The sequence below is a fragment of the Amblyomma mixtum genome, chromosome 2 (assembly GCF_055824585.1).
Source record: "Amblyomma mixtum isolate Tamu chromosome 2, ASM5582458v1, whole genome shotgun sequence".
Taxonomy (NCBI): Eukaryota; Metazoa; Arthropoda; class Arachnida; order Ixodida; family Ixodidae; genus Amblyomma; species Amblyomma mixtum.
Genome location: NC_143013.1, coordinates 102,562,714 through 102,634,802, shown reverse-complemented (window position 1 = coordinate 102,634,802; position 72,089 = coordinate 102,562,714). Strand labels below are relative to the sequence as shown.

Sequence of the window (72,089 nt, the reverse complement as noted above, 5' to 3'; positions counted from 1 at the left end):
GGTTGGCCGATGGTGAGTTTCGAACCAACCACTTCCAGCAGCCGAGGCAGATGTCCAGGCCCGTATGCCATGTTAAGGATTAGCTTAGGGAGTTTCTTTCTTATTTATCTTGTAATGTTCTTCCTTTAGGGCTGATTGTGCGGTGTTCCATGCAATATGCGATGTGGAGGATTTACTTTTGAGGAAAAATATCTTAACGCCCCCTTTACATGATCCAACGATTGGTTTATGTAACTAGACGCCAACAACACCAAGTCCTTACATATTTTTGCAACGCTTGTCCAGTCACTTATCACCGTAATAACCCCACGCTTGAATCTGGAGCACTACATGGCTATGAGGAGGTGTTCATTTAGCGGAACGTCCTTTGGTCACTTCATATTAACATTACTATCCGAAGTAACGACATGCTAGCATATACATGACGAAAGTTTTGTATTGCCTAATTTCAGCAAAATCCGTGTGAATAAAACATTAAAGCCATCGATCGTAAAGTTTCTGTCATCTTTTATTTGCAATCCCAACTCGTATAAACTTATTCACGTTCTGGAATGAGCTCTTTAGTGCTTCATCCCTGAAGCGAAAAATGAGCTGGAAACCATATTACTGTAGCACAGTCACCACTTTCATAAAACAGTTGTATTATATTGGCCTTTTCGGCCCATCTTGCTCATCGTGGACAGTGAGGATTCACGCGAGGCATTGTCCACAGTGGTACTTTGGACATATAGCGTCGTGCTTAGCTGCCGCTTGGGATTTATGTCATTTCTGCACTCGAGTTTCTGCTACCGTTCATAATGTTACTGAATGAAATTTAGAGGCTAGGGCTCGCAGGCAACGGGCTGCCGTCTAATCGAAAGTGCCTTCTCCACTCATTTACCCAATTACTCTCAATCCTCACGCGTGCCTTCCTTAGCTGTCTCCTTCTCATTCAGGGAACCGGTATCTGGCCACTTCCGCTGTCGGCGGCGAAGAGACCACGATTGCAGGAGTGAGGCAAAAAGATCTGCTGTTCTATAAAGGAGGCAAGTAGCCGGTGTTACAGCGTCGCCGTAAGACTTCTGAGGGGCATAGTGTGCGGGTGGTTTAGTCTCTGAGGGTCTGAAGGAATGGTAAGTCATAGACGGAAAATACAACGCAGTAAAGCAAAAAGATCAGTATGTGTGCAGCAGTAGTGTTTTTGTATTTAAGTCGCTTGACATGTCTGTACGAAGAAAAAAGCTGCATTTAAGGATGTGTCAACGTTTGCTTTGAACGTGACAACCAAGCCGAAATAAAACGCAATTCGAGAGGACTGTGCTTTTGCACGCCGCCAGGTCATCATCATCAATATCATCATCATTCCCACTACGCCCACTGCAGGGAAAAGGCCTCTCCCATCCAATTAACCATGTCCTTCGCCAGTTGCGGCTACCATAGCCCCGCATACTTCTGCTACGATTGCTTTCTCTTGGAATCAACTCCGCTACTCTGAAGGACCAGCAGTTATATTGCCTTCGCATTACATGCACTGCCCAAGCCCATTTCTTCCTTTTGATTTCGAGTAGGATATCATTAACTCGCGTTTGTTCCCTCACCCACTCCGCCCGCTTCCGATCTCTTAACGGTACAGCTGTCACTTTTCTTTCCATAGCTCGCTGCGTTGTCCGTAACTTAATCTGAGATAGGTAGAGAAGCGGAAACAGGCAAGCTAGGGAAGATTCGGAAGCTTTCTGGAATAACTTTCCAATTCCGCATCCATAAAGGCTAATACATGCTGTAAATTTCACTAAATAACTAAGTACGTGCGGCAGAAATGAAGGGGTACTGAAAGGAAAATAACGGACACACAAACGCAGGAAACACCTGACAGAAAGAAATACAATCTGTCTCGGGAAACCTCTAGGAATGTTGTGGAGGTCCGCGAAGTTGAAGAACTCAGCTGAAGAACTGAACGTTCCGTGCTTAATTCGGTGTTTCGAATTCACCAGCAATATCAACTTTTTGTCACCTTTTGCCTTTTTTTCGAATATATGGCCTATGCTCGTTTCAAATACGTTTTTTGCGAAATCTCGCGTACCGACACTTGGCAAGCACATCGGCTCAGAGGAACCTCAAGCAGCTTTTTCCATGCCACATTCTTGTCTCCGGGCTCTCGAGTAGTCCTCTGGTATGAACAATGGAGATTAAATTTTTAATGCGTCATTTTGCAGGCGACAGTTTTCAAAACGCCTCTAGATACCTCTTCTGAAATTGGTTTTCAGATATCATAACCAACTAGTACTCTATAAAAAATATGTAGTGACAAGAAAATACCTATATCAATCGATGGCAATAGCACTTGCTCGGTCGGACAAGTGCCCACTATCGACTACATACCCACACATCAAAGACATAGTTTTACAACCACTGCTCCCTCAACTTTCATCTCACACGCGTTGCTGTACTTCTACTGTTTCATTCGAGGTCTTATATTTAATACTGCTTACACTTCTGCGATTGTGCCTATACTTCGTCTCACAAGATGTTTGCAGTACTACGGAAGGCAGAGCTCTGTCGTCCAATCAGGGCTGCAGGAACACAAAAAATAGTCCCTCGAATATTTCAGCAGTGTAGGACTATTAATCAAACAATAAGCACAGCAATTGAAAACATAGTTTGGACTGGTAGATTTAGATGGTATAGATTGCATCAATCACTGGTGAAATTTACAGGCAAAGCCCGTACGAACACAGCTCTGCGGAGGCTTGCTGCGAGGTTGTGATGCGTTGCCATTTTCCAACATGGCGCCGGCCGAGTGGGTTGTGTCGTTTGTGTGCCCTACACCGACAGTGCGCTGTTTTTCCAAGCATGCGATTGCAGTTGGCTTCTTGAAGTGCTTCGCGTCGAGAACGGGGGCAGTTCAAGTACGAATGCGCTCATCAAGAGGACGGGAAAACTCACCCAGGTGAGCGAGCGAACGCTTTACCAGTGGACAACGCAGACGTTGAAGGCGGGCCGAATGTTGTCCCCGAAGAAGCCGGCAGCGTTACAGTGATGGACAACGCTCCATATCATTCTGTGAAGCAGGATAAAGTGCGGCGGATGGCCTCAAAAAAGGACATAGAGACTTGGCCGTCCTGAAAAGGTGTCGCGTGGAGTAGCGACATGGTGAAGGCCGAGCTCATGAAGCTTGTCAACAACGTGAACACAGGTGTGGACCGATACCGTGTGGACTGCATCGCCAAAGCTGCTGGCCGTCTCTTTGCGCGCTTGCTACCCTACCACTGCCAAGTGAACCCGATAGAGCTTTTTTGGAGCTATGTCAAGGGTTTCGTTCCCAGTCGAACCAAGACGTTTAATCTCCAAGACGTGGAGCCTCTGGTTTGGCAAAGCATCATGCAAGTGACTGCTGAGAAATGGAAGAATTACGTGCAACGTGTTATTAGTGAGGAAGATGTGATGAGGAAACTGGACCACGTCATCGACGATGTTGTTTACCAAGGACCGGCTATTGTTGTCAACCTGGAGGACGACACAACCAGCAGAGCTGAATGGAGTTGTGATGACGATGAGATGAGCCCCATTAACCTGCTAACGTGCGCGCAAAAGTCGGGACCATTCAGTACTGTCGCAGTGAAAGTAAATCGTCTCTCATGAGATATGGCAATGGCTGTTGTGGACGGCTCCGGATTAATATTGACCGTGTGTGCGTTGACTTTCGCGCAGCGCATGTGGTTGTTTTGCATTTCACCACCATCGACATTTGGCTGCCCCGGCCTGCATTCGACCCAGCTTAATAGTGTAGTCACCATGTTGGAATAAATAAATTCATATACACATGACAGGAAGACTGAAAATAACTGTGACGTTACTACAGAGGAACTGATACAAACAAGTGGCGACAAAAAAGAAAAAGTTGGGCCAGTTGGGAAAAGTTGGGCGTCCGCCTGTCCAAAAACAAACAGATGAAAGAATAAAAAGACATCAAGCGCCAACTGCTGGAGGTAAAAAGAAGCTAACTACTAGTACGCCTTCTTTCACCATGATGGAGCCACCTGTCAATAACTGGTAGTGCGAGAGGCGCGTAGGAACACACTAATGAAGTGCGCGCCATCCTGATTGGACGAGAGAGCTCGTACCTTTCGTAGTGCTGCAAACATCTTGTGAGACGGAGTATAGAATAAGCCGAAGAAAACTCTGAAATCCTGTGAGTGGGATAAACAGATATTTATCCATTATGAGATGCGTGCAATCCTGTGCATTGTGTAGGCATTCCAAGCTTTCTCATTCAAAAGCTTTGATGGATTCTATGTGAACCCCTGATGATATCCCGTGGCAAACTTGCGGAAAAACAGTACTTACCCTCATCCGTGTAAAAGTCAAACCTGTCTGGTGCGGATCCAGGTGTCAGATGGAAGGTGACATTTTTCCTGAAAACAGTTTGACAAACCAATCACCACTGACACTTTTCCATGCATCGTTCTGCAACATCAGTGGAGAGCAAAGTAAAAGCCTACTTTCTATTTGGTTATATGCACCTTCCATCCTGTACATGCGTTGCGCATCATTATTTTTAAGGGGCTTTTCATAAGCCAGCGCAGGATAAGTAGAGTTGGGGCTCGCAGGGGGTGACAAATGTATGTTTATTGTACGATATTGCGGAGTTTAGGTTGGTTTATGGGGTTTAACGTCCCAAAGCGACTCTGGCTATGAGAGACGCCGTAGTGAAAGGCTCCGAAAATTTCGACCACCTGGGGTTCTTTAACGTGCACTGACATCGCACAGCACACGGGCCTCTAGAATTTCACCTCCGTCAAAATTCGGCCGCCGCGGCCGGGATCGAACCCGCGCCTTTCGGGTCAGCAGCCGAGCACCATAACCACTGAGCCACCACGGCGGCTTATTGCGGAGTTTTGTTGTTCGCTGAACGTTAAAGGAATCAAAATAAAGCGTATTGTTTGTCCTACGGCGCTCACAGAGCTTAGTGGGAGTTAAACGCAGGGTGCTCTGCTTCGGCCTTCTTACTATACCTTAGAAACAAATTCACGGATGTTGTATATGTTACATTCTGAGCAACCAACATCGTTACAACGCGTAGGCTGCAGCTATCTTCTGCCTCGTAATAAATGTTTCTGAGCTTTTGCCTATCAGCGATGGCTAAGTGGCTATGGTGCTCGGCTGCTGACCCGACGGATGCGGGCTTGATCCCGGCCACGGTGGTCGGATTTCGATGGAGGCGGCATGCCAGAGGCCCGTCTGCTGTGCGACATTAGTGCACGTTAAAGAAGCCCAGGTGGTCGAAATTTCCGCAGCCCTGCACTGCGGCGTCCTTCACAGTCTGAGTTGCTTTGGTACATTAAACCCTACAAAACACACCAAAACACACCTTTTTCACTATTTTGCCGCTTCCTAATCGTGAAAATACTTACGGCTTATCGGCTTTCTCTGGGCGAATGCTTGACACGTAGCATAAGGATTCAAGCCATCCCGATGTACCTAAATTAGCAACCACGGATCCCTGGCAGCCTCCCTCCAGATTAGAAACACTCGGAGGTCATCGTTATTCCCAAGGCCTACAAACCTTCCTCTATTAAGGCACTCTGCCCCATCACCCTGAAGTCTTGCCTCGACAAGACCATCTGAAAAACCATGCTGAGGCTAAGAACCTCTTTCCCGTAGGACATACACGGCTCCAAAAAAATGTCCTGACGGGCATTCCATCTGGAGGTGGCGAAAACCATCTCCTCACCCTGTACAGCAAGAGGGCATTCGACATCATTGCGCACACAGCCATCCTGAACGGCCTCCATAATATAAACTGCGGCTCCCGCATCTACCAGTATATTACCGCCTTCCTCTCCAACCGCACCGCCACAATCGGCATGGGCGCCACATGATCCCAACCCTTCGACACTCTTAATAAGGGCTCCCGCAAGCACCTGTCCTTTCATCATCATCATCATCAACCTGACTAAGCCCACTGCAGGGCAAAGGCCTCCGCCATGTCTCTCCAATTAACCCTGTCCTTCGCCAGTTGCGGCCATCGTATTCCCGAAAATTTCTTAATCTCATCCGCCCACCTAACTATCTGCCGCCGCCTGCTACGCTTGCCTTCTCGTGGAATCTACTCCGTTACCCTCAAGGATCAGCGGTTATCTTGCCTTCGCATTACATGCCTGCCCAAACCCATTTCTTGCTCTTGATTTCAACTAGCATGTCATTAACCCGCGTTTGTTCCCTCACCCTCGCCACCCGTTTCGGATCTCTTAATGTTACACCTATCATTTTTCTCTCCATAGCTCGTTGCTTTGTTCCTCTTTGTTAGCTTCCACCTTACTGCCCCGTAGGTGAGTACCAGTAAGATACAGCTGTTGTATCTCTCTTCGAGGGATATTGGTAAACTGCCATTCATTATCTTAGCGAACCTGCCATATGCGCTCGACCCCATTCTTATTCTTCCAGTTATTTCCCTCTCATGATCCGGACCACCTGTCACTACCTGCCCTAAATAGACATATTTTCTTACTACTTCCAGCATCGCACCATCAATTGCGAACTGCTCTTCTCTTGCTAAACTGTTGAAAATTACTTTGGTTTTCTGCTTGTTAATCTTTAGCCCCACCGTTCTACTCTGACTGTCTAATTCATTGATCATGCTTTGCAGTTCATGTCCTGAGTGACTTAGCAAGGCAATGCCATCAGCGAATCGCACATTACTTAAGTATTCTCCATTAACTCTTATCCCCAACTCTTCCCATTTCAGGTCCCGGAATACCTCCTGCAAACAGGCAGTGAATAGCATAGGCCAAAGCGTGTCTCCCTGCTGGACGCCTTTCCTTATTGGAATTTTATTGCTGACTTTATGGAGAGCCATGGTAGTTGTGCAGTTGTGATAAATATCTTCCAATATTTTCACATAACACATTTCTACACCCTGACTCCACAATGCCGGCATGACTGCTGAGGTTTCTATAAAGTCGAATGCTTTCTCGTAATCAAGGTACTCTATATATAGGGGCTGGTTGTATTCTGTGCATTTTTCTATCTCCTGATTGATAGCGTGAATATGATCTATTCACCAGTCCTTTTTAATATCGCTATTTCCCTCTTGCCCACCAGCTATCTGCTCAAGAGGACACATCCTACACCATATTTACGGACGATGTTACCTTATAGTGTACTCGAGGCTCCCTCGCGGCCAATGAAGAGGCACTAAACAAGCCTTCCTAACCACCGAGGATTTTGCCACCGGCCGCAGCATGCAATGAGTTCGGGAAAAAAACTCAAGTGATTCGAATACACAGACACTGCTACAAGACACCTGGCCCTATCCGCCTTCGAATACATGACCATCACATTGAGGGTTCAACAGGACGGCAAACACACCCACACCCTTCAGAGAAAGAGAGAGATAACTTTTATTTTTCAGCTCAAGTCCGAGCCCACACCCTTCATCCTTCCGCACCTTGCTTCTCCACATCACTCGCACGATCCGCCGGATAGCGGGGCACAGGAAAGGCATGCGCGGAGACGGCACCCTCCGACTAGTCAAGGTCCTTGGTATCAGCCCAATTCAGTACAGCCTTCCCTACCTCTATATGATCAAGACCTTCCAATACAAGGCTAAGGTCTTAATCCACACACTCTTCAAAACAACTCTCGGATCACAAACAATGCGCAAAAACCGCGTGTCTGTAGCCTGGCTTCTATTCCGCGTATCACCTTCGTAGGTTGTAGTGTATGCCATCGGTCCGCTTGTGGTCGTTGATCCGTAATCGGGCAAGTCTTCGGGCTTCTGCGCGTTAGAGATAGGCGACAATGTCGATGTTATATTGTTCGATAGCAGAGGAGAGCATGGCGTCTAGCATAGTCTTGGCCTCCCTGCCATGACGAGCCCAAAAGAGGTCATCTGGGAGGTCTCCTGCACAGCGGTGTTCCAGGCGAAGGGGATACAAGGCAGGATTCTACCTCAGGTCTTGTGCTCGGCATCGACATACATGGCGAGCATGTCAGCGATAGTTTTGTTCAGGCGTTCCGTCAGTCCACTGATCTGCGGATGGTATGCAGCCATCCTGCGGTGGCTCGTTTAATTGTACCGCAGGATGTATTGCGTTAGTAGCGCCATGAACGCTGTTCCTATCTCCTTGATGAGCACACTGGGGGCGCCGTGTCGCTGAAGAATGCCCTGCAAGAAAAATTTGACGACTTCTGCTTGTGTCTTGTCCGTGGCGCAGCGGTTCAGGCATTCGGTCACTATGATGATCTACTTGTTGCCAGACGTTGCCTTCGGGAGAGACAAAGCAGGTCCACGCCGATCTACTGGAAGTGCCTTGAGTGCGGTTAAATTGTGTTCAGATATCCTGCTGGTCGGGTAGGAGGGTTCTTTCGTCGGGACAATTTAGGCAGGTTTTTACATAATTTTGAACATCGGCAGAGAGTCGGAGCCACTAACGCTTGTCGTGAATTCGCCAAAGGGTGCGAGAAAACCCGACAGAATACCCGACATGTTCGGCTTTCAGCTCGTTGGGTGAAGCCTGTAGAACTTCTTCGCGAAGACTTGCAGGAACTACAAGGAGGTAACTTGTTTTGTTCGCTGCGAAGTTCTTCATATGGACGTCATTCTGTACTCAGAACGAAGACAATTCTGGCTTGAACGAGCGACGCCGGGCATTATCAAGTAAACATTGTTTTCCTTGGTCATCTCAGGATCAGCACGACGAAAGAGGCGCTCTCATTTCTTCGACGTAACCGAGGGCGGACTCGTTCAGGATCTTGGTCCTGGACTCGAGGTGTCGCTTGGCTGCTACCTTCCTGAGGACGTTCGTGAATTCCTGAAGTAGTTAGTTCTAGAGTAGGCCCCATGCCGTTAAAGAAGATTGATAGTTTTCGTGCGACGTTAGTGTTGAGCCTTCCAACGAAAAAAAGAGGTGTCCGATTTTCGTCGAATCATCCCCACTGTTGAACGATGCCACGCACTGAAATTGGTCCAGCCATGCCTCGGTGTCTTCGCCTGGAGAGCCATTGAATGCTGGCGGCGCTCTCTGCTGCTGCCAAATGATCTGGGTCGACGTCTGCGTCGAGGTCATGGTAGACGTTGCAGCGTCTTTTCGTCATCTGGTGCCGTCCGGCAGGTTCCCATGGTCAGGTCGCGCCCCTTGGAAATGTCGGCTGGCTCTGCGAACTGGTGACAGGTCTTCCGGTGTGAAGCGCGCCAGGCTGGCGTCATAGCTTGCAGGTGGTATATGGCACGTGGATATAAAACCCACACTTACACCAGATGTCGTCTAGTGGTGAAGGCAGACCGTCGAACAGGGTGACAGCAAATAGGACTCCAGATATATGCTGTTTATTGGGGATACCAGCGCCCACAACTAACTCAGTGACTCGGCAGCGGAGAATCAAAAAGCTGGCTTGTCGGTCGTCGAACCTGTCGGTCGTCGGCCTTCTGTTCTTGGGTGCTCTCAATTTAAACCCGACTCGAAACTTTCGAGATGCGATAAGCAAAGTAGCCACATCGGTCTGGAAATAAGTAGGACCCGCTCCGACTGGGCGCAGTCAATCAAGACAAATGCAGTCCCGCGTTGCACCACAAAAATTGGCAGTGGTTTGACCAATGGCCATCCCGAGCATAACTGCGGAAGCAACAACGCGGCAATCGCAGCGGCGGCGGCACCTCTGAGTCACCCGCGTAGCAGAGGAGTGGGCGGTGGCCCTAGAGCCACAGCTGTGCGCCGTGTGACGTCACTCCTTAAGAATTCACTGCTAGTGCTTCGGCGATGGCACCTCTGAGTCACCCGCGCAGCGCAGGAGTCGTCGGTGGCTCCCTCTGACGTCGCTCGCTCCTCGCGCACGCGCCGTTGGTGCTCGGCGGGGCTCCGCGAATTCGCTCACACCTAGCTTAGTGTTGCTTCCACAACAAAAAGCGATAAACTCACGTGCCGGCAGCTGGGAAGAATAAACAAACTGTGCAAAGGTTTTCGGCATTATACTCTCCGAGAGGATCCAATATACGCCAATATACTCTCCTCCTATAGTGAAATATAGTGAAATTCATCGTCATTTATTTTCCCTTAAAGGCCCCAATGGAGAATTACATAAGAGGGGGGGGGGTACAAATGGATATAACGGGTCACAAAGGTAGAACACATATATATACGCAAGGCAATAAATTTGCCTTTAAATTAGCAAGGGAATAAATAAGCGAATAAAATTCTTTTGAGAGCAAAGTCACCTTTTTTCATAGACAAAGTTTTAAGTGCCATGTGTTGTAGTGAAGTTTTAAGACGAAAGTAAGATTTGACAGGACGAGTCAGAACCGCTGTGGTCACCATGAAAAAGCGTTTTCGCCTGCCTATCCCGAAATTATTTTATACAACTGTGCTGGTACAGCGCAATAGCTATTGTTCAAAATACTTACGCATATGGCTGCGAAGGAATCCAATATCACTCACGCTTTCAGCGAATCCATCCTTTTAGATCCTTCAGTATGTTTATGTCAGATACAGCTAACAATTCCTCTGAAGCGGCGTATAGATTGACAACGATCTAGGCAGCCTGATTTGTTAAACTAGTCGCAAAAAGTAGTTTCCTATGTCGCGTAGCCGCATAAAACCTGATTGTTGTCAAATGTAGGTGGCACATGCAGTAGCAGCAAAAATGGTGGTGCTTACTTTTCTGTTCCATGGTGTCCTCTGAACTGGAAAACATAGGTAGCTGTTTTGTCCTTTGTATTTATTTGCGTCCTCTCCATGTTCAAACATTCCATAATGGTGTCATTATTGGAGTCGGAGATAGACACGATGTGCGGGAATTTCGATGCTACCTGTGGATGTGAAGCGTAAATATAAATAATGTACATTACAGCAACTAAGGTACACAATTTTATTGCGTTTGTTTTGCTTTGAAGATGCCTGCAGATCAAAGATTTCTCATACTGTAATCAAATAGTGTAGTATGTAAGATAACACGTGGAACTCAGGCTACGTGAAAATAGCGCTGAATATAAAAAGGGCTCTTATTTTACCTGTCAAACCAGGTTTCGCCCGATTCTGTAAGTGCGAATGTATTTATTAAAATCATGTTAAACCCGATTTCTTCCCAAAAATCAGTCCTCTAGACGACGTTGGTTTTCCAGTTCACAATTCTGACGGCGCCGCAAGCAAAATTTGTGAATATTCATTGCTTAATGCAGAAAGTTGTCTTTAGCCAAACGGAGAGTTTTAAATTGGTTTTAACATTTGTTTACATAAGGCTCACGCATTGTAGGATAGGTTTGAAAATCATGGTTTAGAAGCGAGGGGTCAAAATATGGCTCTCAAGGAGACGTCGTATCGGGGTAACTTTATTAGGCACTACCCACGCTAATGACACCCTGATCCCAAGGTCTTGGGCGTTTTAAATGTTTACTGCTTGTAGCAGTGCATTCCTAGCGCGTTTTCGGTGCGGTCTTCGATACAAGACTTCAAAGGCGAGAAGCTGCTGAGTACCTAGGGGCATCAGTATTAATTCCTCCAAATGTGAGGCGAACAATCGCAGGAACCGAATGTAGAAATTCATCTTCCTTAATAAACGTTATAAACCTATAATGAGCCTCATTAATTACGAACTGCATTTTTTTACCCTCTAATCTGCGATATCTAAGGCTTAAAGTGTGCGACTTAAAGAGCCATCAGAAAATATTTGGTGTACCACGAGCCAGTGGAAATGAAAAAGATCTTCATGTGTCCCTGTCTCTATTCCTCCAGATTTTCTGTTCACAACACTCAGTTGTGCAGCTTGGCCGATTGGGAGAGGCGAATAGCTGTGAAGCGTTTCTCCGCCTCTTTTGAAGAGTACTCGGCCTCGAGCTTATACACCCCTTAATTATTCATCATTGCTAGCTCTGCGTTTTGGTAAAGAAAGCTATGGTTGGGCGTTCCTCAGATATTTAGAAGCCTAGACTGCATAACAAACACGTCCCGCATGCGAGGAAAGCGGGCTACACTTGTGGAGACAATTTGTTCGCTTGCACATGAAGTTGTACAAAAAGGCTTCAAAACTATATTCTTGAAGATTCACGATTTTGGCCAGTTTGCCCATTAGGAATGAACAAAACAACGCCAAGAACAGGGACGCCAGAAACGTCACCGCATGTGCTATGACTCTTTCCTGTAGTCCGCTGTCCACGCTGCTTAGCGTTTACCAAACCCATGTTTACTCGGGCTCTTGCATAGGCAGGAACTGATGAGTTTACTCAGGGGCTTCATATGCGTTGCTTTTGCACTCCCTGACCTTGCCTGCTTGCCCTTTAACGCTTTTGTGCAGCAGCGGAAAATCTTGTAAGCAGAAAGCCTTTAGGAAGCCAGTTAGGCTCTCTCGAAATGGAATGATGCTGATGCGGGTAGACGACGACGGCGAAGAGCGATGGCACGAGTGCGAAGAGTAGAAGACGACAACGAAGTTCGGACTGTGTTCTCGCTGCCGCTCGCAGCTTTTGTTGTCTATTTGTAAATATCTGTAAATATATTCTTTTCCGCAACAATACTGTCGAAATATCTGATTTGATCATAAGTGACGCCAGAAACAGCGTAGATACGCTTAGGGGAACCAGCAGGAGGACATATTGAACCATTGAACTTGTTATAGACAAATGCCCAGAGCTAAAGGCAACAAGCCTATGTGTATAGCCTTCATTGGTTACCAAAGGCATTTAATTCAGTCCTTACATCACCATTCCTGCTGAATTAAAGAATCAACACGTTGAAGAGTCAACCATACAGCTGTTAGAAAATAGTTGTTGCGTAAAGCGTGCTGCTCCTGGACTGTACGACTGAAGCAGTGCGTATGTGTTGAGCCCTTTATGCACCCTCTTCGCAGAGCTTGTCTTTCGCGCGATCACCCGGGATGGCGGGTAACAGATTCTGATAGTTCAAGAACAACAAGTCTTTTTGAAATTCTTGTTGAAAGAAAACATGGCAGAAATTGTTTAAACTTGAAAATTAGCACGCCTTTAGAATGTTACCAAATTATCAACTGTACGTAAAGTGTTACAAATGGCCGTTCGTATAAAGAGCTGAGAGGTTTTGTTCCTCAGAAGTATTATATAGATGTCCTATTTTCCAAAGCATATTCTGGGTGATTTATACATCGAGCATCTGTGGACTAGAACCATCTTTCCTCTTGGTTGGCAACAATTAGACGGTTATCATTATTTCACTCATCAGTGTCCTAAGTTATTCGGTGGTGCCGTGTGTAAGAGTGCTTTACATTGAATTGTATTAATGCTTTCGGAGTAGACTTCATCATGGGCCGTGTTCTCCGTGGTTTTGTTTCATTTTTCATTACAAGCTGTGCTTTCTATTTCTTATTTTGTGTTGAAAGTATTGCTGAATTTACCCCCCACCCATCCGTTGTGTTTTAATCCTTGAGTAAGGATAAATGAATAAATAAATTAAAAATTGAGATTGGTTGATCGCCGATTAAACACCTACAAAGTCCCTGACAACACAATTGGTTTGCACAGTGAGCAGGCATAGTGTCTAATGATTTATTTTTGCTGCCTGCCCATGTAAGGGTGCTCTATAAAAGATGGAGCGTGCCTGCCGCACTGATGAGTTCTTTTCTGTTATCAGGGCTCGGCTTCTTATGTGCTACAATCTGCTGCTCCTTTCTACCACAGAAAATAATTGCTAGATCCATTTTCAGTCAAGTTCCGACGACTTAGACGCTAGTCCGTATTACATTCTGGCGAGGACTCAATGGGGTCCGTGTTCATAGCCAATCGCATAAACTTCAGCTTCTAGGCAGTGTCACTTTTTCACTTTATCGTTTAAGCTTTGAAATATGCGAGCCAACTCGGCTATTTCAAAGCGCCTTCTAGCACTGCCAAGCAGTTTTTTAAAGACCAACGCGGACGGCGGAAATCGGCTGCTATAAAGGCGTTATTGCCGCCTAACCTAATTTTTATTCGGAAACAGGTCTTTAGTAGTAACCATCAGTGTCCACTGATGAGGTCACGCGCTTCGGTTATGCTCGTGATTACTTTAGCGCAGTATCGCCCTCGGGTGCTGATGTGTTCTTAGCGACGCAAGATCTCAAAGTAATCGTGAAGCCATTTTATGCGAGACATGTACACAATTACCTCACAGAGCATTAGCGCTTTAAGAGCGACAAAAGGGGAAAGTTTTGTCGCATCAATTTATTAGGACATCTTCAGCTTCTTTCTCCTGCAGAACATGTAATTAATTATCCTAGTTTGAAATCTATTTTTTTCTTCGAGCACTGGGATACTGGAACAAAACTTTGTGCTGGGCTATAGTTGGTGGTACATAATTGAAACTTGGTTCAGCGCAAAAGACGAACACAAAGAAAGGTAAAGTCACACACGGAGCGCTCCGTGTGTGTCGTTTCCTTTCTTTGTGTTCGTCTTTTGCGCTGAACCAGGTTGCGATACTGGGACCTGTACGAATAACATAAATGTACTGCTACTTTTGCCGCTTCTAGGCTCACATGTTGTAGTTTTGTATGATGCAGTGAAATGCTTCTAGGCAATGACCAACAACGAAATAGCGAAAGTGAACGATTAGTACAAAAAACAGTTGTAGCCAATCTGCTTCTTCATCTAGTTGATAAAATAACTAGAGCCGTAAATTCAAGTGCACTATCAAAGTAACTAAAGTCTCCGGAGTAAAATGTTGACTGAAACACTAACGTCCGTTTATATAAATGGGGTGAAGTTGACTTCAAAGATAAATTAGTTGTTATTCGTGACAGAAGCACGAAAAAAACGACTCTCTTCGCTCAGCCTCTTTTCGCTCCCACTAATAGACCAAGCGTAAAATCATCAGGCCAATCGGAGACCCTTACTCAGCTTACTAGTTAAGACTACTCGACTGGCTGAAGCCGCCTTCAGGGACCAAGGAGTCCAGGCTGTCGTCTAGTTGGGAAGGATAAAAAGCTTCCTACAGCATCTGGACATATAAAGTTTTAGCTGTTAAATCTCTCCGCTGGGAGATTACTACTGACGAAGTATGATCACTTAGATGAATTTATTACAGCAGAGTATTTTTGCACAGCTGTTAACTATAAACGACAGCATTCCAGAGATTGAAAACGCGCGCTCCTTAGAATTTTGTTCCAAATATATTCACCTGAAGAATTGGATTACGGTGTTATTGATCGCGATTTAAATCCAGATAGAACCAGTCATATACTATGATGAAAAAAGAAGTCTAAAATGCAGCACATTTTGCTCAGTCTTCTCAAATTTTCATTCGTGCCGAGTCCGAAAATAGCTCCTGGTGACTTTGGTGGTTGTGGCAGTGTTGCTGGCTTTGAAGTACAGAGGAGATAACTTTTATTGAACATGGGCATGCAGCTTTAAATAAGTATACGCCATTTGATGTCATAAAACGAACCGATGCATTTGAATGTTGTGACGTTCAGTAATAGATCAACCATGCATTATTGATATCAGGCTGATGTTTTCAAAAGGAAATTTAGGTTTTCCACAGATTTTACATTTGCATATTAAAAATACACAGCACACTAGGTACCTTCATGAGGTCGCTGCTTTTACACAGCCTCGTGAGGGGTGGATCTCTAGGTATGCGTAATTTTTAATCATAATGATCAGCCTGACTAAGCCCATTGCGGGACAAAGGCCTCTCACTTATCTCTGCAGTTCACCCAGTCCTGCGCTAGCTGCGGCCAGCTTATCCCCTCAAAACTTCTTAATCTCTTCCGTCCACCTAACTTTCTGCCGCCCCCTGCTATACTCTTGCCTTTTCTTGGTATCCTGTCCGTGACTCTTAATGACAATCTGTTTCTTGCCTACGTATTACATGCCCTGCCAAGCGCATTTCTTCCTCTTCATTTCGACTAGGTTGTCATTACTCCGTGTTTAGTCCCTGACAAACTGTGCCCTCTTCCTGTCTCTCAACGTTACACCCATCATTCTTTGATCCACAGTTCACTGGGCTGACCGTTTTCGCCAGCCTCCACGTTTCTGCCCCCTATCTGAGCAACGGTAATACACAGCTGTTACATACTTTTCTCTTGAGCGTTCTTCCAAGCTTTCGGTACGCTATAGGTCATAAGGCATTGGGTATACAAAGTGGCCAGTTTTTCTAGAACAACCTCTCCTCTGTCCTCCAAGAGATCTGCTGTTACCTGATCCTCACCAGCTTCTTTCCCCTTTTCGTTGCTCCTCAAGCATTCTTTACTTCCTCTTTCGTTACTGTCAGGATGTCCCAGAGCTGTGCACTACTCCCTCCCTCATTAACTTCCTGATTACCTTGGCTTTTGTATATATTTATGCATAGCTCTTTGGCTACTATAACTGTCTCACTCATATTGCTAATGATATTGCCCTCTTTCTTTCTTAACGAATGCATATGGTTTCCGCCTATGCATAGTTTTATCTTGATCGCTTTTAAGCTACCTTTTATCTGTAGAGCATGCTCGATTCTCTCCAATTAAACTTCCTCATGTCTGCTACTCTTCGCTCTTCGGATGCTATTACTGTCTCATCCATATTGCTAGCTTTTGCTTATGCCTAGTTTTTTTCTTGACGGCTTTTACGCTACCCCTATCTATAGATCATGCTCGATTCTTTCCAATTAAACTTCTTCATATCTGCTACTTTTCGCTTATCAATTAACTTTGATACCTCTGCTAGTTCTGTTAATTCTCCAGGGTTAGGTGGCTTCATGTTTTTGGCGTTTCTGAATCAGATCTTTTGTCTCCGCAGATAGCTTGCCGGAATCATGTGGAACCAGTCTACCAACTATTTTTCCTGCGCATTCCGTAATAATAGATGTGCGGTTATCATTCATTTCTAGAAAATTTTGCGTGAAATATCTGTTTTGCAGCGATGTTCTGAATTCCTATACTTTGCCTCCAACTGCTAACTCGTTAATGAGCTCCTACTTCAACAGTTTCATTCTTTCCCTCTTCATGTCCAGGGTGGATCCGGACCTCATCATCGTGTGGTCGCTACAACTCACCTTTCTGAGAACCTCTATGTCGAGCACGATGCCAGGGTGTGCGCACAGTATGGATAGTATGAAGTCTAATTCATTTTTAGTCTCACCATTGGGGCCATTTCATGCCCATTTCCTATTGTCTCGTTTGAGGAAGAGGGTATTCTAGATCCGTAAATTATTCATCTATGTAAACTCTGTTACTAACTGTGCCCTGCTATTCCTAGAGCCTATACTTTAGTATCCTACTGCCTGTTCTCCAGCGTGGTTCTTCCCTATCTTGCAAACTGATGTCGCCCATCAGTAGAGTGTATTGCGGTTTTAGTTTGCTCATAGCCTATGGAAGGTCCTCTTGAAAGGTTTCAATGATCTATTCATCCTACGTAGATTTAGGTGGGTAGGCTTTTACCACCTTAGGTTTATAGTTGTTATTAAGCGTAATTACGGTAGCTCCGAGCCTCTCGTTATTGCTATAGAATTCCTCTATGTTGCGAGCTAAATCCTTATTGATGAGGAATTCTACGCCTAGTTCTCGTCTGTCTATAATTCATGGTCCTCGCACTTCAGAATGCTATCTCAATGTTGGGTAAAATACCTGGAAAATTTCGGCTCGACTTTATACAGATAGAATCTATGTTACCCATCACAGTTGCATGACTCAGAAATACCGGTTCCAAAGTTGCAAGTAAAATGAACATTATCACGCTCTGCCCAAAATCTATAAAGACTGTGAAATAATGCACCACTGATCATGTTGTACACACATATATATGAGAGAACTGGCGCAGAAAATGAGCAACGCGACTGAAGGAATGTCTAAATTAAAAAACTAATGTTTCACACCTCACCAACAATGAAGGTGAGCAAAAATTGTACACGGTTTATTGATGACCTATATCTGAACTTTTTTCAACGAATGGGTGATTATATAAGTAACCACAGTTGTGGCAGGAGAAATTCTGTAGAACACTTCTTAAAGACTGTCAGTAATTTCAACGAGTTAATCATGTTTCCGCGCCATTATTGGTACTGCGCGCTAAAACGGTACTAAATGCACAAGAACCAAACTGGCCATTGTCTTAGCGTTCCCGCCATGGCTGACGAATATTTTCGAGCACAAAAGTGTTGAGTTTAGTATAAATCGTTCGTTGCTTACAATGCCGAGGTGTTCAGGTAATGACTGAACGATATCTCGAATATAAACCATGCTTTTGCAATTACCTCAAACGCATCGGGAGTGTTGCGCTGAAGCTGATGAGGTCCCATCATTTGCATCGAACATTGGAGAGATACGAGCACAAAAACGCCGGTTGAAAGCACAGTAATGCTAGATATCATATTTGGCTAAATTTTTCGCGTAGTTTGATTCTAGGTAGTAACAACAATCACAGCCATGTGATGCTACTGCTCTTTATACGTTGCACGCATCCCGTTCGGCCCCCACTCGGAGCCATGGATCAGCAGCTGAAAAAAAGAAAGCGACAAGCTCGTCACCCATTATTACACAGCTGCCTTGAGCGTTCTTACGGGAAAAAATATTTCAGATAATCTTCTGTCATTTCACTGCAACAGTTGGACGTCCCGCCATTCTAAAGCGTCCAGAAGACCACCACAAAAAAAAGGGCCTCCTAATCTGCTGTTGCAGCAAGCACTCTGAAAAATAAGTGGGACACATTGGTTTTTGCTTGTCCCTACTTCAGGAAATGACGTTACGCTTTATTTCTTGCTTTATATACCGTCAAAGTGCCTTTGCCAAAAAAAGTGTTTTTTTTTCTTTACTTTTCGCCGCCTCAAAGTATAAAGGGATGCCATGAATATCTGCATTCCTTCATCCTATCGCGTACTGTCTAAAATGAAGAGCACTTAGAGCAAAATGAAAAATTCCTCTTCCGGGCCCGAGTAGCATAGATAGAAAAAAAACGTATAGATTAAATGTGTTTACAGAAGGGCCTGGCGCTCCAGAAATTAGGAATTGAATGAAACACAACATTTGCGCTCATGATGGTTCATATCCCCACCATGACCGGTATCTCTAATTTGTAATCACACTTATTTATTTGTTTGTCTATGAGAATCCCCTAAAGCGCGACTTAGAACTATTACCTAAAGGGGATAATATTTGGTCCGTTTACAGTGAATATTACAAAAAGGTAGGCCTATAGAAAATATAAAGCAGAACAGAATGAATTAAAATCAACAATAGACGTGTCGTTACTTCATCGCTCAACTCAGACTTCAACACTTAAAAGGAGAGTTCATATTTTTTTTTTTTTGAGAGAGAGAAACATTTTATTTTCTTTCAACTGAAAGTGGAAGACAAGGCAAAAGGCATGGAGCCTGACAAGGCCTCGTCACCCGCCTGAAATTTTCAGTGGGCAGCTTCAATACATATACAGGTTTTCCTCCTGTTCAAAACGGTATACATAATAACAGGAGAATATAACATACCTATAAACACAGAATGATGGTTATAGATTAAACAACTTCCGCGGTGAAACAACACAAAAACTTAGGTTTCGCGACAACACATTTTAGTGAAGACATGAATTAGCGTTTGGGATGGATGACACTAACAGAAAACCGGGGAAAATTTACAAAAACTGAAGGTTTGCATACGCCTTATGGGTACCTATATGTATAAATTATCTTCAGTGATCTGTAAAAATTTTTTATAAGTTGATTTGAATGACTTAAATGCTAGCGTAAAATCAATGTAGCGTCCATGGCGGTTAAGTATCTTTATTACTTGATAATCAATATCCTGTTTACCATAATTAGTTCTAATTCTTTTAGTTGTATGTGTATGAGTTCGGAAGCTGTAGTGTGGCGACCTACCTGAAAGTCTACTGTAAAGCTTTTCTTTGTGGATTAATTGCATCAGTTTAGAGTTAAGAGTAGTGGCTGGGTTGGTAAGTCACTTATTCTGCCTTTCTAATTTTCAAAGAGACGTAGAACGCGTTTTTGCAGCATGAGCAACCTATCCTAATTTCCTTTCGTCGTAGTGCCCAACACTAATATTGCATAGAGTAGACGTGAGTAAAATAAGAATATAGTATAGAGTTTTTTCAGCCAAAGAGGGATAAGTGGAGCTATACGGCTCATACAGCCCACAGCGCGGGAGAGATCGGTTAATAGGTGATTAATATGTGGGGTCCAAGATAAATCCTCACTAAACCACACACCTAAAAATTTCTGTGTTGGTACCTGATCAATGCGTTCCAGTCTGAAATTAAGAGAAATGCTTTCTTTAGTAGGTTTGTTAACGGGCTTGAAAAATATAAACTTCGTTTTGTGCGTATTCGGTCCTGTAGCCAAGTAGACAGCTGAGAGAGATAAAGATTAGCCGCTTTTTCTATATCCTTTGTACATTTACCTGTGAAAAATAAACTAGTGTCGTCAGCAAAGAGAGTTATGTCAGGTGTATACTTAACTTCCGTAATATCATTTATATATATAACAAAAAAAGTGTGGGACCTAATATGGAACCTTGAGGTACCCCTAGTTTTATTTCTAGGTTTTGAGAGCGCTCTCCGTTCAGGTTTATAAACTGGTATCTTAATGATAAATAGCTTTGAATGAGGTCTGAAGCAACGTCTTTAATTCCACATACATGAAGCCTGTAGAGCAATATTTCATGGTAAACAGAACCAAATGCCTTCCGTAGATCAAGAAAAATTCCAAGCGTATACAGTTTTGCTTCAAAATTTTTTATAATTAATTTTTTTGCTTTGATCAAGGCCTGTTCGGGTGTCTTGTTTTTTTGAAACCCGAATTGAGATGCTGAGATTATATTGTACTTTAGCATGAACATGGCCAAGCGATTATTTATAGCCTTTTCATACACCTTCGAAAAACCGGCAAGACTGAAATTGGTCTATAATAACCAAAATCATTTCGCGTACCACCGTTGTGTACAGATATCACTTTAGCTATTTTAAGCAGGTCGGGAAAGGTTCCAGTCAACAGAGATATGTTAATTAAATGTGATCAGAGATGACTTATTTCAGGAGCTACATACTTAACAGTTGAGGCCGGGATGTCATCATAACCACAGGCCGCGTTTGGCTGTAATTGCTTTATCAGTTTGTCGATTTCCGACGGTGTAACGGCACTTAGCACTATAGAGTTTGTTTGTGATCCTGCCTGGATTCTGGGTTCGGCTGGGGATTTAAGGTACATTGCTGTATTGTTAAAGTACTTGTTGATTTCATCAGCTAACTCTCTTCCACTGAGAATATGGTCGTTTACTTTTATCTCTTCCACTGGAGTGGATTTTAGGCTTTTTCCTGTTAGGGTGTTGACTTGTTTCCATATTTTCGCACGATTGCTTCTTATTTCTGAAAACATGGTTTCATAATACTGTAACTTGGACTTCTTTATATAAGCATTTAATTGGTTTCGAAATTTTTTGAATTCAGCAAAAAAGTTTCTGTCTTTACTGGCAAGAAATATGTGAAACACTTTGTTTGTAGTAATGATTCTTTTGTATATTGCATTATTAATTCACGGTTTCCTTATTTTCCTGCTACGTTTCTTTGATTTCTGATGGGGAAATACAGAATCATAGCAGTTTTTGAATATTTGTAAGAATATTTCATAAGCTGTGTTTGCTTCATGCTCTTGGTACACGGGTGACCAATCCGCTTGTTCAATTAAAGCTTTAAAATTATTTAGTGATACCTCATTGATATTTCTATACTGGAAATGGTCGTCATTGTATTGAACAAGTTATTTTCAACAAGTTATTTTGAAAAATGGTAGAAATCCAATATTAGATTATGCGGCAATAATCTGGGATCCATTCACCAAAACAAACGTAAATAAAATTGAAAAAATACAAAAGAAAGCAGTACGTTTTGTTTACAATAGCTATGGACTCACATCAGTAAGTGACCTCTTAAACAGGGCTGCTTTAATATCTATAACCGAAAGGAATCGCGTTGCTTGACTAAAGTTCTTATACCAATTGGTCAAAGGTCATTTTAAAATTAACATTGATGGACTAATATCCTTCTCTTCAGGTTATTCTACAAGACAACGTCACAATCTTACAATCACCCCTTTCACCCAGCGTAATAACTCCTTTAAATATTCTTTTTTTCCGCGAATAGTAACGGAGTGGAATCAACTTACCAACGACGAAGTCCTACAGCTATCTGTAACATCATTCATCGGCAACCTCAGTACACAATAATGTCCTCTGTCATGCATTCCCGTTTCCCATTTTTTTTTAACTGAATTTAATATTGTGATCGTTTTGGTGCTCTTTCTTCATTTAATTAATTCCCTGTTGACCATGTTCACTGATGACTTGATAGTAGTGTATTTATATGCCCCAAACCTTAGTGTACTTTTTTGTTGTGTTACGTCATTGAGCCTTTCATTTTTGCTGTTGTGTTTTGTTGCTTATTATTAATTTGTGGCCTTTGTACTTTTTTTTCTTAATATTTGTACTTACCTATTTTCTGTATGCTCACCCTGCGAAAATCCCTTCCTGGGATTGCAGTATTAATAAATAAATAAAATAAAAATACTACTTTCATAGCTTTTAATAGGCACAAAAATCGACTGTAGCTTTTTTTTCGGCAGAATGTAATTGCTGATCATTCCAGCCACAATTAATTATTTGAAGGCGTGCATATTATGACGTTGTGTCCAGAAGAAATGCAGTCTCAGAGATATATTTTTTATACCGATTTCGGAGTACTTCGTGAAACATTGCTCTGTAGATGGAGAAATGTTTAGTGCGCGCTTAGATTGTAGCTTTGGCCAATGTCACGCTTTTGGTCCTTGATTGGCAGCTGGGCGAGTCGTCAGGTTTCTTCTGCACTCTGATGGTTGTCGGTGATGTCGGTGATTGTCGGTGATTGTGTTCATCGGTGACGTTTGAGACGGCGGCGTCGAGCGTGGTGGTTGCTTCCCAGCAGTGGACGAGCTTAACAAATGGCATCACAGACCATGTGTTTGGCGCCCACATACATGGAGAGCATGTCAGCGATGATTTTGTTCAGGTACTCCGTCGTCGGATGGTATGCAGTATTTCACCGGTGGCTTGTGTGGATGTAGTTCGGAATAGCCTCGGTAAGCTCGGTCGCAAATGCTGTTCCCCTATCCATAATGAGAAATTCTGAAACACCGAGGCTCAGAAAGATATGCTGGACGACAAATCTGCCGGCTTCCGCCTGAGTACAACTCGGCATGGCTTTTGCTTCCGTGTAGTAAGTCGTGCAGTCGCTCGCCACAATGACCTGCTTGTTACCAGACGTAATCTCACGCAAACAACAATAAACGAGCAAAATCAAAATGCAGTAATAAATTTGGCCAAAAGGAGAAAAAAACAAAGCCGTCGTGATAAAACACTTCTTTTAGAAAGGTAGAATATCACCAGGTAGGTGGCCCTACTTACACCAGATGCCGCTCCCAGGAATTTCAGCTCCTTCTTGGACAAAAGAAGAGAAGGTGTGCTTACACAGTGCGCAAGGATCATGAAGGTGCGCCAAGGAGCAATCTCTAAGGAACAGCATGGTGTGCCAAGGAACAGTGTGTAAGGAACAGGAAGATGTGCCAAGGAACAGTGCGTAAGCACGCCTTCTCTCGTTGCACGAGAAACGGCTGAATAATACGAGCTCGGCTGTGGATGCGTTGTGAGTGCGCTCACATGCGTCGTGACGTTTGACGTTTCTTGAGAAATCTGTTATCACTCTTTTTTTTTTAAATTTTACATCCCCCCTTTCACTACTTTTCAGCACTATATTTCGTTTTTACTGTTTTTATTTCGTGGCATGACAGCACTGTACAGGTCCCGGTTTGAATAGCTTTTGTCGCTTTTATTGTCTTCATCATTCATAACTCATGTTTTATTCATTGACACGGCTACTCTGAATTCCACTGACCTCGAAGCCTTCTCTTGATGTACCGCCTCCTTCTTTGACTACATATAGTTTGTGCCTCGGATAGTTGATAATTTGCGTCCGTGTGCATTTTTCACTGTTACTGTCCCTTGTCCTGTGCCTTGCGCAGTATATTCATCACGAATTGCTGTGCTTGCTTCAAGATTTTTAGACTATGGTGACGTCAAACTCTTGAACGCGCAGGCTCCATCGAGCGATGCTGCCGGCTGGGGCCTTCAAAGTGGTAATCCAGCAGAGTGCGTGGTGATCGCTGACCACCTTCAACGGTTGCTCGTACATGCAGGCGCGGAATTTCAATGTTGCATAGATGATTACAAAGCGCTCTTTTACAGTTTTCTAGTTAGCCTCGGCCTTGGACAGGGAACAGCTAGCGTATGCGATTACCTTCTGCAGCCCGTTTCTTTGCTGAAAAAGGACGGTGCCTAGGCCCACTTAGCTTGCGTCGGTATAAATTTCGGTCTCGGCGTTGTCATCAAAGTGCACGAAGAACAGAGAGGACTTTAAACGATGTTGAAGTTCCTTGAAGGGTTGTGCTTGTGGCGCTTCCCATGTAAATGTCACGCCTGCTTTCGCCAAATGGGTGAAAGGTTCAGCAATGAGCAAAAAAGGTTTTACAAATTGCCGGTAATTCACGCACAGGTCGAGTAATCTGCGCACTGCTTTCTTTCCGGCTGGGGGCGAAAACTGTGCAGTAGCAGCTGTTTCCTGCCCGATCGGGTGTACAACATCCTTGCTTTCGATGCGACCAAAGAAAAGCAGCTCTTCTGGGGCAAAGTGTCACTTCTCTGCATTCTAGGTGAGCACGGACGACTTGATTGCTTCTAGCACTGTTGGGAGCCTATTTATTAGGTCATCAATGTAGGAAGAAAGAAAACGTCATCTGAGCACACCAGAGAAATGTGCCATTTCGGACTTTTATTATTGTATCCTTTGCTGCATACATTAACAAATGGAACATCGCTCACGCCGAACAAAGCCAAAATGGCATCCCCACGAACTCGAAGAGGCGATCCGGCGTGATTTGCGAGGTCTTTTCTTGGTTTTTTTTACCGACTTCTGTTTGCCAGTAGCCGCTGTTGAGGTATATCGAAGAGAAATATTTCGCGTTGCAGAGCGTATCCAGTGCGTCATCGAGCGAGGGGGGGGGGGGGGGGGCGGTGAGGAAGGGACGTGTAGTTATCCTTCGTCGTTATGTTGTTCAAGCGGCGGTAATCGACTTGACGCAGAACCGATGTGCGCGTCATTTTCCCTCTCCAGGGCAGCCGGTGTCGCCCGAGGGTTCTTTGACGGCTGGATGACGCCGTCGCGAATCATGTTTTCAACGTGGCTTTGGTTGGACTGGCCTTGTAGTGGCGACACGTGGTAGCGGCCTTGGTGTAGAGGTTTGGCATGCTCGACGGTTGCTATGCGACGTTTGAGATTGGGCGTTTGTCAGACCTTCGACAACGACGTAATGTACTCGCTGTAACTTTAAAGCAGCTCTCGAGGGCGTATGCGCTCTTGTCTCACCGGGGTAGTGCTAGATTAATGTCGAATGTGGGCAAGTTCTCCTGGGTAGGCAAATCTTCTTTGGACCGGTCGGAGAGGGCGAAGGTGTCTGGCATCTCGGGTAGTTCGTCCAAGAAAGCAACTGTCGTCGCTGTCTTGAGGTGTTGTTCTTCACAGAAGATTGCCTCTAACAAAGCAGTTTCTCCATTTCGGAAATGGGTGATGCCGTAGTACATTTATTCAGCCCTCTGGCACAAAGAAAAAAAAGCATTCGAGGTTAGGGAAATCTAATTCCCTGAAACTTTTCATCATTATCAGCTAACTACTTCCATCCACGTTCCACAAGATTTGAAAATATTCTCCTATATCCATATGTTTAGTGCAAGTGCAATAACTTCTACCTTGAACAAAATTCTCAAAAAATTACTAAATTGTAGCGGGATTTCCGGGGAAATAGCTTAAGGACCGCTAGCCAAAATGCCGTTCCGAGCTTCGGTCATCAACCCAGCTATCTCGCGCCGCGAACTGGCGGTGCGGCTGCCGCCGCTGTTCATCTTCCTCTTTACAATCACCCCCGGCGGAAGACGAAGCCATTCTGGCGAGTCAGGGAGGCCATGACACACGGGTCATGATACGGCTTCAGGCGTGACACATGAACAGTCTCGCGGCTACGTCGGCGCTCATCTGTGGCGGGTGTCACGGGGTTGACAATGTGGTTGACCGGGGAAGGACGGTGCATCACGAGCCGTAGCAGACGAGAGCGCTGCGGTTTGAGAATACCTATGCCAACAATGACACATCGATTGCCAGCACAGCTACATGGCAGAGGGCCTTATAAATTGATGCCAACATGGTCGAAGGGGACAGGTCGAGAAGGTAGTGGTGTCGATGCGCACACCTTACGGCGACACAACGTGGCCTAAAACTGTCAGTTGGCGAGCACTACAGCGAACTTCTATGTTGAGCTGCAGGCCAGCGTCCGCACAGGGGATTAAGATATGATTGAGCGAGGGCATGTGTCTCAAAGTCAGGCAGAAATATTACAATGTCATCCACACTGCACCGGCAGGAGTTCCACTTCCAGAGTTTTGTCCATCGTGCGCTTGAAAGTTGCCAGACAATTAAAGAGCCCGAAAGACCTGCCATTGAAGCCACACAGGCCGTCAGGGGTAACAAATTTGGTTTTACGGTGCGCTTCGACTGCCGTGGGGACTGCTAGTAAGCAGAGACGAATAAAGCCACACTTCTTCTTTATCAATACCACGGGCGAGGCTCACGCACTATGAGAAGCCTGAATCACACCGCTCTGAAGCATGGTGTCAACCTAGTCTTGAATACCTTGGCGTTCAGTGACGGAGACGCGATATGAGCGCTGACGTAGACGGGCATGACCACCGGGCCCCATATGGTGGTCGACAGTCGGCGTGCGGCTTAAATTGGGTTGGTGTGAATCGAAGGAGGGACGCAGGTGATAAAGCTACGCAATGAGTTGAGTGCATTCATGTGCAGGAAGCGTGGTGACTAACGAAAAGGGTTCGTGTTAAGGAGGAAACAGAGAGCTATGGAAAGAAAAATAACAGGTGTAACGTTGAGCGACCGTAAGCGGGGAAAGTGGGTGAAGGAACAAACGCAGGTTAATGACATCTTAGTAGTGACGCCTGATGGCTTATACCAGTTTAAAGTCATGCCGTTTGGACTATGTAACGCCGCGGCTATCTTTGAACGAATAATGGACTCCCTTCTTCGCGGCTTTAAATGTCCACCTCTGTTACCCAGACGGTGTTGTGGTTTCCTCGCCTACTTTTGCCACGCACATCGAGCGCCTGTCCAATATTCTGACAGTCTTTCGTAACGCCGGACTTCAGCTGAACTCATCGAAATACATGTTCGGTCGCCGCCAACTGACTATTCTCGGACACCTCGTTGACGCTTCTAGTGTACACCCAGATCCCGTCAAAATTCAATGTGTGGAGGACTTTCCTCTCCCAAGGTCGTCGAAAGATGTGCGCAGCTTTGTCGGCTTGTGCTCGTATTTTCGCCGTTTTATCAAGGATTTCGCCAGCATCGCTCGTCCCTTCACCGATCTTCTTAAGAACAACACCCCCATATCTAGGGCCCTACTCAAGAGAACTCATTTTCATCCCTCGTTCATTTGCTGACCACTCCGCCCATCTTAGCACATTTTTACCTGTAGTCTCCCACAGAGGTTCGCACCGACGCCTCCGGATATGGGGTCGGCACCGTGCTAGCCCAACGTCAACAGTGTCAAGATCGAGTCATCGCTTATGCCAGCCGCCTACTTTCCGCCGCAGAGCAAAATTACACCATTACTGAGCGCGAGTGTCTCGCGCTTGTCTGCGCAGTAGCTATATTCAGACAATACCTGTTCGGCCGTTCATTCGCTGTTGCATAGCCTCCTTTATACTTTCTGTGCCTGGCAACTCCGCGCTCCGCGGCCGTCGTCGCCGCTCCTCCTCCCTTGAGAAGTTACGCCGCTGGCTGCCGAGAGATGGCGACAGCGACGTTGGGGCATCCTCTCGAGGCGAGTGCCGGGTGCGCTGTGTTGACAGCAGCCCGGATAGCCACGTGCGGTTGATCTGTCGTTGTTATGTAGGCTGTTTTGCAGTGTTTGCAGTATTAGAGTGCTTTTTTTAAGCTTTGATTATTGCCACGTCTTGAACAGTTTTGCAGCGCTTTTTTTAAGCTTTGATTATTGCCACGTCTTGAAAAACATCCGCTCTCAGTTCCTGGCACGCGACTTTGGAAAGAAAGGAGAGGTTTCGTCATCTCACTTGAAGAAACTCTACGAGATGTAAAAAAAAAAGATAGGATTGTAAAACCTGTGAGGAGTCTAACCAGAAAACATGTTTTTCCGAACAATATTGAAAAAATGAACGTCTAACGAGCTGTCCAAGTTTTTTCTCCAGACGTTATCATCTGCTCAGGAGTTTTTGAAAGAGCACGCAGGACAGAGCTGCTATACATCATTTGCCTATGCGGAACCAACAACTACTGCACGACACCAGCAACAAGTGCCAACATATCGAGCAAAATTTCCCTGACGCCGGGCAATTTGACGACAAAAGATTATTCTAGGCTGCAATGGCTGGTAGTTACATTTCCGCTATATATCGACCAACTAAAGAAAGATGCAACTTATCCTCGTGCCTTTTTCACAGCCGAAACGTACCAGGCCGTTCTGCTCACAACTTCCTCGACTGCTTGCTGCATTCGCTATCTGGTAGCTGAGGAGGAGTTCTGTTTTGTACTAACGCTGAAATTCAGCAGTGACCCAATTGAAGCGCTGTTTGGAACCCTGAGGCGGTCACTGGGATGCAACGACCAACTTGATGTGCGGCCGGTACTCAGGACTAGAAAAAGTCTTGAAGACGGGAATTGCCGCGACATCTGAACACGGCAACATACTATATCATGAGAGTCACCACAGCACTGGACTTAGGACTGCAGGGCTATGTGCACTTGGGAAGAGCGATGAGCTCCCAGAGGCTGCTTTGGAAGTCTTGGGACGCTTAGACGTGCAGCATGTCCCTGCTTCTCTACCTACATCGCAGCTGTCGAAAACGTTCTATGTAGGTGGCTACATCGCTCGTGTGATAAGTGAACACATGGAATGTGAGCAGTGCTGTTTACTCACAACCAAGCCACCTACTATACCCATTCGAGAAGTTCAACCAAGAACAGGACCGTGGTGGGCTGCTTTACCCATCTGACGAATTACTCTGTCTTAGGCTGCGGCTGTTTGTGGAGACAAGCTTAAAAGAAAACCAACGACTTCAAAATCCATTGAAAAACCTGACCGATTCAGCTGTTACAGCCATCTTTAAATCAAGGTTGCTGAAGTGCCCTGTCAGTGACAGCAGTCACCGTGAACATTTTTCTCTACTTGTGGCAACTAAATTCATCCCACCACTGCTGGTGAACTACGCCGCTTCGATAACAGACAAGAATGATTTGTATAAGCCGCTGTTTCGGCAGAAGCCACTTTCACGATAAGTCATGAACTGTAAAAGTAGTTACTCTTGTAGCACAACTGCTGTTGTGAAATGCGTAAATAAATGGTGGTGCCTTTCTTCTTAAATTTTGTTTTAGCGCAGCGTAGACTAGCATTGTAACTGTTCTATTACCACTGACGCTAGCGGAGCAGTCATGCAGTTTTTTGAGCCATGCCCACATATCTTGAAATTACAGTAACATAGCGTTGGTGCTATTGGCTAACAACTAACGTGATCACTTGTTATCCATAGAGGATGTCGGCCTCACAAGTAAATATAACGAATATGTACGATTAATGCTTAGTAGCAGTTATCCCGCGAGGGAATAACAGCGCTCCCGCGAGGGAATAACAGCGCTCCCATGCTCGCGCCGGCATTCGCACCAGTGCGCCTCGACACCTACGTCAGTGGCGCCCTCAGAGGCGGCAGCGCCGCGCAACTTTACCAGACGGCGCCGCTCCATAGTTTGCGCGGCGCGTTGACAGGCACAGAGAGTATAAAGGAGGCTATGGCTGTTGTCACTGATCACCACGCTCTCTGTTGGCTGTCTTCACTAAAAGATCCCGCCGGTCGACTTGGTCGCTGGGCTTTGCGCCTCGAAGTCAGGGCGTCATCACCAGGACGCTGATTGTTTATCCCGATACCCTGTGGAGCCACCTGACCTAGAAGACGCTCAGACCCTGCCCTGCCTCTTAGCTATCTCTGATCTCGCCGATATTGTCAACTAACAGCGCCACGACTCATCTTTACGACCTATCTTTGATGGCATCCGTTCTGCAAACCGATCTCCGTCTCTGAACCTTTATGTGTTCCAGAACGGCATTTTGTATCGCCGCAACCTACGCTCCGATGGCCCTCCGCTCCTGCTCGGGATACCCCAACGTCTACGCTCTTCTGTCCTTGAAGAATTGCACGATCTGCCGACAGCCGGTCACCTTGGCGTGTCCCGCACGTACGCTCGGATGCGGCACCACTTCTTTTGGCCTGGTCTGTATCGTTCCGCCGAGCGTTACGTGGCCGCTTGCTACCTGTGTCAACGTCGTAAAATGCCTTCCTCCACTTTGCCTGCTGCTCTTCTGCAACCCGTCGACATACCTCCGGAACCTTTTCACCGTGTTGGCCTAGACCTTCTTGGCCCTTTTCCGACTTCTCTCTCGGGCAACAAGTGGATCACTGTCGCAACTGATTATACGACTCGGTACGCCGTCACGCGTGCTTTGCCGTCCAGCTGCGCTACCGATGTCGCTGATTTTCTTCTACAAGACGTCATCCTTCACCATAGCGCCCCTCGTCAACTGCTCACCGACCGCGGTCGTTATTTTTTATCCAGAGTACTTCATGACAATCTTCGTTCGTGTGACACGCAGCACCAGCTCGCGACAGCTTACCACCCACAAACCAATGGGCTTACGGAAAGGTTCAACCGCATGTTAGCCATGTACTATCACGCTCAATATGAGTTGCAACGCGCGGCCCTCGACCGGGGCTCGTTCCGTGGTGTGCCTCCTCCAAACAGTCGCTCGGAATTCTGGGAGAAACTGCTGTTCCAGGAAACAACAGCACCCCCGCTCAGGAAAAAGTTTCTCCCAGAATTCCGAGTGGCTGTTTGGAGGAGGCACACCACAGAACGAGCCCCGGTCGATGACCGCGCGTTGCAACTCATATTGAGCGCGATAGTACGTATTGCCAGGCCACCGAGATTGGGACGCAGCCTTGCCTTATGTGACGTTTGCATATAACTCGTCCCTTCATGACAGAACAGGCTATTCTCCTTTCTACTTTTTGTTTGGTAGGCATTCCACTTTGCCTTTGGACACACTAATGCCGCCTTCTTCCGTGCCCACCACTGCTTACACTCGGGACGCCATCGCCCAGGCCACGCTGGCGCGCCAAGTAGCACGTAGTCGGCTCCACGCCTCTCAAGTTTCCCAAAAGTCCGCCTACGACCGCCGTCACCCGGCAGTCGAAACTACCCCGGGATCACTCGTCCTTCTCTGAACACCGTCTCGCAGCGTCGGTCTCTCCTAGAAGATTCTTTCTCACTACCGTGGCCCTTCCCGTGTCGTCCGCCGTGTCACCGACGTGAACTATAAAATTGCTCCCCTTGCGACCTCGCCATCGTCCTCTGGCGCCACCACCGTCATCGTCCACGTCTGTCGCCTTAAACCTTATCACGACGCTCATACGTCGCCGCCCTAAAGCCGAGACAGCGCTTCAGCAGCCGGGCGTCCGGAAGCGGGTAGACGACGACGACAATGAGTGATGGCCAGAGTGGGAAGAGTCGAAGACGACAACAAAGTTCTGTCTGTATAAGCCCATTTGCCGGGCGCTATTATTTTTCGTTCATTTTAATACGCCCACCCTAATTTTTGTATAAGCCCATTGTGCTCTAAGCGGTGTGGGCTGGGCACTATTATTTTTCATTCCTTTTACTCGCCCACCCTAATTTTTGCGTTCTCGGTGCCGCTCGCAGCTGTTCCTTTCTATCGTTAAATATCTGTAACTATAATCTCTCCCGCAACAATATCAAGAGGGAGAAATGGCTAGGGCAGGGCATGTATTGCGAAGTATGATCCTTAAGGGTAACAGAGTAGATTTCACGAGAAGGCAAAAGGTTAGGCGGCCGGATGAAGTTACGTTTTGCGTGGATACAGTAGCCAAAGCAGGCAAAGTACAGGGTTAATTACAGAGTTATGGGAGAGGCTTTTGCTCGGCACTGGGCGTAGCCAGGTTGATGATGATGATGATGTGCGAGCATGTTCGATGGAATGATGAAAAACGTCTGCAAAATTAACCTGCGAGCTCAGGGCATCTACGAGAGGAACGATGAATTGTCATTCTCACCGCGATGGAGAATGGATTCAATGAACTGGGTGGTGCCGAGGTACTCACTGGGAGACACAGACCAGGGATATGCAAACAGAGTTGACACAAAATAAGCAGTAAGGGCAGCTAATAGCTATGCCGTAAGGTAGGGGCAGGGATCTTCTGCGGCAAATTAATGGGTGATAGTGTAAAAGGTACGTTTTCGTTACGACAAAGTAACAAGCGATGCGTACAACAACAGAAAAGCACACAGGCAGGTCAGTCTCTTCGGCAACGACGGCTTACGGAAAATCCGCAGAAGAGCAGCGGCCAACGAGGAATCGCTTTGCACAAATAACTCTACTTGAGCACGAGCACAATCGACGACTACGCTATGGCATGACAAGAAGTTAAAGCCACGATGATGTAGGTTGGCAAAATCATGAATTCAGTTACGCACAGAATGTCCTGAATTACGACACGAGCCCCTCGCCACGCTTACGGAGCAATAGGCTGCGCGCTTGCTGTGCACGGCTAGAATACAGAAAGTGGGGTCGTCACTTTTCGCAAGGAGCGGCAACAGGTGGTGGCGATATCAGAAACAGCACCACCGATGTCGACGAGTGCCGTAACAGAAACTACCTCCATAGAAACGTCAATAAAATTCACGTGAGCTAAATGCGGCCTTTTAAATTTCGCTGGTGGCGCAGTTCTTGCCTCAGTAGCTGGGGCACATTGTTTTCCTATGGCGGAAGAGTGGGGCATCGGCACACGGAAGAACGGGCGACGTACCAATGGTGAGTGCTGTGTTATGGGGGCAGTACAATCAGGTGAAAGATGGTGATGCGGTGCCGGCTTGACTGGCGCTGAGTATTTACAAGAAGAAAGCCAGTGGACGGCAACTCGTGGTGGCGGGTTTCCTGGCAGACGGCGACGACAATGCCGGTCCACATGAACAAGAAATCCGCAAGAGTAACATATGGGGTGATTGCCAGTTGTATGTCAGGGATTGCCGAAATGTGAAACCGGTGGAAAAGTGTCGGCTCTTGAGGACCTTGTGGCACAGGCGATGGAAGCGTAGCATAGTTCAGGTGGAAGTTAGTGGCCTCGACTGTGCGACGGTGGCAGCGCAGGTCAGGGGTGGAGGCGGCTGTGCCGGTGCGCGCGGATAGCTAGGGAGACTTGCAAACACCGATTAATTCTTCTGAAGGCGAAGGAGTGGCTTTCGGTTAGATTTAACGCTATTCAGTGAAATTTGATGCTTTTCATCGATACAACTGATCAGGTGCTCGCAACACAAGGCCTTAAAATGTCCATATTTGTCCAGTACAAATATCTCGGGTATCGGTGTACTGAGGACAGATATAGACGGCACGACAGACACGATGAGCATTAAACGACAGGTGAAAAACAAGGAAGATAAAAAGGGGAATAATTCAATCGAAAAGATCAGAGCGTAGAACTCTGATATTGCAAAACGAACATCAGGAAGGAATCGTTCTATAACCAGAGAAGTAGCGCCTTAATCTTTGAAGCTTGATGAGGGTGTCTCAGAACGCGCAGCTACAAAAAGAATTTTAATGGATAAGATGACATATGTGCTGTGTGCAGTAAATCTGTAGAAAGGAATGAACACCACATGATCGAGTGTATGAAGGTGAAAAGCTGAGCAGTGTCATCTATTCAGAAATGTAGGACTCTAACCGTGTTTGAAGAAAATTGCGAACTTTTGGACTAATTTATGAGAGAGCTGAATAAAATAAAAAAAATTAGTCGAGCATGGTGGCAACTGCCACCACTCCGCTTCAGGGGGCACTTCCTACCTTTCATCTATCCTATCCATCCAGCAGGTGGATAACCGCTGGAAGGGCCTCACCCATTCGTTCGCTAATGACGTGGGTACGGTCTCGAGCTAGGTATGGAGACGTCCAGGAACGGACTGGCAGAATATAAAATCGACGAGCAACTGTCTTGGAGAACAAAATGCTTATTCTGGGCCAATAGCACTGATTGTTCGAGTGCAGCCGGCAGGTCGGCCAGCGACTAAACAGGCGCGGCGCGCTGGTGAGTGAGGAGTATCTACTTGCGCAACTCGTGGCAGAGGCTGACAGCTTTGCAGCAGGGCGGAGATCTCGCGACAGCAGCGTCTCAAAGGCGTAATACTTCACATCTTTCGCGATGTTTTTAATTTTGCTAGCCTCAGACATCGGGGCGTTTACGCCAGAGTGAATGTTGTCCCCATGTTCAATGTATCTCGCGAACGTCTCGCCCGGCTGCTGCGAACATTCTCGCCAGCGGTGTTAGGCGCGCAACTTTCGCACTGGAGGATATGAGAAGACTGGTTTTCGCCTTGAAAAAGAACCAGGTGGAGAGGTCTGGTTCGCGGCTTCGCTACCAGAAGTTCGCAATGCCCATGAAATGAAAAGGTTACGTTGGTCAATTTCGTAGCACTGCTCCACTTATTATTGGCTTTCACCGGCTGGTATTTTGTGAGTAAGTCTTCAGCATCATGGTCTTCAGTCCTGCTTAAGAGGGCAGGTGCGGCCCTGTTAGGGAGACGGAAAAAAGGAGTGCTAAGCCCACTTGGACGCCTTGATGGTTGGTGTGTTCAGGCATACGAAGGGACAGAAGCTTGCGGCTGCGGAGTTCTAGGTACGAGGACGTCTAACCGAACCTCCACGAAAAGTAACACGGGCTTAGGTGAGCGCTTATGTCAATGGAAGCAGAAACAAAGCACAGTACGGGGTCGGTCAGGCTGAGAAAGCGGTCACTCTGCACGCTGGTAGTGCGGTTAGGCTAATGCTTGTCGTGTTCAAAATTTATTTATTTTTTGTACACTTTTAACACGAGAGTTTTAAGGACCCCGTTTACCAGAAAACCTAGTGTCGGCGTTCTCTGCGTTATTGCCGTTGTAGGCGTCGGCGTTGTGTGCGAAAATCACGAGCTTGCATCTGGCAGGCGGCCCCCAGAGAGCAACCTAAAAGCCAATTGGCCCATCTCGGCCACCTGACCTTACGGCGCCATCACAACCTGCCCACAGAATAGTGAGCAAACTGCCAGTGTGCGAGGTGGCGTTTAAAACTGAGTTTTTGCTCAGGAAGAGCGACCAGGGGCACAAAAGGCCCTCTACGCAGACGCCATCGCACGGTAGTGACGCATGGTTAACCGATACACCGCTATGCCAAGAGGGGTACGAGGATACCCAGGTATCTATGAATTGAAAGTAGAAAATGACATTCTGCATATACATGCAATTAACCACTACGCTACAGCGTTATACCCTTTGGAGGAAGTGAAGTGTTCGCTCTATTTTTTTTTTATTTCTATTTCTCACAAGGCCTCCCAATAGCGAAGTCGAGCGAACGTGTAAAAAGCCACTATCGGATCAGGAACGAGACTGCGACGATGAAATTGAATTGTTCGAAATGTACTTCTATTCGAAATGCTGTTCAGGAAATGTTGGCATGGTCACTCACAGTAAAGAGTGCTGCAATTTTGTAAATAACAATAAGACCTTTATTGCATCGTATTCCCAAGCCTTTGAAGGTAATAAAGAAAAAAAATCTTCAGCGGTAAAAGAGTAGCGTGAATGGCTCACGATTGAAGGGGAAAGGTGCCAGCCCAGCCTTCACCATTTTTCTGTTAGCGCAGTTCCTTCAGGGGCACGCGTAATCGTTGTGTAAAGACGTCACGACACTGCAGAACAGTGTCAAAATTCTATGGTGACGTGCTGTGTTCGTTCTGGGGGGCTTTGAGTACCCGTGCGAAGTCAAATGATTGTGATGTCATGACCTGTTTGACCAATCCCGAATTTCTTGACCCGCCAAACGGCACTATGGCAGTTTTTCCATCGAATTTTCACCTTAAAACTGTCTCTTTAAACGCGACCTTCTTAAAACACGACACACCAGCGTATCCATGTGCTCCTGTGTAAAGAGGGCTTTTCATTTCCTTTGCTTAAAGGACGGCCATATGCGTGGATCCTTGGGACCGAAGGTTTGAGGAAATGCTATAACTTACTATCCTTATGTAGAGGGAACGTCAGAAATAGGGAGGCTAGGAAGATATAATTTGGTAATAAAAAAATTTAACTCTTTGTACTTTTCCTTCTAGCATTGAGCGAAGAATTTTGAACTGCAAACAGCAGAAAGCAATGCCTGGTGGACCATTTGGTAGGTATCTTGAAAGAATGAAACCGCGCAACCATAACTATGGGCCTCCATTCCATGGGCCTTCGTTTTAGTTGCGCTGTTCACGTTCTCTACAAAGTGTGCTAAACCTAGTGCTAGGAAAATAACTGTTCGGTTTTCCAAATCGCATGGGCCCTTGGAGCTTTAGCAGATGTCAAAGCCACAGCAACCGATCAATACTGCAGTAAAAAACATCGAGCATCACAGAGGGTTTCAAGTTTATTCGTTTGTAGTCAAGTGCTCAGAGCAAGTGCTCAGAGCTTGCATAAATAACATAGATGTAAAGATATATATTGCTAGGCTGCTATAAAAGTGATAGTTTTGAAAGGCGGAATAGTTGTTTCCAAAGGCAAAACTTACACGACACCAGCTGCACCGGCAATAGAATTTAAAGCATGGAGTTAAAAGTAAATGGAGTTAAAAGAGAAGTAAAATTGTTTAAACCCTTACAAGTCCCACAGCAGTTTCTATCAAGAGCGAGATTTCTGAAACGATACTGCTCACTGTCACAAAATTCGGCGCATTTTAGAAACAAACAAAGAAAAACCGCCGCGCGCACGGCGTCTAGCCGGTGCGAGCCCAACGGGAGAGAGAGAAAGCCCCGCCGAGCGCGTGCCTCTCTCTCCACCGCCATGGCGTGCGCCGAAGGAATGAGTCATCCACGCCGAATTCTCTGGAACAGACGAGTCGGTTCTACAGCTGACGGGGAGAAAGGGCGTAGCCTTGCGTGCACTAAGACACGTCCCCCTCGCCCGTCGGCGTCGGCGCCACTCAAGAACACGCTCGAAACTTCGAGATGCGACCCGCGACCTCTGACCAATGGGGACGCGCGGCCGGTGAGAAGAGGAAAGGGAGACAGCACTGCCAATGCTGCGTGTATGTGCGCGCCTACTCGGGCGCGAACAACAAACAGACGGGAGAGCGAGCCTATAAAGAAGGACGTTGACCGCTATCAGTCAGTCCGGACCGCCGTTTAAGCTTCATCGAAGCGCGCCCGTCCGACTCCCGGGAAAACACCACTCGGCCAGCATCGGACCAACGAGGCAACGTTCGCCAGTCTGCGGGACGGCATCGTCATGGAACTCTGGTCGTCGGACTGCCGCAGTGCCCGGTGAACAAATCGTGTTTTGCTTGTTTACCTCTCTCTCTTGTGTGTTAGTGCACTTTAGGTGCAATATTGCCTGAATTGTATTCTCTCTCTCGAGTTTAACTTTGCACGAATTGCATTGTTTGTTAATCACTTGGTATGTGTTTGTACAAGTGATTGTGAAATCCTCTGTATCGTCTCAATTGCTGTATAAACTTTGTTGTTGTTTGTGAACCTTTGGCTCCGACCCATTCTCTGGCTTGCGACCAGCGAAAGCTGGGCACCGAACGCCCAAAAACCTCTTGTCACTTGGTGGCTGATCTCCGCTGAGCTTGTCACGCTGAGTCGAGGGCATCTCCTTCGAGTCCGAGACCGCTACCCCCACACGCTCTAAGGGTGTCTGGGAGCTTCCCACTAAAAGTGCGCGAAGTCTGGGTGACAATATATTCTGGCGTCCGCGACAGGACGTTTGGTGTTTGTAAGCACAGAGAACAGAGAAAGAGTCGGAAGGAGTTTACGAAGAGGTCGTAAACGAGTGTTAATCAGCAGAGCGATATTGTGAGGTGCCGCGCAGAGGCGGTTGGATCCGGTTCCCCGAGTTGAGCTATGTTCGAGGCTTGAACAGCTGAGACTCCAAAATGGATCTAAGAGATATTGTGAAGTTGGGTCGTCAGCTGGGCCTGGAAGAATCCGAGATTGCAGATTGGGTGAACCAGGAAATAGAAGGAAGAGAGAGAGAACGAAGAGAAAACGAGGAGAGGCAAAGAGAGATGGCTAGAGAAGCCGCTGAGAGAGAAAGAGAAATGGCTCGAAAAGCCGCTGAGAAAGCGCGAGAAGAAGCGCAGAGAGAAAGGAAAAATGCCCGAAGAGAGGCAGATAAATTTCAATTGAAACAAGAAGAAGTTCATCTAGAGAATGAGATTCTCATGAGGGATGAAGTGAAGAATAAGAGCGAGCTTCAGCTCAAAGCTCTTAGCAAAAGAAGGGGCAAGCGTGGTAGAGTGCCAGTGCCCTCGCAGAAATGCTACCGGTGCAAGAAGATAGGCCACTACGCCTCGGATTGCCGTAGCGACATAGTGAGCAAGAGAATGCTTGTTTGTTTCAAGTGTGGAGACAAGGGGCACAAAGCAGCGGCGTGCCCAAGTCTCGAAAAGCCAGTCCCACAGGTATCGCAACCCGGTGGCTCTTCGTACGACGACGAGGAAGAAGGCTTTAGTGCCGACCGCTTAGAACAGGCGTACTGGGAGAAACCTCCAGTGTTATGCACAGTTACGTGCGTCAGACCAGGGTCTCTCACTGAGGGAATGCCGGTCCTCCCCGGCGAAATTCGAGGAAAGTCCGTTTCCGTTCTCAGAAGCACAGGAAGCACCGGTGTTTTCATCAAAAGGGAATTGGTCACCGATGAAGAACTTACAGGAGAAATGAGCCCTGTGTATTTCTTGGATGGTTCCGCTCGGTTGTTACATGAAGCCAGAGTGCACGTGAACACTCCGTACTTCTCCGGAGAAGTGACAGCGCTGTGCATGGAGCGCCTGCTGTATGACCTCATCCTGGGCAACATCAAGGGCGCGAGATCGCCGAACGACCCAGAAATTCGGGCCACCGATGTGGCTGACGACACCGTCGCTCCCCATACGGAAGAAAGGTCGGCAGGCGATAGGTCTGCAATAGAGACGGCGGCGCAAGCACAAGCGGAGGTTGAGGAAGCGGAGTGTCAGTTGTTAGCCTCTAGCGAAAACATGTTCAGTAATAACGAGACTGATTCGTTAGCAACCACAGAAGAGGTGGTGACTAGATCCACAGATCAAAGCTTGGTTGTGGAACAGCCTGTTCCTGCCGCTGAAATCACAGAGAGGGAAGGACAGACCGGAGTGTCGCTTTCTCAGCAAGTTGAACGTGTAGCTACTGCTGAGGTAGTACGCACTGAAGTAAAGGCCGACCTGACGCTGCAGTCCGAGGGGACCCTAGAGCAGCCGCCTGAGGACGAAGAAGCAGTCGAGATCTCTATGGAGGAGTCCGAGTGCAACATCTCTGAGCCCGGCAGTGAAGACCACGAGAAAGAGTGGTTAAATGGCACTGAGTGTGAAAGCTCAGACGTGGTAATACCTGAAGAGAGGTCACTCAGAGAAAACGCGGAAACCGTTCCTAGAGAACCCTCGAGCAGCGAGGAAACCCTTGCCTATGAGAAAGGCGGGGAAATTTGTGCCTCGGAGGAAGGAGTGGGTGCAGCAGAAGGAAAGCCTTTTTACGGCTGCACACTAAGTGACCAACTGACGGAAAGAATTAAGGAAGGAGAACTGAGCAGTGAGGAGAATAATTCTCCAATGACTCCTGAGCCGAGCTCTGAGCATTGCGCTCGAAGAGTAGGCAGAAAGAAGGAAAGGAAAAAGGACTTGGAAGAAGAAAGCTCAGTGCTCGAAGAACAAGAGAAAGCTGAACGAGTGGCTTCATCACGAGAGAACAGCTCGGATGACGCAACTGACAGTGAACCGGGCTTGACCCGAAGGAGAATTCGGAAGAAAGTAAAAAGAAGTGAGTCGGACACCACCAAAGCAGGTGAAACCGAAAAGCAGAAGCCCTGGAGAAAATTCAGGAAGAAAATGAATAGAGACAGAACCAAGCTGAAGCCAGCCGAGCCGAATGCAATCGACCTGCACGAGCATCGCAGCAAAGTCAGAAAGAAGCTCAGAGGAACGAGCCCAGCCTACAGCAAGGACTCAGTGTGGAGGCGCAAACAGAAACAGAAGAGCGCACACAGAAAAGAGAGCAAACACCTGAAGCGCAGCCGTCGTAAGCGAACTGGCGTTAAATTTTCTCGCAACAGACGCGCTGGCCAGAGGAAAAGAAGAAGGGCTCGAAGACTGGCCGCAGAACCAGACAGGAGTACGAGTTGGAAGCTGAGCCAAAACCGCGTTCGCAAGAGAAGCCTCAGCATGAGGCGGAAGAAGACTAGAACGCGCGACAGGAAGAAAAGTCAGAGTCGCGTGCGTAAGAGAACTAAAAGCGTGACTGAAACCTTGAGCGAAACAATCCTGTTCCGAGCCCGCTCGGTAGGCCAAACTTGGAAGTTTAGGCGAAAGTGTGCCTTGTATTTGTGTGCTCCATGTTTGTAGCCTTGTGTTAATGTACTGCCCAATCGCGGCGTGTACTTATGTACATTGTGAACCCTGCATTGAGTTGTGTATGTGAAAACATCATGGTGTTGATGTATATATTTTCACATATAGTTTGTGAGCGCATGCATGTGCGCGCGAATTGTACCGCCGAACTGCGGCGTGTTTTGGGGTGCAATCTGTCTATTGTACCGTGTTATGTATGTGAAAGCATCAAGGTATTGATGTATGTATTTTGGCATTCGCCACTGACTTTGTGAGCGCATGCATGTGCGCGCGAATTTTGTGTTTTGTGAATATTGTTACACAATATTCTTAAAGGAAGGGGCAGTGTCACAAAATTCGGCGCATTTTAGAAACAAACAAAGAAAAACCGCCGCGCGCACGGCGTCTAGCCGGTGCGAGCCCAACGGGAGAGAGAGAAAGCCCCGCCGAGCGCGTGCCTCTCTCTCCACCGCCATGGCGTGCGCCGAAGGAATGAGTCATCCACGCCGAATTCTCTGGAACAGACGAGTCGGTTCTACAGCTGACGGGGAGAAAGGGCGTAGCCTTGCGTGCACTAAGACACGTCCCCCTCGCCCGTCGGCGTCGGCGCCACTCAAGAACACGCTCGAAACTTCGAGATGCGACCCGCGACCTCTGACCAATGGGGACGCGCGGCCGGTGAGAAGAGGAAAGGGAGACAGCACTGCCAATGCTGCGTGTATGTGCGCGCCTACTCGGGCGCGAACAACAAACAGACGGGAGAGCGAGCCTATAAAGAAGGACGTTGACCGCTATCAGTCAGTCCGGACCGCCGTTTAAGCTTCATCGAAGCGCGCCCGTCCGACTCCCGGGAAAACACCACTCGGCCAGCATCGGACCAACGAGGCAACGTTCGCCAGTCTGCGGGACGGCATCGTCATGGAACTCTGGTCGTCGGACTGCCGCAGTGCCCGGTGAACAAATCGTGTTTTGCTTGTTTACCTCTCTCTCTTGTGTGTTAGTGCACTTTAGGTGCAATATTGCCTGAATTGTATTCTCTCTCTCGAGTTTAACTTTGCACGAATTGCATTGTTTGTTAATCACTTGGTATGTGTTTGTACAAGTGATTGTGAAATCCTCTGTATCGTCTCAATTGCTGTATAAACTTTGTTGTTGTTTGTGAACCTTTGGCTCCGACCCATTCTCTGGCTTGCGACCAGCGAAAGCTGGGCACCGAACGCCCAAAAACCTCTTGTCACTTGGTGGCTGATCTCCGCTGAGCTTGTCACGCTGAGTCGAGGGCATCTCCTTCGAGTCCGAGACCGCTACCCCCACACGCTCTAAGGGTGTCTGGGAGCTTCCCACTAAAAGTGCGCGAAGTCTGGGTGACACTCACAAATTTTTCAAAAGGAGCCACTTCAGGTTATAGGGTAACAAGCGGTTACGTGGCAAACAGAAATATCTCACAAGTGCCTAAACTGGCTAGCCCCTTTCCGCAATGACGTTAAAATCGGCTTTGGTGGAAAATATTTTCCGTCATTTATTTCCCCCCTTTTTTACTTTGTCTTTAGCCATAATGTTTTTTTTGTGACGGAAGGTCTTGTCACTAACGCATTCTAGTGTTGTTTTATCACTGTTGGTTTTCTACCAGCAATCACTTTCAATATCTTTTACTCTATTTTTTTTGTATGTGAGTCAGGTCAGTCTGTACTCCCTTTAGAATAAGTATAAACTTTGCCATACAATAGACTTTTACGGTTCCCGTGTTGTCACTCTATTTGGTGGCTTGATATAGAATATGTCAATGGACACGGGTAGAACTCGGCATTAATATTTGCTTTAGTTTTGCACAAACGTCCCGTACAAAGCAAAACGCACCTTCCTTTCTGCCAGAGTATCACGTTTTTAATTTCTTTGTCTGAGCCTCATTATGTAATCCCATTTGTTAAAAAAAAGTGACGCGTCAGTATTCTTGTTCCGAAAGCAAGGAAAGTATGTCGGGAGAACCACAGTATACAGCCAGCCTATAGGATTTGGCTAGTCGTCAGGGCAGAGATCCCGGCTGTATAGGTTGACTGTAACGCCACAGATGTCTTCAAATTGCTCGATGCACTCTTCTGGCACGTCATCCTCTGTACCCTTCGACACGGCAAGCATGCATTCTGGAATAAGTAAACACAAAGAACGTCAGCATGAAGCAGCGGTGTTCTCAATCTGCAGAGGAACATTCTAAATACAAAATATGTTGTTTACTCTGAAAGAAGTATCCAGGACAGGCAGAAGAATGCATTTAGTCGTCCGAGGGGCATGTTTATGACCTCTTATTGTTTTGTCTACAGCTTCGTGATTTCCATTTCATGTCCCTCGTCACAGAATGTTACCGACTGAGAGATCGAAAGGTGATACACGTTTGGAAACACGAATACTGCGCGGAGTGTGCGTGCAGCGCAGGTGTGATAGCCCCTGCTATGCGCTGAAACTAACGCTGTGAACATCTTTTTTAAACAACTTAGAAGTGGTGACCAGAAGTAACACACTAGACTTGCTTATTGATATCGACACAACCCTGAAGGACTAGTGAATGATCCAAATGCTAAGTGTCGGTATTTGAGAATTTTTACGACAGTTTTGGTTCTCGTAATTCTTATCCCCGTCTTCGGTGGGGTGAGAAATAGTGCATTATTTTTCTGAGAGGTGAGTTGTACTGGCGTCAGTGGTGTCATCAATTTGAACCAAAAACGCAGCGAAGAGTGCACTATTGATCAAATTTAGTTCACACAACCTGCTTCAAAGTGAGCCGTGCAAGATAAGCACAGACCACCACCATGAAGCCGATGGCGTCACGTGCGGCGCATTTGTATGTTACGGGTTGTAAAAATTAGAGCGAATCAAGAGGTGCGTAAATAAAAATATTTCAAAGAAACTAGCAATGGCATCAAAATTTATGGCACAAAAAATTCTCTCTGATGTCTGTAAATAAGACAATGTTCAAACTGAGACGTGCGCTGAAAGAGAGAAGGAATTAATGGTGGCGCTAGGACGGGAACAGACTTGCGGATCAACCCTGCGGAAAGACACTTCCAAGCGAGTAAAAGTGATAGTTCGTATTCTTGGAGAGCAGCAAAAAAAATTTAATAAACGCTACGCTTCACCAAGAAACATTAACCGCCAATTTTTTAAAACACGCTTGAACTAGTGCTTCTGCACCAAGTGCCCTTCGAGGCTCTTTTGCTGTTTCAAAAAGCAACTATTGTTCGATTCTTGCCTCGAGTGAAAGCTCGAAGAATTACCTCAAAAAGGTCTAATTACCATTGTCGGTACCTTTCATTATCTCCGGCCGCAGATTGGCCGGCATCACATCACATTCATCATCACATTCATCACATTCTTTGCATCACATTCTTGTGACATGCATCACATGTGACATGCATCACATTCTTTGCTCCCTTTAGGTACTTTGTGAGGATGCTGTTAATAAATACGCATAAGATGGTGCAGCCCAGAAGCATGCGCCGAAGCGTCTGAAGCTTAATTTCTGGCTTATCATTTTACGACTACAAGCGTGGCCAGCCTCGTTACCTCTTTGCCACTCTCATGTATCATCGTGGTCTACCCCTGTACGCAGTGCGCTTCTGTGGTGCTGGTACATTAAAAGTCATCACAAGAACATCAGCAACGTTTTGTAGCCTGCAATGTGCCGAGCTGAGGTGTGCATCTAGCGGCTAACGGCGCGGTCGTTCCTTGTCCATCTCGTTAGGTTTCTGCACGCGGCGGCACTTGTGGCGAACCATTCAAATTCGATGGCTCAGAGGCACTTTTCACGAGTACAAACATCTGTACAAACACCATTGCCCGCTCCGCGGATTACCTACTAAGGGGAAGAAAAAAATCTGATTCATTTTTAAAGTAGTTGAACCGAGCAGACAAGCAAAAGCATCTGTTTAGCCTTGTTGGCGCATGGTTTTGCTTTGCTGGGTCGCTGGCACGTCTGGCGATGAGATTAGTTCGAGAGTAGTAAAGGGTGTTTTACTCGCAAGGGAAGAGAAGGCGACAAAGATCTTGCACACACAATGGAAGAAAAAGCGGGGCGAGAGGCAAGGTCACAAGATGCACCCTGGCCAATCCCCCGCCGTGGGTTTTTGCCATTAAGCCTGAGGACACCATCACCATCATCATCAAGCAGTTCACACGTACGATCGTTAGCTAGCCCACCTCAATGAGTTTCGCCGTAATTGGCGTCGGCGCCTGATTATATTCTTCATTCGAATAATATCAGTTGAGGAAGACGATGACCTACAAACCCGGTGAGCCTGTTCTACATCATCAACTGGTGTTTTTGCACTAACTGTTTACAGAACGCTAATGATGTGAACAAACTTTCCCTTGGCATTGTGGCCCATTCTTCTCACCTGAAAAATAAAAGTGCACGTGGGGCTTATCCGCAGAAAAAAATACTGTTCGATTGGGTAGCTAGCATGAATTCCAATAATAAGTGCATTTTTTAGTGTGACAGCACTCATACGATCGACCGAGGCGAGCGAAAATCTTGCCTGTGCAGCTTGCATCTTGCTTTTGCATCGTGCTTGTGCATCGCTCATTGCCATAGCAAGTGTAACGCCCAGCGGCAAGAATTTGGCCCGGGAACCCGCAAAATTTGAGCTTGATTGACTTGACCAAAATCGATGTTCAACCATAACTGGGCGTGCCAGACACCATGGCGACCTCCAAATTTGGCCTCGGTCATTTCCCAAATTTTGCCCCGGAGACCCCTGGAAATTGACTTGGCCGATTTGGACCAAAGAAGCCCAACCATATTTGACCGTGTCAACAGGATGGCAGTCGCCGAATTTGGCCCGGGTCATTACCAGATATTTCGCCAGGGTGACCCCCTAATTTGACCCTTAACGATTTGGACCAAAAGAAACGTCCAACTTTAATTGGGCGTACCCGACAAGATGGCTACCTCCAAATTTAGCCAGAGCCATTGCCGAAATTTTTCCCGACTACTCCCGAAATTTGTCCGCGACCGAGATGGACCGCAATCGGTGTTCAAACATAATTGGGCGTCTCTGTCAAGATGGCAACCGCCGAGTTTTGCCTGGGCCAATCCCACAATTTTCCCTGGCCTATCTCGAAGCTTGACATCGGCCTATCAATGCTTGACTGGCCAAAGTCGATGTTCAACCAGAATTTACCCTGCCCGACACGATTGCACCCTGCGAATTTGGCCCTGGTCATTTCCAGATATTTCACCTGAGCGACTCCTGAAAGCTGACCTTCAACGATATGTGCCAAAGCGATCTACCGCCATATTTTTGCGTGCCCGACAGGACAGTGACTTACAAATTTCTTCTTGAATATTGTCAAATTTTGGCCCCGACCACTCTTTAAATTTGACTGGCTTATTTTGACCAAAATCCATGTCGAACCATAACTGAGCGTCTCGTCCTCGGCCTGACGCGGCTTGACCTTGGCCGATTTGGTCGAAAATCAACGTACAACCATGTTTCGGCGCGTCCTTTATAATGGTGGCCTGCAAATTTAGCCGTGTTCATTACCAAAATTTGTCTCAGACCCCTCCTTAACTTTCCCCTTTGTCGATTTGTACCAAGACCGATGTCCATTTGTGCAAGCGTCTCCGGCACGATGGCAAAGCAGAGTTTGGCACGGGCCTTTCCAAAAATTTAGTCTGGGCCATAAGCGAAAGAGTAGTTCACAGCTTCGAGATTTGCGCCATCTCTTTGCAATGGTTTCCGCGCTTTTGCAGACCACACATCTGTTTGAGCGGAGTTAAACTTCGGCCTTTTTTTTTTTGATGACAGGTGTTCCTTATACTTCTCCCAAAAGAATATGGTTCCGCTCTTCCTGCTCTTGGGATATTCGCTATAAAGTTTGACGCATGTCTTCGTAAGCGCGTTTACAATTACGACTCCCAGCTGCGTTCTAAACAGCAGACGGCGTTCGCATCTCGGCAGTAAAATTCTATTGTTCAGACCCGTGCGCCGGTGTATGCTCCGTGGAACCAGATGACTTTTCTCCGTTCGCCCCGCAGGTGCAAAAAAGTTCACAACAGTTGTGACAAAAAATGTAAAACAAAATCAGACAACCCTCAGGAAAAAGACCCGCCACAAACGCCAATAGTTGAGCGGGAAGGAAATGTTTCTGGTCGTTTTATTGGTGGAGTGCATTTGTCGACTGCATAGCTGCCCGTCCCCTTTAAGCACGTTCACATCAGTATAGAAGTTGCTAAGGTGCACTGCAGAAAAGAAAGAGATTTTAGCGGGATTCAACCCCCTGCCTTTTTTGGGCTGATGCTGTCGCTGTACCTTCTCAGCTACGGCCGCGAAGTTGAAGGCAATAGTTGTATATGATACTTATTTCTGTCTAATAAAAAAATGGGAATTTCGGGGGTTTTACCAATGGTCACTTACAATTTTTTATACCAATATACGCAGAAAGAGATAAACGAAAAGCAAGGGACCAGAAGGTGACTATATTCTGTTCCGTGTGAGCTGTAAAATTCCCCCTCTGACAAGAAACCATGTTTAGTCATTTCTTGTCCGTGTCTTTTGCACTGTTTCTTTCACATCGCTTCACGAGTTTGAGCCACCACTGGCGTCCTAAATTCTTCATTAATGTGAAAGAATTACTTGCCCCATTAGCACAAAACTCGCCGTCCGGATTTTATCGCCCGAAATACATATAGGAAACTGCACAGCTGATAGTGTGTATGCGCACGCCTCCTTTGCGCAAAGAACGAACAGACGCGGAACGCGTCTATACTGGGTGTTTCACCTAAGCCTTCAAACAATTTTCAAAAATAAGCTTTTTGAGTTAGAATAGCGCTTTTTTTCGCCTAGCATTGTCGATGGTGTAGTACACCAGAATACCGTTAAGGAGGGCTAACTATCAGGCTAGTCAGCTAATACTGTATTGTTAATTTTTCATTGTTACCGTTAGGCTCCTTAATTACTGAGAGGTGTGTAGCCCATCCTAAGTAGTAATATTCATATCAGTTTTTAGAATTTAGAAAACGCGGTTACCGCATCCGCTGTGGCCCAACAAATTTTCGCTACATCGCCCAAAATTCACGCGTTTTCGAAAAGCTTGCAGGCAAAACAATCGCTCCAGTGCACTCAGTGCACCCACAGCGCCGAGGGTAACCGCTTTTAAAAGGTTCTAAAATATGATATGAATATTACTTTCCATGCTCTACTCGCCTCTGAATAATTAAGGAGCCTAACAGTAATGATAAAATATTAGTTAATGAGCCTGCTGTATTAGGTAGCAAGCCTTCTTCAGTGTTATTGAAGAAGTTCAATAATATTAGTTAACACGCCCGGTATTTAGCACGTGTTAGCTGCATTTTGATATGCTACACTAGAGACAACGCTATGCCGAAAAACCGAAAAAAGCGCTCTTCACTCTGAAAAACCTGTTTTAAAAAATTGTGTAAAGACTTAAGCTAAACGCTGTGTATATGAAGGGCGTGGAACGCTGTCTGTCAGCTCGAGCCGCCGTTCAAGCTTCAGGGTAACGCACCCGCTCGACTCCCTGTCAACACCACTCGCTCAGCCAAGGACCAACGAGGCAGCGTGTGTTAGCCGTGTGGGACTGCTCTGTCGGCGTCCTGCAGTCGTCGGACTGCCGCAGTGCCCGGTGAACAAATTGTGTTTCCTTTCTCTCTCGCCTGTATTAGTGTCCTTTAGGTGCAGTAATCTCTGTCGAGTGTTACACTGAACGAGTTGCATTGTATTGTATTCAGTTTGTGTATGTTCGTACGAGTGGTTATGAATTCCTCTGTATTGTCTCTATGTTGTATAAAATTTGCTTTGTTTCTGAAACTTTGGCTCAGTCCAATTCTATGGCTTGAGATCGGCTAAAACTGGCAACAAACGACCACCCCTCTTGTCACTTGTTAGCAGGTCTCTGGCTGGGCTTGCCACGCTGAGTCGAGGGCATCTCATTTTTGACGGAGACCGCTACCTCCACTCGCTCGAAAGGTGTCTGGGAACGCACGCCACAAGTGCGCGAAAAGTGGCGTCCGCAAGAAGACGTTTGGTGCTTTGTAAGTCCAGAAAACGGAGAAAGTGTCGGAAGGAGTTTGCAATGAGGTCGTAAACGAACGCTTAGCAACAGAGCGGCATTGTGAGGTGCCGCCCTGAAGCGGTTTGTGGGGTTCACAGTGTAGAGGTTATCTTTGCCTTGAAGAGTTCTGTCTCCGACAATGAACGTGAAGGAACTACTAAAGGTCGGCATCCAGATGAGGATGTCCAGAGGTGAACTGCGGTAATGTGTGAACCATTGAGAAAAAGAGGGTCAAGAGAAGGCTGCGAAGGCTCAAGAAGAAGCTGAATAAGCGAAAGAGAGGGCTGAAAAGGAAGAGAGAATTGAACCGTGAGGCCAGAGGGCACGAGAATAAGCCGAGGAAGAAACGAGAGAATTTGAACGCGAAAGGAAACTGCTTGACATGAAGCTTCAACTCTAACAAGCTGCGAACCAGTCAGAAGAAGTTCATTGCACGAGAGAAGAAGGTAGCACCTTGCGGATAGATGCCAGCAGGTTGCTTCCCAGGTTTCATGAGAAAAGGGATGATCTCGATGCGTTCCTTAAGCAATTTGAAGAGTACGCGGGAAACCAGAATGGGTGAGACGGTGAATGTGCTACTGTTAATAGCACGTGTCTGGGGCGGTAAAGCATTTAGTATATTCGGGTTATTGCCGCCTGAAGAAGCAGCAACCTACGGTAGGGTGCGACCACTTTTCTTAAACGATTGCGACTAACAACCGAAGGAATTTGAGATACATTCAAGACAAGAAAACCCACAGATGGCGAAACGGCAGCCCAGTATGTGGCGCGATTAAGTCGCTACTTTGACAGATGGAATTTTTGGAATAACACAAGAGTACAGCGCACTTCGTGAGCTGTTCACCGAGGAACAATTTCTTAGTAGCCGTCATCCAAGCTTGTCCGTGTACCTGAAGGAGAGAAAGGCCAACACCCATTCCTAAACGCTGGACCTTGCAGAGGAGCCTCTAGAAGCTAAGGATGTAGCAAATGTGAGCAAAATCAAGAATGCAGTCAGAAAATGGTGAAATATTCAGAGGCCGGGACGTCCGATCCAGCCAAAAGCCCGGCGTCCTCAGAGGACCGCCTGGAGGAAGAAGATAAAAAACGGCTTCGTGGAAATGAAGAACGGCAAAGAAGATTCTAGTGAACGTCGTATTGAACGCGTGGCCCGAAGCCGTAATGAACAGGATGCCTGTCCTGAAAGGACAGGAAGTGAACAAACGATTTAGACGTTGCGAAGCACAGGACGGAGCGCTCTAATCTAAAACGAAGTTTGGTACGAGATAAGAGTCTCACTAGAACGAAGAGCCTAGTACACCTAGTGGGCGGCTCATTTCAACGCTTCCCGGAAGCTACTGCAAGTGTGCAGACTCCTTACTACAGCAGAAAACTGACTGCACTGGGCATTGACGAACGCCCCATATACGACCTCGACGTGTTCAATATAAAGCGAGTAAAGTTTCCTAAGGACCCAGAAGGTAGCCGCGAGGGAGAGCGAACCGAATCATGCACGTCTGAACGTTGCAGTGATCGCCAAGGGGAATGGAAGTAGCGAAGGTAGCGCGAGCGCGCCAGCTTAAACCAAGAAGGCTTAAAACACCTAGGAAGAAAGAAAGGAAAAAACTAACGGATGAACGCTCTGTGGAAGAGAAACATTTTGGCAACTAAAGTTTGGCACTCAAGCCGAAAGGAAGGCGAGGGAGTGGTCATAGCGAAGCAGAAGCGCCGAAGGAAGAAGGGCAAAGCGAAAGGAAGACAGTACAAGAGGACAAGGTGCACAGAATTTCTGCTAACGTCAACTTAGAGCAGGTTGTAGACAAGTTCCTCGTGTTCATTGCTTCACCTGTATTTCGGTCTTGCTGGCAAAATCTGGAATGCGACAAGGTGTGCACTCACACCGGTCAATATTGTGATCCTGTTTACTTTGAATCCATGGAATCCGTCCATTACCTTCTTGATATGTGCATACCTCAGCGCATAAATCTTCCGCGAGTTACATTATCCCTCTGGAGTATTCAGAAGGAGCGAAACTGAAGCCCAAGATGACAGCGAAAAAGAGTTCCGAGTCGAAGAGACCCTTACTGTGAAAAGAAGTAAGTGTGAAGAACCGCACGTTGCCATTACGGAAGCCAAGTAGGCACTATATGCGCAAACATGCCTTTCAATTTTTGTGGTCCTTATTCAGAAATGGGTCAATGTGTTACCGAGTGGTGGCGTGTTCTGAAGTGCATTGCGGCCATTGTCAAGAGCTATGCATTTGAAAACATCATTGAAGTGATATATGTGCTTTGGAATTCGCCATCAAGTTTTTGAGCACATGCATCTGCGCGCGAATTTTGTGTTTTGTGAATATTGTTGCGCAATATTCTTAAAGGAACGGTAACAGTTACAAAATTCTGCGCATATTTGGGAAAATCCGACGCCACATGGAAACAATCCCGCCAACCTCTCGACCTTGCTCGCCAGCGCGGAGCCAAGGGAATGACGTTGGCGCGGATCGTCGATTGTTCGAGAAGGTTTGAGTAAATTCTGCTCAGTGCTAACGAAAACGGCGTAGCCTTGAGCGCGCTGAGTGGCGCCCTTTACCATAAGCTCACGCGTCGACGGTGGCGCATCGCAAGAATCACCTGGGAGGTTCTTGAAGCCGGTGTCAGCGCCTGACCGATGAGGACGCGCGCCCGTCGCGACAAGGAGAAAAAAATTGAACAGCTGATACTGTGTGTAAGTGCGCACGTGCCTTGGCGCGCAGAATGAACATACGTGGAGCGCGCCTATATACAAAGGGCGTTGACCGCTGTCTGTCATCCCGAGCCACAGTTCAAGCTTCAGAGAAGAGCAGCCGCTAGACTCCAAGTCTCAAAGTCCAAGGGGGATGGTCGTCTGGGACCACTGGCCCAGCCACGGACCAACGAGACAGCGTGCGCAAGCCCTGCGGGACGGCTCCGTCGCCATCCTGCGGTCGTCGGAATGTCGCAGTTCTCAGTGAAAAAATTGTGTTTTGTGTGTTTTTTCGCTCTTCTGTTAGTGCACTTTAGGGCAGTATTTCTTTTCTATTGTAATCTCTCTCGAGTGTTACTTTGCACGGGGTGCATTGTATTGTATATCACTTTGTATGTGTTTGTACGAATGATTGTGAAATAATCTGTATCGTCTCTTTGCTTTATTTAATTTCTTTTGTTTGTGAACCTTTGGCTCCGACCCAATCTCTGCCTTGCGACCGGTGAAAGCTAGAGACCTAACGACCATCCCCCTTGCCACTTGATAACAGGTTTCAGGCTGAGTTTGCCACTCTGAGTCGAAGGCATCTCCTTTGTGACCGTGACTGCTACCCCCACATGCTCTAAGGGTGTCTGAGAACGCACGCCACAAGTGCACGAAAAGCTGACAACATCATAACGGCTAACTCTCTGGAGTAATCACGCTCGTCAGGTGCGACCTTTTCGCTCGTTTTTCTCCAGCTCTTGTTTTCTTTCTGTTTTTACTTTAACTTGACTTCTATGCTATCCGAATAACAGCAATGTTCCTCTTTTTCAATAGGAGTGAAAATGCCACCCAGTATTTCCAGGTAGCGGATAGCTGACCAGGAAGACGGCGGTGTAGCGCTCGCCTGTCGTGGCCGCCACTGCTATCTTATCTTGCCTGGTAAAACTATTAGAGCACATTTCTTCAACGTGTACGCGACATTAAGGACGTTCCCAGAAGTTCTGCTCAAGCACATGTTTTAGCAAAATGTTTTTAATAACCTCAGTTTTTCCCTATATCGTATGAGTATAGTAAAACAACTAATATATCTGCTGATCCTCCCCGCGGTGCTTGCTAATTATTTGCCGTTAACGGTTTTCGTATTACAAAAAACGTTCCCCATTGCTTTTTGATGACAGTATTAACTACTCGATACGAGCGATGGGCAAATTTTAAAATAATGATTTGGTACGTATCGGAAGAATGAGCCATTATCTTCACTATTTCCGTAAGATTACCCTACAATATTCCACACTTGCCTAACAGTTAAAATTGGTGTTCAATAATCCAGAATGTGATTCTTAAACAAGGGCGATATTACCCAGACTAACAAGAGTAGGATCTCTCTTCCTTAAGATCTTCATATTCTATCAATTATGCCACCCCCTCTAGGTCGTCAAAACGGCCGGCCTACAAATGCGCTCCCATGAGAGACGAGAAGAAAAAGGACCATTGCAATGAAGCCCAGTTAGAAAACGATGGTAAAATTTACAGCCATTGATTTTGAAGCAGATTTCTAATCTTTTTTTTTCCTTTCGCGCGAGCTTCAAAGCCATCCTGAGGTATTAGATAGTGCGGACATCACCTCTAGTCAGTTAAATTACTAACAAGGGAGGGTGCGGGGCATCTCTGCGACACGACTGCCAAGCGCGCCGTGACTGCTGCCGCGCGCGAGGAGTAGGCGGCTCTCCCTTCGGTTCGGGATCTCGACGTGTACGACTCTGGCGATTCGGCCGCTTCCCGGCAACAGGGCGAAGCATCCTGGTGGGAACATTCCCCCGCCAGGTCCTCCTGTCCGGCCTTGGTGTTCCCCCTTTGCCCTGGCGTGGGCGAGCGTTCGCTCGTAACCGTGCTGGTGAGTCGGACGTATTAGCGTATTTCTTAGCGTATTTCTTATTTTAGCGTATTTTGTTGCTAGCAGGCGTTATTTTTGTTGCAGAAATAAAGATTGGTTGTATCAGCCAGTTTCGTTGCTTTGTTGCCCTCAAAGTACGCCCGCCGTGAACGGCATGCGCTGGGTAGCGCGTCCATGCGATCACGAGGTGGGTTCGGGGTGGTTTCCGGGTGGCTTCGAAATGTTTCAGCCGCTTTCAAGCGGGGTGAACGTATTTATCTCCCTATTACATCCCATAAGTTATAAAACAAATAAAACCTCATCAAGTCATCAAAAATGAAGACCAGGCGATGATCGTTATCGTTCCGCAGCAGCGAGGCGTGTAGTTTTCTAAAAGAGATCAGAGGCGCGACAGCGGAGCCTGTACTAATTACTTTATCTTATGGGCAGCGATAATGTCTTGTGATGCCATGTTTCAATCATCGCCGTGAAGTGCCTAACAATAAAACTCAGTGGAAAATGTGCGCGTGTCCTGTCTACGCCATCCCTCCACCTATTTGCATGTTCTTACTTCGGAAGTAATGCGTATGAGCAGTACTGAACATCAAGTTAGCATTTTTGTTGTTAAGCCTTAGTTTTTTGTTTCCCTTATTAAAATGTGCTAGGAATAATTTGTGAATTAATAATAAATTCTACGCATTTTACTCACGCTCTGCGTTGTGGTAAGGTCCATCAGCGACGAAGCAGTTTATGTAGTTCGTGTACTCAACAGTTACAACAGCTTTCTGTGCAGGGTCTATAATTAAAAAGAAGACAACGCTCAGTAATAAGACCGCCACATAAACCGTGCTGTTGTGATTTAAACGAATAAAGCCGCCGCGGTGGCTCAGTGGCTATGGTGCTCGGCTGCTGGCCCGAAAGACGCGGGTTCGGTCCCGGTCGCGGCGGCTGAATTTCTTTGGAGGAGAAATTCGAGGCCCGTGTACTGTGCGATGTCAGTGCACGTTAAAGAACCCCAGGTGGTCGAAATTTCTGGAGCCCTCCACTACGGCGTCTCTCATAGCCTTAGTCGCTTTGGGACGTTAAACCCCATAAACCAACCATTTAAACGAATACAAAAACAAGAAAAAATTTCGAAGTTCTTGAAGACACAGGAGTTGCTGGTCTAGTGCAATACATATTAGAGACGGTCGATGTAAAAGCACAAGACATTGTAAGTAGAAGCCGGGAAGCATTAGTGATTCATTTTTCTTATTATTTCACTGGAGATGAAGATTAGGGACAAATCCTTCATGAATCTTCATGACTGTGCCCTTCATACCACCGTCAACCTCGCTCTGGAATATATGTAACACGAAAGAAGCGGAATCTCTTTTTAATACCACGTTATACAAGTACCATATGTATTTTTCGCTTACTGCTGAGTTGCATACGTAACTTCTTGGTTAAGAAGAAACTGTGCACTTCTTAGAGACGCGAACACCAAGCGAACAACATTTCCTAGTGCTAAGAGTGGCCAGAGTGGTATGAAATGAACAACACGAGCCGTTTCTCTCACATCGTACCTTTTAAGAGCACATTTCTCGCGCCTGCGGAGTCGTTATCGTAACGGTTTGCATGATCGCTGCCACGTGTTCAAGGCCGGGTAATAGATGGCATTAGCCTTGCCTTACTCCCAATAGGTTCTGGGACGGGGCCCGGTAGCTTGCATGAGTCCCCTTAACTCTGGTCCTCCAGCGTGCTGCCCATCACGGGACGTTCCAGCTCTTTGACGTGCATCTGCGTTGAGTCACTTCTTGTTTTTAGAGCTGGATAGTTGGACAAGTTCCCCGGAGGGATGCATTTAATGACGCGCTAGATCTTCAGCCGTATATTTTTCTTCGGACTTGTGACAAGTTCGATCGTATTCTGACATTTGTGTCCTGTCACGTAAAGCTGCCTTTTACGACCCAGTTCCTTTCGCCTCTATGCCTTAAGCCCTCGTAAAGTTGGCTACTTAAGAGGAGCTCTGTAACCCTCAATACACTCTGTTGTAATGAGCAGCTGGATCAGATGTGCACATTCTCAGCTGACCCTTCTACTTCTGGACTACTATCCCCTGCGGTCGCAACAATCCATGTTCGAGGGGTGCCGCAAGTTAGCCGTCCCGCAGCAAGTCTCTGTCACGTCGTGGGCCCAAGCATTGATTCCATTTATGGCAATAAAGTTTATTCACTCGATCCCTTCGGCGGATGGCGTGCCATAGCTGTGACCGCCTATATTTTTTAGGCATTTGTGGCAAGTTCGGCTACATTCTCATCTCACCCCTGCGTGCGGCCGCATAAAGTTGCCTTTTTCGACACAGTTGATTCTTTCTCTTTGTATTGAACGATCATGCGGGCAGAAGTGCCGACAAGCAAGCAGGAGCCCAAAGCAAGCATAAAACATTGTGACGGGTGAGGGCTGACCAACAGCTTATTCCCTTCACCTTTGCAGAGTGTTGTAGAGCAAACGTAGCAAACGCCAAGTGGGATTACTAAGACGATGACCTAGATGACGATGGTGTATTACTGTGTTGTGTTCCGGAAAGGTGTTTTCGAGACCGGGTGTCGGTAAGGTTACGTCGAAAATTTTAAAATGTTCCAGTGCACGCTCATCACTAATTTTGGCGAAAACTTCACACTGAGTGTTAAACCGGTATGGTATAATGAGTTGCTTAGTATTTAACTTGCAACTATCGCTTTATTTCTTGCCCAGCATTCGATGCGAAATTCCGGAACATATTATTGGTATTCAGGAATGAAATCAATGATCGAGAGTAAAATCACTTTTTCACTTGCTCTACATGGTGTTACAAAAAGTTATCCCATAAGCATAGTTGCTATCACCAACAAGCTTAAGGTTATAAATGGCTGCCGTTGATGCGCTTATTACCTCTTTTGTAATTCTCCAAGGCTTTGGTGTGTCACCACAAACTACTGCTTCAAATTTTCAGCATAGTAAATGTTCATCATAATGTTTTCACAACAGAGAATTTTTCTGCAGACGCCGTCGAGGTCGTAACTGTGAACGTCTAACCATCTTCCAGGCCAGTTCATTCCGGCTTAGAACAAGTGTCCGTTATAGGTGTTATTTTTGACGCAGTTAAGAACTCTTCAACCAAATCCCAAATGATCCGCGGCGCACAAGAAAGAGGAGTAGACTGACAGAAAACACCACAAAGCGCTGTGCATAAAGGTGCAGTGAAGAAGAATCTGAACTCGTCTTTTTGCCGCGGGAACTCGATCTACACGTTCCGAGCATTCTTAGAAACTTCGACTTATTGCCCTGTGTGGCCGATTTCTCTAATTAAATTGAATTAACGTCCGGCTCCCGCCCTTTTTTCTAATTCTGCCCGTACGGTAGGCGGGGTCGACCAACGCGTGGAGTGCCTTTCAACCAGCTCCGTGGAGGCTTTGCTTTCGCTTTATTTTGTTGTTTAGGTTTCCGTGAATAAATAGTTTCATTCGCAGATAATGTAGCCGCAAAATAAGCCCGCAGAAATAAAAATACGCGCGGACTATTTGCTACTACGGATTACTAGGTATTACTCCGCCGATGGCAGAGGGCAAGCCGCCACGGGACTGGCTGAAAGGCACTCCACGCATTGGTCGACTCCGCCCACTGTACGGGGAGAATTTTAAAAAAAAGGCGGGAGCCGGACGTTAATTCGATTTAATTAGGAAACTCGGCCACACAGGGCAATAAATGGAAATTCCTAAGAATGCTCGGAACGTGTAGATTAAGTTCCCGCGACCAAAAGACGAGTTCAGATTGCTCTTCACTGCACCTTTAAACTGGATTATACGCGATACGTCGGGGCCCTGCTTGATGGACCCAACTGTTTTTTTTTATGTCCGCAATGGTTTGTCAAAAGGAACTCGCCAATAACAATAATGATAGCGCTGCTTTTAGCCAGTAATTTTGCTGGTCCGTGACAGTCCGCTGAACCCCCCTAACTCTGTAGAATGGGAACGGCCCGGCACTCTCGTTATCAGCCTCTTCGCCACCCGCAGCGCCACGCGTTGTCATTCCGGCGCTCCGGTGTGCCGTCATGTGTGCTAATCTTTTTTACTCGCGACTGTACAATGAGAAGCACCTTCTCCGCTCATGTTTCCACTTGCTCTATCACTACGCGGCCCTTCCTTTGATGTCTCCTCCTCACTGAGGACGCCTGCAGCCACAATAGCGTTCTCAGCGGCGACAAGGCCACGGTTGAAAGAGTTGAGGCATTAAGAGCATCCGTTGTAAAAATGAAGCAAGCAGCAGCTGCTACTGCGTCGTCGTAACACTTCTTGGGCACATAGTATGCGCGCAGTTTCGCCTTTAAATAGCGCAAGGAATGGCAACTCTTGGATGAAAAAGACAACGCAGTAAAGCAAAAAGATATGTACCCCAATAGTGGCTTTGTATATAAATTGCTTGACACGTCTGTTCTAAGAAGAAGTTTCATTCCAGGGATACGCTGAAACCTTTCCTTTGAACATGGAAGCCATGCCGAAATAAAACGCAATGAGGAAGAATTGTACTTCTCCACGCCAGGTAGAGAAGCGGAAACAAGCCGTCTAAAGAAGCTTCTGAAGCTTCCCCGAATAACTCTCTAATTACGTATCATAAAAGGCTGTTTCCTATTGTAAATTTCACTATATAAGTAAGTGTGTAAATCAGTAGCAACTAGAGCCGAATGAAGGGAAAGAGAGGGATACCAGCGCAGAAAACACTTAAAAGCCGGAAAGACAAACCGTCTCAGCAAAGCTCTGGGAATGTTATGGATCTCCTCCCGCCCGGAATCAGTGGAAGAACTCCGTGTTGTGTGCTAATCCGGCTGTTCTAATTCACCAGCACTGCCACCCGTTCTTTGACTTTTTGCGTTTAAGCCGGGTATTTGGAGCATGCTTGTTTTTAAATACGAATTAGTAAGATCTGGTGCATCTATCTTCTACACAAGTACGCAGCGTCAGAGCAACCTCACGCATCTCTTTCCTTCCTACATTCTTGGGAACTTGTCTGCGGGCTGTTGAGTGGTCTCCAGGAGTGAACAATAGCGACTAAATTTTGCAGCAAAAGCTACACTACATATCTAGGACGCATTTCAGCGTGAGCATCCGAATGACATTGAAACATCCTAGAAATAGGTCATGGCTAGTGTTGTTACGCACATATACCTAACCATGTGTGGTTCACTTAGTGGACAACCTTTGATCTTGAACATTGACTTTACATTTGACCTTGGACTTTGGTCTTCAACTGTCACAATGAATTTTCCCCTTGCAAGTTGTGGGCAGACGCACTAGGAAAGCCATGTGGTAATAATGCTGTGTCACGTGATTCAATTCACAGTTGTGACGTCAGGTAGGAAATATAGCTAACCAGAGCTGTGGGCTTGACCTAGACGCTACGGAGGAAGGAGAGTGCGCTGAGGAGGGCGCGTATAGTGAACTACATCTGCGGACATTGCGGCAAGCCGCTTCTGACCATCCAGCACACGTCGCTTGCTTGAGTAGCTTTCAGTGTGTGAAACTCGGTCGAGCAGATCTGAACGGCTGCTACTTTTTAATACGTCATTTCACAGGTGACAATCCTCAATAAAAACCCTACATGCTTTTTGTGAAATTGTTTTTCAGATGTCATATTGAATTAGTGTTCTAAAAAATTATGTATCTAGTAAAAAATGGCTGTACACATCAAGGGATTGAATTTGCACTTATTGTGAAACCTGTTTATTGCCTGCTATATACCGCCACAATGGCATTATGTTTTACAACCACTGCTCCCCCTTTTTTTTGGTCACACTCGTTGTGCTTCTAATCATTCATTGAAGATATTTAATTTCAACCCATTTGGGACCAAGACAAATCTGATGGAGGGATTTTCTTCATTTTTAGCACAAAATTTTATCATATAAAGCAGAACAGATTACTGAAATTTCGTCGCGATTCCTTCATTCGTTCCCAAGTTACACAGATGTACATTTTACAGTACGCTGGGTCCTCATCATAGCATATATGGCTAATTCGCTCCACTTCTACTTGGTAGCGTGAATTTTGTTAATATGTCCGTGATTTGTACACAGGGTGATATAACTGTTATTGTAGGCCTCATGAACCTTTTCTGGCCATACTGACACCGCAGTTATTCTAATTTGCGCGGGAAGCTTTTTCCTTTTCAGACACGATTGAGCCAGAGTGACTGCGAACCGCTAGTTGCTGCATGTCAAGGCATGGGTAATGACGAGTAACGTTCTTACCAAAGCAAAAATAGTCAGCAAGCTCGTCTGTAGCAATTTCATGATCTTTCAGGCGCCAACAATTGCAAAGTTAAGCTTTCGTATCAATAGCCACCGCAACTTTTTCTCCCCAATGCCGATTTAGTAACAGCTGACGGCTGGATCTGAAAGGTCAACACCGGCCTTACCACTGTTGTAAAAGCAAAGGAGTTTTGGCTTACACAAGTCCCGTTTTATGTGCGCTCTGGGCAACCACCGCTTTACAAAACACGTAGGCTCAATGCTGTTATACTTGGAGACCATAGCGACTACACTGTACTCCTTAAACTTCAATAAATGCACGTGACCTACACTATTGAAGCAAGAAACCATGACCTGGAATACATAGGCACCGTTGTGCAGACAGCGAGACCCAGCCTACTATAGAAAGTACAGCAACATACAATTCAACATAACGCAAAAAAACAAAACGTATGGGACATTCAAAGCAATTATTGTTTACTTCCGTCTTTGGTGCTGCTCTATATTTGAAACTAGCATATTATGTTCATAAACACCGCCATGAGAAAATTATAAGCCAACGACTACCGGTACAGTTCATGGGAAACAGACATCTTGAAGTTTCAGCATGGTAAGCTTACATACTGAGGAGACGAAATGAGTCTTCTTAGTTAAGGGGCATCGGCCGATCCCCTGTGGCAAAAGCATTATCAATTTGAAAAGAAAACTTTAATCTTGGGTGTTGAAATCATTAAAAAATTTAACTGTACTTTTAAAAGTACGCTGGGCGCTAACGGGGTAATATTATTTTAGGCTTCTCTGATTCAACCTGGAATACGGCGAAGGAAACTCTGATATCTTTTGAGTAGGATAAAAAGAAATTTACCCCGTCTGACATGTGTGACAGAGAGTGCATTGCGTGGTCAACACTGGCTTCCTTATTGAACAGTTTTGATTTATTGTATGTGAACCGCTGATGATCACCTGTGACAAACATTTAGAAAGGCCAGCACTTACCCTCTTCTGTATAGAAGTCAATCATGTGCGCTGTAGATCCGAGTGAGAGATGGAAGGTGACGTTTTTCCTAGAAGTCATTTACAACTTGGTCAGCACTGACAGTTTCTTTCTATATCGGTGTGCAGCAGAGGTGCCGAAAGCAATGCAAAACCTAGATTTCTTCTTGGTTTTATGAACTTCTATCCTGGATATACATTGCGCGTCCTCGTCTTGATGGAACCTTTTGGTGTTGTAGTTCTAAGGTCAAATGGCATGTGACAGAAACTCTAAGCCAATTAGTATCCTGCTTTTTGGTAATCTCGCTCGGTAATTTTTCTCATGAGCACATACATTACACGCCAGCCATCCCTCTAGACATGCTTTACGGAAAATCAGGTATTTAAATTTATTCAGGGCATTACTTGTATTGATGTAACTGTGAATAATGCTTTGCTTTATTCCTTAACTATGCATCGAGACGGAGGTTACTAAAGGGAAAAAGAGGACTCATATTTAAGACCTACGGGGCCTCTAAACTTCTTAATCGCATTGCCGTTGAATTGCAGTACGGACATGATTCCGAAAATTTTAATATAACCTGTGTAAAATAGAGCCATATAGATGGAACACTAAGTTCACCTTTATTTAGTGCCGAGCCCCTTCGGAATGCACTGCACAGCGCGAACATCAAGGCAGTGCCTCAAAGCATGTCATTATGTTCAGACACCTGCAGAAAACTAATCAGACTAGCCCTCACCTAGTTTTTTATCGAAGTTAACTCTAAGGCAGTCTAAAAGAACCCGCCTTCTAAACAGTACTGAAAGATCTCTTTAAACTTCTGTTCTGGATTGTGAAATAGTGAAATTCGATTTAGGAGAAAGTCACCTTTTCTTACTAAAAACGATTTAAACGTAATGTGCTGTTGCGAGCTTCTAAAAAGAAAAGGTTTGGCGACAGCAGTCACAACCGTTTTGCTCACCATGCAAGAAGCATTTTCCCCTCTCTATCCCAAGTATATTTTCTTCAGCTTTAGTGGCATACCACAATTGCGATGGTTCAAGAATCTCATGTTTATGGTTTCGAAAAAATCAAATATAAATCACGCTTTGGGAAAAGAGCATGCTTACAGCCTTCAATATGATTGATTGAGCTCCAGCTACCGCATGGTCTGAAGAGGAATAAGGCTTGATCATGTGCTAGGCAGCCTGAGTTGTTAAACTGGTCTCAAAAAGTGGCCTTCATTGTCACGTATCACAAAAACCTGACGGTTCTCAAAAGCAGGCGCTACATGTAATATTAGCAAAAAGGAGATGCTTACTTTTCTGTTCCATGGTGTCCGCTAAACAGGAATACGAAGGTTGCTGTTTTGTCCCTAACGTTTATTCCCGTTCTCTCGATATTCAGGCATTCCATAATGGTGTCATTGTTGGAGTCAGAGATCGCCACGATGTGAGGAAATTTCGTAGCTACCTGCAGACATGAAGCCCAAATATGAATAATATCCATTGCACCAAGTAAGCTACAGAAAATTCCATTCTTTGAAGATTCCTGCAGAAGAAACAAAATTCAGGGGGCACTTTGACTGTCTAAAGTGGGTAGAGGCGGAAGCGTTTTCCGCACCACCTTCGCTGTTTCTGTGGCACTGGTGGCGTCACATATATTTGAGTACTAATTACTAAGTGATGACAAATCACTAATTAATTGTTAATTGCTGATTAATGCCTGGATACTCATTAACTGATAATTAATGACGCTTAAGCTTCGCCTTTAGGAGTGGAACGCGACAGCGCGTTGTAGCGCTGCCAGGGAGTCCACGGAACGGAACGCCACCACCCGTTCGGCGCGATGCTTTGCCCTTTGAACACAACGCTTTTTGAGGAAAGGAAATGGCGCAGTAATTCTCTGTCATCTCGGTGGACACCTGAACCGCACCGTAGACGAAGGGAGGTGGGAATGAAAGAAGGTAGATAAAGAGGAGCCGTAATGAAGAAAATGAACATTGTATTTGAGGAAAAGAAATTACGCAGTAACTGTCTCACATATCTCGGTGGACACCCGTCAAAATTCAGGGGGGCACTTTTTTGACCTAAAGTATGGTCACTGATGTGTGGTTAAGATGTTAAGCTTCGCCCCTAAGAGTGGAACGCGACAGCGTCTTGCAACGCTGCCAAGGAGTACATAGAACGCTATCGCCCATTCGGTTCTACGCCTCGCTCGTCGGTAAATTGGTTTTTGAGGAAAGGAAATGTATCTGTCTCTCATTTGTCGGTGGACACCTAAACCTCGCCGGAAGGGAATGGAGGAGGATGAGACTGAGTGAAGACACCGTATTCACTAGACGCGCCTTTGTTCATTCCAAACCATCGAGCTGGCATGGCGGAGTGGATAGCGTGCTCGTCTCTCACGCCGAAGACCGGGGTTCGATTCCTGAGCTCGACCAATTTCTTAATCGCTTTTCTTTATTCATATGGCCTGACTAGTAAAGCTAATTAGGCTAATTGGGTAATTAAGCTCAGTCTCGCTTACTTGGAGCATCACTATACGATCCCTTCAATTGGTTGTATGGTTACTAGCCCAAGTGCAATTGGCCCCGTTTGAAATTCGCGCACTGTGACGTCACGACCGTTTCCACCAATTGAAAAGCGTGACATTTTCTGTCGACAACTGTTGCTTACAACGATGAGACATTAAAGGCTTCCGCCTTAATATTTCTCAGACTGTAATCAGGCACAGTGCAGTATTTAACACACCGTGTGGAGCTCAGGCTGCGTAAAAATAACGATTAATATACATAGGGTTCCTCGTGAGGCCAATGAGAGCAGGAACTGATTGTTGAAAATCATCTTCCCCCAAAAAACGTTTAAACCTCTAATGAGCCTTATTAGTTACAAGCTTTACCTTTTTACCCTCTAATTCGTGATACAGAAGGCATAAAGTCAGTGACTTAAAGAGGCGTACAAATATATTTGGTGTACTCCGAGCCGGTGGAAAAGAATACCCCGAGCCGCTTCAAACGAAGATCTTCATGAGTCCCTGTCTCTACTGCTCTAGGTTTTCTGCTCCCAAGGCTTAGTGGTGCCGCTTCGCTGATTAGGAGGGACAGATGGCTGTAAAACCTTTGTCCAGCGTCTTTTGAAGAGGTCTCGGTCTCTGGCTTACTTGCCCCTGAATTTTCTTCCAGCGTTAGCTCCCCACTTCGCTAAATAAAGGCTATAGTACGACAGGAAGTCGACAACACGGGAAGGGAGGAACCGGAACTAGACGCAGGATTTACGCTGGCGGAAGTTGAATTTGTCATGGGGCAGCTCCGCATCATGTAAGCGGCCGGGTCAGACGGAGTGAAGAATATGGTTTTGAGGAACATTGATTATACGTCAGTGTGGGCACAGACGGAATTGGTGAATAAATGCTGGCGTGAAGGAGATCTGTCGCCTTAGTGAAAACACATAATTGCGCTTTTGAACTGACTCGGGACAACACAGGGACAACACAAACACTGGTGCGCAAGTGCACTTTGCGCAATAGTGCTTGTGTCGTCCCTGTGTTGTCCCAAGTCATTTCAAAAGCGTAATTATGTGTGAAATTGTTAACTACCAACTAGCCCAATTTGAAACTCTTCTTAGTGGAAGTATGCGAGATTCACTTTTATCGCCGAGCCGGGACAGAAGCTGCGCACAGGGAGCAAACGCCCCGTATCGCTTACCTCTTGTGTGGGGAAGATGAAGGAGCACGTGGTTCTCAACACGTTTCAGGACTATGTAGAGGATGGTGAGCTGCTCCCGCCCAAAATGATTGGCTTTAGGGCCAACTTGTCAGCGCAAGACGTTATGATAGTGCTTAAAAGGAACATAGTGGACTCAGTGTATGGTAAAGGAACTAGCCACCTTTTGGCACTCGACCTGAAGAAGGCTTTCGATATTGTTGGCCCCGAGGCCATTTTAAACAACCTTTCAGACATAAACCCAGCAGGCAGGACCTCCCAGTATATTAAATCTTGCTGAACGGCATAACTGTTGAAATTTTGGTGGTGTAAATTAGATCCCACTACTTGCCTCTTGAGGGAAGGAGACGCTGCAAAATTCGGTGCTGTCGCCGTTCCTGCTTACTCTTGCTTTAATTAAGTTGCCACCGAGGCTGGAGGAGAATCCGGGGCAAAAGCAAACGCAAGAGAGCAAGAGAGGCAAGCATTCGCGATAACCGTAGTGGACGCGCGAGGACGCTCGATCGCTTCTGGGACGATTGGAACCAGGTCCTTCGAGATGGCAGAGATATGGCAATCGCTCTAGTGATAGCTAGCAAAAGGCTGATCTGGTTTTCGGTGACTCGATCTGATTTTTGGTGACACTACATGTTCGCTAGGGCAGGATATCGGCTGTGGTATTAGGCTTTTGAATTGTGTCAGACATGGAGGTATGAGAGAGGTTGAGGAGGTATGAGTACCGGCGTACTCCGAACGAGGTGGCTCACGCACAAGCTCGACGTTTTGTCAACCGAGCAGGTGAGTTGCGTGTTCTGGGAGGATTCACAAGAGATGGACTGGTGTCCATCCAGGATATTGAAAGTGGATTAGAGGTAGAAGAAAGAGAACGCAACCGGTAGAAGTAGACGACGCTGAAGTGCAGGTCCGTTGTACGTCTATGGCGGGTGTGCGTGAGCTTGAGCACAGTCTGAGGAAAGCGGGCCGTAAATGCAGCTCCGCGGTCTATAATGATAGCTTCAGGAGCGCCATGACGCAGGAGGGTGTTGTGGACAAAGAATTAGGCGGCTTCAGCAGCAGTACCGTTTGCAAGTGACGCGGTCTCAGCGTACCGGCTCAAATAATCTGTCGCGGCCACAATCCACCGTTTTCCTGTGGACGACTTCGGAAAAGGGCCGAGGAGGTCTATGCCAATTTGCAGAAAAGGGGTCTTTGGGGGTGCTATGGGCTGCAAAAAGCCGGTTGGTTTCCGAGGAGGAGATTTGCGCCGTTGGCATTCACAGCATGTTGTTAGGTATTTACGTACCGATGGTAGTAAACTGGGCCAGTAATACTTAAGCCGAATTTTTGCCAGTGTGCGAGTGACCCCCAAGTGGCCGCCGGATGCTTCATCATGACAAGCGCTCAACATTTGGTAGCGTAACTGGGATGGCACAACAAGCAGAAACGTCTCCTTGTTGTTGTCAAAGTTGCGCTTGTAGAGGAATCCATGCCGCAGAATGAAGGACTGTAGTGCACGGCGAAACACACGAGGTACAGTAGCATTTAAACCCTCCAGATACTTAATGAGTGGATCCAACTCAGAGTCAGTCCGTTGAAGCTGCGCCATACGGGAGACGCTAATGGCACAAAGAATAGGACAATCTTCGGTGATGTCTTGCGTAGCCGGTTCCACGGCGCTTTGATAAACAGTCCGCGTCTTGGTGCTGCCGACCCGATTTATAGACGACTCTCACATCGTACTGGCGCTATGCTGGCTAGCCAGCATATCGAGTGATGATCGCTGACAACACGAAACAATCATCTGTAGATGTATGGTCGGAACTTACGCAGAGCCCAGATAACGGCAAGACACTCTTTTTCTGTCGTCGAATAGTTCCGTTCCGATCGAGAAAGTGTGCGGCTCGCGTCGGTGATTACTCGTTCTGCGCCGTCCTGTCACTGTACGAGGATCGCTCCAAGGCCAACATTGCTGGCGTCAGTGTGGACATCAGTCTCTGCATTCTCGTCAAAATGAGCTAGTATTGGTGGACTTTGAAGGCGGCAGCGGAGTTCTTCGAAGGCTGCGTCTACGACACTTAATTTGAAAATTTGAGCGCCTTGCAGACACTTAAGGGCGTCGTCAATCTGAGGCAGGGGATAAACACCCTTTCGAGTGACCTTATTTATGATGCTATAGTCTACTCAAAAGCGCACAGAACCATCCTTCTTTTGGAATAACACAGGAGGTGAAGACTAAGAACTTGAAGAAGGGCGTATGATGTGGCTCAAAATTTTTGCTACAGCGCTACACAACGAGGACAGCGAGCAAAGAGTGACACAAAGACGGCGCTGAACTTACAACTCTGATTTATTGAAAAAAAACACGCATCTTTTTATACAGTCCAGGAATCTACGAACATACGCAACATCAGTAATAGCGTCACACCCAAACGTGCCTATCGCATATAAAATCACCACAAATCAAGGTGCGGTCCCCGAGGCATTATACACTATGTTGCAGGCTCATTTCCTTACATGTTATAGCTACAGAGGAAGCACTGACACACCCATGTTTCTTTCTAATGATCTGGAATGCCTCAGCCAGTTCCCACTGCGCATGTCCGTGTACCGTACGTGTGACTAGGGTCGAAAGCTTTCGTCAGGTCGACACCGAAGACAGCCTTGATGTCACCCGCGGGGGAGTCAAGGATGTGGTGTTTGAGTTGTAGAAAGACGTCCTGGGGGATAAGCCTGGGCGGAAACCGAACATGCATGACGGCATGAGGTTGTTATTCTCCAGATATCGGCTGAGCCGGGTGTGGAGAACGTGCTCCATGAGCTACTGAGACGACATCTTCGCAGCCAGGATAAAGTACATGGTCGGTGGTGGCAACCAAGTGATGAGAAGGCAGGACGGGAGCGGCAGACAGGGCGGATTCGGTTAGTCACCCCTTTACCATTTCCAGATACTGCGCCTTTTTTGTTTCCTCAGAAATCAAATCTAATTTTCAGTCAGCCATTTGGAACCCTGACGAAGCCTACCACATGGCTAATATTGAGTCCTTGCAAAACCATGGTGCGCGTTTTCTTTTTTCAGACTGCTCACATACTTATAAACTGCCTCAAAAAATTGTGCTGAATTAAAACTCATATCTTACCGTCGGAAACATTCACGATTACTGCTCCTTCAGAAACTTTATCATCATCCATCCCTTCACCACAATTTTTGCCACTCATCGTCAGCCTTCGTTCGGCGTCTCGACCACCGATTCTAAGTTGATCTCCATTTGCAAGTCCTTCATACCAAGCACTATAATCGAGTAAAATAACCTACCAGCACACATAGCCATCGAGCCTAATGCATCTAAACTTCATAACCTAATACGCAGTGACGTTGGCATTTAAAAACTAAATTTTCTCGTTTCTTTTTTTTGTGGCGCTGTACTTTTCTGACTGTGTCTTGTTCTTTTTAGGTTCGTTTGGTTCTCACCAGTTTCGCTGCCCTAAATTGTATCGCCTAGCTAAGATTTGTATCATGATGTTCATTAATGTCTTCTCTCCAGTTTTGTTTGTATTCCTGTTCTTAGGTGTTTAACGTTTACTACCATGTTTTCACCAACGTGTAAATTACACTTTTTTCATGTTCTTGTTGTTTGTAATATTGCAAAGTACACTAAGCATCCCCCGCTATGTAGCACCCTCAGTGAGGGTATTTCATGTCTCCGTTCTTCCGTCTCCCACTTTTCCTGTCTCTTTATGCTCTCCTCTGAAAATGGAGAGTAACATTTCTCTCTCTCTCTATTATGCCTCCTTTCCACTTGGACTGCATCCGCTAGACCAAGCGCCGGACACTTTTTCGATTATGGGTGTTCTTATGCTACCACATTAAGCAAACAAAAACCAACAGCAGTTCTGCATCAAAGCACATAAAAAAATCAGTACAGAGAAGCGTAAAAGAAACCGGTGCCCGAACAATATGTACTATACAGCATCGACGATAAGTCACGTTAAGACCATTAAATGTGATAACTGTACACGTTCTGTTTCGGTATGTGTGACGGTTCTTTTATGTGCGTTCACAAAATTACCGAAGAAAATTTCAGTCATAGCTGCTCGAATTTTGCTGCGCAATCAATAAGCCAAATAATTTTACTATTCGCAAAGTTATGGACTGGACTCTTCGAGCAAAAAAAAGTATATAAACAACAGCTTCACGGATGAAAGGGTGTAGAAAAACTTGGACGACGTTTAGCCTATTCTTAAGAGTACAGATCGATAGCGCTGCTAATCCCCGCCCTAAAGTACACTTTCTCTTTTTCCTACGATATCTCTACACGCCCATAGGTGATAAACTGGTTAGACTATATATTATTGTTTTCTTTTGGGCCGAAGTGTCTCAAAGTAACTGAATTAATCATTTGCCATCTTTGACGCTGGGCAGGTTGCAAACTCTGGTCGGCGGGTTGGCTTCTGCCAGTATGTGCAGGTTATGATGATATTTCCAGTTCACGTGACCTTTTTCAACAGAACACCGTTGCCCACCGTGGCAGGTAGACCGCCTACTTTTTCGTGACACGGACGGGCGCCGACTTTTTTTGGGAACGGAAACTCCAATCCTATCTCGTTATTATCAGGTCCAAATTTGCAGATATAATTCGTGTCTGCATCAGCAATGTCCTCTAAGCTCAGCCCAGTATCTGTAGCCAGTCTGAAATAAAATACTGGTGCTCAAGCTGAGAACATACATGTGAGAGTGGTTTGATAGACGTTGCAAACTAGACAGTAGGAACGACGTCAAAATCATTAAGAGGGCGTTTTTCATTTGCAAACAGCGAGTGTTGCTAAACTTGGATTCCTTACTGTCATCATAACTACCAGGCAGCTGAAAATTTTTGTGTAACGAATGCACGCATGTATAATTTGTCACTATTGCGAGTTGACAAAACCCGTTACACACTTCGTTGTTATAGACCCTTTGTTCTATAATCAGGTTGTTTTCCCAGGAGTTTATTTTGTGAGTTAAAATTAGGGTAGAAATTTGATTATTCTACGAAAAAAGTTTTCACCTTTTTTTGTCAGTTTTGTTCGCTACTGTTAGTGATTATTAGTGAACTTGTTTGCTCGGGCATCAAATGTTCTTTTCGCGCTCATTTCTTTGTCGTTAGAAACTACCTAAATATGGCAGATTGAGCAAATGATGTGCTCTCCACATCAAGAACTTCTTTTATGAACTGCACCTAATTCGATCATCTCTGCTCGTTGATCTCTGCACTTGTTTATCTCTGGTAGACCTGTTTTGCTTTATACACTGCGTATTCATTCAACATTACAGTGCCCATTAAAGAAGCCTAACAACCTTGAAAAAGGACGTCTTTATCGTGGGCAGAGTTTAGTGCAGTGATGGCGATAAACGGACAGTGTGTTGCCCTGTTAGGACTTCTCGACTCTTAAGAAGTACTTTTTTAACTGATGCATAAATAACACATCCTCTCCATAAGGAGCCTTAAAGAGAGGTGAAAGTGTGAGAGTCGGCACGCGAAGCTAGCTCACTCAGAAACTAGTTTTCAAAAGAAATTTTCCTGGAGAAATTGCATTTGACCCGATTTTTAGGAACTCAGGTAAGTGTGCAAGAATTTTGTGAAATCGGGCGTTGCTTGAACACGAAGAACATGATCTATAATAATTTCGGCCGCCGAGACCAGCAAAACTTTGCAAAGAGAGAATTTTCAAAATAAGGTAAGCAGTTACTTGCTTACAGTGATCAAGCGTACAACTAAACACAGTGGGCGGCCGCGTAGATAAAGCGCGCTTTTGCAAGTACCTCAAAAGCATCCGGAATGCTGCGATGAAGCATGCGACTTCCGACTATCCGCATCGAACATTGCAGGGGTAACAGCATAAAAGCACAGGCGAAAGTCAGAGATAAGCTGGATCGCATTTTTCAAATGGCGTTCGTAATAGGCTCAAGTTAGTAACAATGATCACAGTCGGCGCATACCACTGCTTTTTATGCAGTGTCCATGCAGCATTTGAGCCCCAGTTTCCGCCATATTTAGCGCCTGACAAAACAAGAACTGCAAGGTTATAAGCGAATCGCTGGGATTCTCTCTTGATTGTTGTTGCGGGAACAGAAACACCTAAGCTAATTTCGCGATCCCGCTTTGCAGCAAGAATTTTAAATTTCATCACCATAAAGCCGTCAGAACAGCGCCACTAAAACGAATCTGCCATTTACTGTGTCAGCCGCGGCACAGAAAAATAATTGCGACACAGTTTTCTGGTCCTTCCTATGTCAGGAAATGAAGAGTACTTTTTTTCGTTATGAACCTACTTCACCGTGTAAAAGTCAGAGGTCACACCTTCCTGACGCGACGTATAGTGTGACATGAACAGCATTTCCTAGATTCCTGTAATCGATTCCTATGTATTTTTTACGCCGTATAAAACCCATTCCTCCTCTGGGTGCGGGAGCATAAGCAAAAATTATCTCAAAACTATCTGTAGCTATCTGTTTATTGAAAGGAACTGGCCAGACGGAAGCAGCGGCGAAAACAGTCCGAGGTTAGCCTGGTGAAGGACGGACATAAGTGGCGTTAGCAATAGGGCTGAAGCACAGGGACATCTTCGTCTTTGCCATGAATGCGCATATTCTTTGAAATCAACCCCAGGGAAGCAGAGCCATCCTGGCGACTTACGGCGACGGTAAGATGGCGGGGTTGTAGTAAGGCTTGAGGAACTGGACACGAACTCTCATGGCCTCGACGGCGGAGATTGGGAGACGGCATGATTGGTTCGACGACGTAATTAACAGGAGATGTGCGCTCCAGGACGTGGTAGGGGCCGTGGCGAGAAATTTTGAGAGCAGTCCTGGTGTACTGGACGGTATTCAGTGCCACACAAAGGTGCCGGGAGAGGAGGGCGAACTGGTTTGAGCTTTGTCGTGGTGGAATTTTTGCTGAGGCTAGGTTTCAGTCATGATTGAGCGGGCAGTTCGGTGGCAGTATTCTGCGTGTTGCGCGGCTTCGGAAACAGGGGTATATTCGGAGACGTCAGGTTGGTAAGGCAGAATGGCATCGATTGTAGGCGATGGATGACCGCTACAAAGAAGATACAAAAGAGAGAAGCCGGTTGTGGACTGCTGAGTGGTATAATATGCTTAAGCCTGCCTAAGTCACATAAAGAAGGACGAGATCCCAATTAGAGTGGTCGGATGCGACGTACCGTCTTTGCAAAAAGTAACCAGGCTGCATGTTTTGCTTCTAGCTTGTATAGTGGAGCCCTTGTGACTTCCCTAAAGATCAAAAGTTGTTGGAAAGTAAGAAGACTCCCAAGCCATACTTTTAACCACCATTTCAGCTTCAGGGAAGCTGCAAGGGCTCCACTGTACGAGCTAGAAGCAAACCATGCAGCCTGGTTACTTTTCACAAAGACTGTACATAGAGAGCATGTCCCTGAGGGTGCGGTTAAATCGTTCGATGAGGCCATTGGCATGCGGATAATATGCGGAAGTGGTTCGATGAATTGCATGGCACTGGCTGAGCAGAGCTTTGACGACATCGGACAAAAAGGCGTGTCCGCAGTCGCTAAGCAGTTCACGAGGTGCACCGTGACGAAGGACGAAACAACTTCTGTTGATGTGACAGACGGAAAGGCTGCGGTTTCGGCATACCTCATGAGATCAACCGCAACGATAGCCCCACAGTTGCCGGCCGCATTGTACAGAAGCGCGGGCCGTAGAAATCACCTTATATGCGGTCGAAAGAGGGTGGCTGCCAAGGGAGCGGCTGCAACTCTCCAGCAGTACTGTGAGGAGATTTCTTGAGACAATCACAGGTGATGCAGGAGCGTACATATTTATGTACGAAAGAAGGTGTATGTGCTGAAAACTCTCGCGTGACCGCATTGTGGGTCGGCTTGGAAACAGGAGCATATTTGTGCGCGCAAGTGGTGAGGAATAACGAGAAACTACTTGCGGCCGTCTGAGCTCTAGTTGCGGCGATATAGGAGATTATCTCTAATCACGTAGGGGG

The 72,089-nt window shown here is 46.2% G+C and overlaps 1 protein-coding gene across 3 annotated transcripts; it reads right to left on the bottom strand.

Annotated features, from left to right (window-relative positions):
* Positions 1-40,732: 40,732 nt before the first annotated feature.
* On the bottom strand, positions 40,733-71,187 carry LOC149360342 (uncharacterized). 3 transcript variants are annotated; one of them, XM_089569254.1, is made up of 5 exons: positions 70,755-71,187; positions 61,699-61,850; positions 60,401-60,468; positions 53,849-53,935; positions 40,733-42,655 (listed from the first exon to the last, which is right to left on the bottom strand). In XM_089569254.1, the coding sequence occupies exons 1-5, from the start codon at positions 70,842-70,844 to the stop codon at positions 42,531-42,533; spliced, it is 522 nt and encodes a 173-aa protein (XP_089425380.1). In that variant the 5' UTR covers positions 70,845-71,187; the 3' UTR covers positions 40,733-42,530. The 3 variants fall into 3 exon arrangements, with proteins under 3 accessions (XP_089425380.1, XP_089425379.1, XP_089425381.1); XM_089569253.1 differs by lacking the exon at positions 70,755-71,187 and adding an exon at positions 69,881-70,349; XM_089569255.1 differs by lacking the exons at positions 53,849-53,935; positions 70,755-71,187 and adding an exon at positions 69,881-70,349.
* Positions 71,188-72,089: the final 902 nt, after the last annotated feature.

What these genes read in the sequence shown, in the direction of transcription:
- LOC149360342 (XM_089569253.1), bottom strand. Translation starts at nt 69,997, where the DNA reads ATGCGATCCAGCTTATCTCTGACTTTCGCCTGTGCTTTTATGCTGTTA. An exon ending in GCATTCCGGATGCTTTTGAG is followed by an intron (nt 61,851 to 69,880) that starts GTACTTGCAAAA and finishes TCATGTCTGCAG; the next exon opens with GTAGCTACGAAATTTCCTCA. An exon ending in GGACACCATGGAACAGAAAA is followed by an intron (nt 60,469 to 61,698) that starts GTAAGCATCTCC and finishes AATGACTTCTAG; the next exon opens with GAAAAACGTCACCTTCCATC.